We start from the raw sequence: 53,408 nt of genomic DNA on the forward strand, positions 1-53,408 counted from the left end.
GTCCTCTTTTGGAAGACCAAACAAAGTAGTTTCGCTTTCACAACGAAAAACACAGCGGCCTAGCGTGAGGGGAAGCCCCGGCTTAGCGTGCGCTGAGGCCGGGATAGAGTGAGCTGAGGCCAGGTTAGAGTGAGCTGAGGCGGCGGGGTCGAGAACGGCGCGCCCCGGCGGATCCGACGAATGAGCGGCAACCACATGTGACGACCCCGGGCTGGACTCCGCTTCGTCCACTGTGAAAGCCGATCTGGCGATCCACAGCGCAAAGTTGTTGTATTTCCTCAGCAACCAGCACTGATCAGCTCCAGGCATGACGAAGCAGATATCGTCCTCTTTTGGAAGACCAAACAAAGTAGTTTCGCTTTCACAACGAAGCACACAGCGTCTTCACGACATGGCGGCATCAACAATACTACAGCGAGAATAAAAGTTACGCCTTCTTTCTTTGCGTGAACATTTGGGCGGCGTTATGCAAATCTTCCCACATAGTGAGGTAGATATGTGGGGGCGTGTTAGAACGAGCCGTTTTATGTAGGTGTGGTTAACTCTTAACTTTTATAAAGAATATCTCTTTGGATTTGAGACTTTAGTCTTTGCAACTTTACAGATCTTCTTTATGCACCAAGAGCTTGTAACACTCCAAAGACAAAGGAAAAATTGAAATCGCATCATATGACCCCTTTAAAAATCTTACCGACCTTAAACTGTTTAACACTAGTGTACATCACTTTACACAAAAATTCTCAGTCTTGTACCAGGTGTCTAAAGTAGAGGTAAAAACTCTTACCATTCCTAGCCAGCACATCCTCCCACAATGGACACACTCCGTAGAAAAAGGTGGGCGACCCCTGTGCGGTTTTCGAGGTAGTCTGTGTCTCCGACTGTGAATTCTCCACATTACAAGGGCACACCGTTCCACTCAGAGCCTCCTCCTCAGGTGGGTTAAGGCCCATGCCGTACCCAAAATCCCCATCCTCACCTGTGACCGAATCTTGGGTTGCTGATGTGGCACAGGGTGGCACTACACTCCCAGAGCTGTCCAACGAGGCACTGTTACCACCGCTGCTGTCGGGCTCGGTAAGTCCAGCGTTCTCCACCAGAGTCCTGGCAAGCTTACGCTCAAATATAGCTCTTGTCGTGGCGGTGATGGGGCCACATTTCAAGTTGGCTTTAATGATCTCCTCCCTCAACTCGTCAGCAGTGAGACCTTTCAACCTGCTCAGGACAGCGTCCATGCTTCTGCTGCTACGGCTACCTGATCAGCAAAAAAATACAAACAGAAATTGATATGAAAGCAGAAAAGGGAGTATAATCGGGCAAAACCCCCACATGTCTCATGCTGATAACAGCATCAGCTGGGACTGGTAACAAACGTAGTATAAAACAGGTAGGGCACTTTACATGTTCTGCCGCACTACTGGTGCTTTTCAGAAACAACATACTTCCTTTTTTATTGTCAAGGCATCACAAAAAAAATACACATGAAGAACAAATGCAAATGTACAGACTTAATATAGTACACATCACTAGGAATGAAAAGCACCAATTATAAAATAAATATGAAACATTATAAAAATGTAACATTACAAATAAAAATTGATACACATATATAAAATGACGAGATATGACATTGAAAAAAATTGCATCATTTAACCATATAAATTAAGAGGGAAGCACAGGTTCACTGTCTTGAGACCTTTGGAGTTCTTTGATGAAGAAATAGCTTGGATATATTGCTTGATATCGTTTTTTATAACAACAAAAATGAGCTTTTGAAGATTGAATTTTTGCATGTGAAATGTGGCAAAGAGCAATAAAAGATTAACAATAAAATACTCATTCTTTTTGTTGTTTAGGTTTTAGAAACCAAACACGTGGTTTTAACAGCACTGAGAAACCCCTAAGCAAATTTGGTTAATAAACAACAAAAAACCAATACAAAATAATTTTGTATAAGGACAATCCCAAAAAAACACGAATTGCATTTTCACTAGAGGAATCACAAAAACAGCAATCTGTATCTATATCTAATGCAACTTTGGTGGTAGTTTAAAAGGACATCCCTTACTTTATTAGTTATGTATTTAAGCAGGCACTGTCCGTCGTTTTTTCCAATCAACACGAACCCAAAGTTCTCTCAGTATGACAAAATATATATATAAATAATTTTATATATAAAAATTATAAATAATTTTTATATATGCCCCTGTGAGGCAAGCATGCATCTGCAACATGTAAAAAGTTTATTGAAACCGAGGCGTCACGCCCGAACTACAATCCATTGTAGTTTTTGTCTGTATATTCCATGATCCTGAATAATAGAGATGATATATCAAAACACGGGAGATTTAAATGTCACCCGTCATTTCTGCACCACTTACCATCTATCAGCTGAACAGTGACGCCGAGCGCGATGGAAACTCGTGTGCATGTGTGATTTATTAAACGTTTATATGAGTGTGAATCGCGCGGACGCTCTGGAAGGGTCGCGCTGTTTACAGCTCGGTCTGCGCATGCGCGTGGAACGGTCTGCGATGCTCACTGCGCCAGGCAGGGTTCATGTGCTTCAGACGCCGGGTGCATCGGATCTTTTCAGTGAATCGACTGAACCGGTTCACGAAAGAGATCTGAATGATTCGTTCACAAATTCAACTCTTTTTGGGGTGGAAAATGGTACATTATCCAAGTATTATACACAAAATTAGAGATGCATTTACATTTAGCAGACACTTTTATCCAAAGCGACTTACAAATGACAATGGAAGCAATCAAAATCAACAAAAGAGCATTGATATGCAAGTGCTATGACAAGTCTGTTAGGGTTTTTTAAAGGGGTCATATGATGCGATTTCAAGTTTTCCTTTCTCTTTGGAGTGTTACAAGCTGTTCGTGAATAGATAAGATCCCTGAAGTTGCAAAGACTAAAGTCTCAAACCCAAAGAGATATTCTTTATCAAAGTTAAGACTCTGCCACACCCCCCTAAAACGGCTCGTTCTAACACGCCCCCATTCTGTTACACCAAATACACAAAACAATGATCTTTAAAAAAAGCATCATATGACCCCTTTAATGAAAGGAAAAAGAATAGAGCAAGCTTGTGTTAGAGGCCTTTTTTTTTTTGTTGCTTTTTGTTAATTTTATAATAAAAAGAAAACAAATAGATAAAACACAAAAAGAATAGAGAAGCTAGTTAGTTTTTTTTAACACAACAAGCAGTTAGTAAATGAATAGAGTGCAAGTCTAAAAGGGACAAGTTTTTTTTTTCTTTAAGAATAGAATTAGAATAGAGAGTGCTAGAGTTAGAGGGTCAAATAAAGATGGAAGATATGTGTTTTAGCCTAGAGTGCAAGTCTAAAAGGGACAAGTTTTTTTTTTCTTTAAGAATAGAATTAGAATAGAGAGTGCTAGAGTTAGAGGGTCAAATAAAGATGGAAGAGATGTGTTTTTAGTCATTTCTTGAAGATGCTGCTCAGATTGAGTTGGGCAGGTCATTCCACCAGGAGGGAACATTTAATGTAAAAGTCTGTGAGAGTGACTCTGTGCTTCTTTGGGATGCACAATAAAGTGCCGTTCACTTGCAGAACGCAAGCTTCTAATATACGTCTCCACTTATGTCCTTGCAGATCAGTATTTGCAGAAATGTAGGAAAGATAAACACAAACTATATTTGGTAATGATTACCCTGAAATATTTTACATTTAAAGAGTTCAGATGCAAAAGCCTCTAAGTGCCGTCTAACATTTTCTTCTAAAATGAGCAGTTTTATCAGGCTCCTAGATTTATGTTCAGTTATTTCACTTTTATTGCATAGAAAAGGACCTATACATTGCCATTAGAGTAAGATTACTCAACCTAAACATAGGAGCCTGATAAAAATGCTAATTTTAGATGAAAATTTCAGATGGCGCTTAGAGGCTTTTGCATCTGAACTCTTCATATTTTGCCCCACAGAAAGAAATATGTGACCCTGGACCACAAAACCAAAGTAGCACGAGCATATTTGTAGCAATAGCTTCACCTGATAAACAATACATTGTATGGGTCAAAATGATCGATTTTTCTTTTATGCCAAAAATCATTAGGATATTAAGTAAAGATCATGTTCCATGAAGATATTTAGTAAATTTCCTACTGTAAATATATCAAAACTTAATTTTTGATTAGTAATATGCATTGCTAAGAACTTCATTTGGACAACTTTAAAGGCGATTTTCTCAATATTTAGATTTTTTGGCACCCTCAGATTTATCTCGGCCAAATATTGTCAAAAACTCAGCCAGAGAAGAGAATCTAGATATTAACGTTACCTCTGCTTCTGTCTGCAAATGTATGAAGGCTGCAGGTGGAGATGGGCTGCACACCAAGAACTCCTTACGTTAACTTACATGCTTAGTTTCCATACAGCCATGCCTACTGACACTTATTGCAGCAAAACAGAAACTATCTCGCCCTCGATAATGGCTCTTTCTGCACGAAAACAGCTATAATCATGTACACATGAAAATATGGGGCTCACAGAGATCTCGCTAGTTGTTTCAAGTTAACGTCTGAGCAAAGCAGGGTTGCCAGGTTTTCGCAACAAAACCCGCCCAGTTGTTACTCAAAACTAACCCAATCGCGTTTCGAGGGGTAAAAAATAAATAAATAAAAATCGCGTTGCTAGGGGGTAAAATACACGTTTCTTGGCTGGGTCCCTCCGGTAAAATTCGCATGCGTTATTGGGGTGGCTTCAACCCGCGGATAACAACCCGCGACAACAGTGTTAAATTATCCCAAGTCTTCGCGGACTTGGCAACACTGGAGCAAAGTGCGCCTCCCGGAAGTCTCTCTTGCTCGATGCGTCTTTGCTCGTTTGGGTTTTAGCAGCGCTGCCTAGTGGCTGACTTGTGTATTTATTAAATTACGTGAACATTAAAATGATTAAAAAGTTGATCACAAACAAATGCTTGTGAAGCAGTACACAGTATGTAACGATAAACATTTAAACTGCAGTGTGCTGTATTGTTTCACGTTATTATGTTTAATTTGGCAAGTGCCTTCTAGGAGCCTGTTTCATAAAACAAGTTTACCAACTAAAGCCAGATTTATTTCAGTTAGTCTGATGTATTGTCAGTTCATTTGGTTCAAAATAAGTCAGACTAACTGATATAAGCCTGGCTTGTTTGGTAAACTTGTTTTATGAAACAAGCCCCAGTTGTCATGCCATTATCAATTGTATTTATCCATTTTAATCTAAATTGTGTAAAACAGTCATTAATGAAAATTCATAAAAAGGTGTCGGTGTTAAAGGTGCTTACTATTATATTAACAATAAATTAAAACCCAAGTAAACCTAAGCATACTGTAAGTGCATGAAGTTAATTTATATTATTCAGTACTTAACTGTATAATTACACTGTAACAAAATAAAGTGCAACCTATTTAGCTTATATTACTGTATAAAGCTTAAATGAGATCACTGTAAAAAATGACAGTGAATTTAACGGTAAAAGACTGTAAAAATGCTACAGTACAAACCTGTTAAATGGTTAACGGTAAATTCCCCTACTATATACGGTGAAAAACTGTATTGGACATTACATGTATTGGACATTAATTTTACGGTAGTATACCGTTTTTGAAAGTGAAAAAGACCGTATAATTTACAGTGAATAACCGTAAATTGACATTCCCAGAATTCCCTGCGTTGCATTTCAAATGTGATGTTTTTTTGTTGAAATAACTGTTTCTTCTTAGGTTTTTCTTATCAGTTTTGTATATTACGGTTGTTACACCTAATGCTGTTAAATGAATGTTTATTGCATTATTTCAGTGTCATGTGGGTTACCGTGATGGTGTTTAGTGTTTGTGTGAATGACACTGTGCACCTTCTATATATGTTAGTATTTAAAAGCTGCTTGTGATGGGCTTTGGTTCATCATGTGACTTTCTCATCACCACCTGCATTTGGTGGTTATCAGGTATTACACAAGGGTACAAAACAGATTTCAGTACTTCAGTAGGTTGGTATATTAACATTATATCAGTTAATGAAATTACGGTATTTTACTGTAAATGTAAGTTAAAACCGTAAAACCTAAAATGTTGCTACCGTATTTTTTACGGTAAAATTCTGGCAACCACAGCTGCCGTTTTTTTACCGTAAATTTTAATTTACGGTAAAATAAAAAAATGTTTTTTAGTGTACATTTTACCAGTTAAATAAAAAGCAGAATGTGTCTTCTAGCAACAGTATCTGCTATAATAACATAATAAACATCATCATCTAAAGAACATTAAATAGGAACAAAAGACAAGATGTGATCATTTTACAGAATGATTTATATTTTACACTCAATATGGCACATCCCATAAAAATGCAGAGCAAGCAAAGAATTAAAAGTCAAACTTTTTTCTTATTTATAAACACTGAACAGAAACTCGTGCTTTTAGTCAGTACAGTAATTAACACGCAGTAAGTTAATTAAAAACAGTTCCCTCCCTTTCACTGAATATGTATTAATCCTTTGAAGATAAATGTACATGTTAGTGTGTAAAGCTTCATTTCCCATTATGTCTTAATCATTTAAAGCAGTCTAAAGGTTATTAGCTATACATGGAGATCAATGTCTTCATCTCAGAACACACTTAAAACAGTTCAAGCCAATTACATGGTTAAGTCCAGCTCCACAGACACAATAAAGACATCAGGGGAAAGAGAGAAATATTACACCTAATTAAAATACATTATTCAAAATATATTTGCACACATTTTCAATAATTAAGGCTGTAATGACAAACTATCCATGAGAATTTTTTAGGAAGTGAAAATGTTTTTAAATAAGTGAACATAGTAAACAGCGCTTCTGAGAGCACATTCAACCTATTTTACATTATTTCCCAAGATCTCTCAACAGAAAAACTTCATTCAAGCTATACATTTTTAGCAGTATTTAAAGGTTTCCTTATTGGATTCATTTTAAGGCGCAGCCCTAAACAGAACTAGTCAAATTCTGACAGACCTTTTCTATGAGATCTCACATCTGTAAACCGTAGACAAAACCCAGATAACTAGCTGATATTGGATGATCTGATCTATTAATATATATTACCCCGAACAAATGGGCTACTATACTTTCTCCCAGTCTCACACGTACATTCCTGGGGCTTCAGGTCCTGAGTTTCAATCAGAAAGAGGCCGTAGTGCGATGTATAATATTGTAAGCGCATCCTTAAGGTCCCCACAAAGAACAGTGGATCTGAACTCTGAGACTTGTGGGTAAAGCAGTACACAGTGTGTATGTAGACAGGAAGTTGTCAGCATCGCTTTAGACGTGATCTGAGGCCTGGGAAAACTAAGAACGCTCTGTTTTGGGGGGAATCTGTGCTCTAAAATGCGTGGTTGATATGGGGCCTCGTATGGTTTAGTAGATAATATTTGCATTATATTGCAGGGAACAGCTCTAGATCAGGCATCTGTGCAGTGATGGAATGAGAGGTCAGCTCATTCACAGGCACAGAGGATTGGAAGAACAGTTCAGCTGTGAGATATATAGGATATATATCTGACCAATCAGGTCGATAGGTCACTAGTTACTACAACACTGGAGTCTGGTGCCCTGGATGCTTGTTGTAGATCACATTTGTGTGTGTGTGTGTGTTTTTTCCACTTCTGCAGGACTAAGCAGCCTAGCAGTAGCCCTCACAAACCTCTTATGAGATGAGAAAGAAAACAATATCAAAGCTGAGTAGTGGGCGACTACTGTGAAACTACAAGCGAGATAAACAGAACAGCTAGACGGAGAGAGCAGCTCTATACGTTCAATGTGAAAATAAAAAATGATTACAACACAAACAAACACCAAAGTGACCCCCGAAAATAAAGCTGTGGTTGGTTTCACCTGAACAATCTTGGTTAGGAAGGGATAAAGCCAAATATTGGCAGTTGATAAGAAATAAAGAAAGAAACGTAAAAGTGCCCATAGAGATAAAACGGAACTTTCTTTGTGGATACTTTGTGTATTACGAGGGCTGCATCTCTCCCTGTATCTTATCGTTCTCTTCTTTATCAGGTGAGTCGTTGCTACTGTTGTCATGAAGCCCCAGTTTTTGGAGCTCCTCCTCTGCACTGGCCAACGACGTCACTGTGACCGTGTGTTCCTCCATCTGCTTCTGAAGGCTGTCCATCTCCTGCCTACGAGAAATGACCATCAGATGAGTGAGAAAGGAATGCCATCTGTTATGTGGTAGCTTTATTTATATGAAAAGGGAGGCAGGGGAGAGCAGGTTTGTGTAACTGGATTTTCTGGTGTTTTTTCGGGAATACAATGAATAGTTTCATCTACTCAGAAAGGGCATATTGCAACAATGCTCATATCTGATTAAGAATTTTATCGTAAGTGTCTTAAGTCTTAGGTGCCACATGCTTCAGAAATCATTCTAATATACAGATTTGGTGCTCAAGAATTAGTTCCTGTTAATCATGTTATAATATGTTAAAAACGTGTGTGCCATTTAATTCTTTTTTTGAAAGCATGATAGAATTATTTCAGGTTTTTAAAGTGCCCCTGTTATGGATTTTTGAAAATTACCTTTCATGCAGTGTGTCCTGCAAATTTTTTAATCCTGAAACGAGTCGTTTTTAAAACGAATCCCAAGCAGTTTTATGTTGATGTCAAAATGAAACATTAGCATATTGCCCGCCCACTTGTTGTTTTTTTCTCATTGGTCTGAATAAAAATGCCAATTCATTCTTTGCCACTAGGTGCCGCTGTTGGAGCTGTAAAATAGCTGTTTCCCTGGTAACGGCTGTAAACAAAGCAGCACTGCGCTCACAAACGCTGCTTTATCAGGCATTACAGGCAAGATGAAATGAAAATGAGACCAATCGACCAATCACCGCCGATTAGCGTCACGCAAAGGAGGGGTTTGGAAAAATGAATCGTTAAACGAATCGTTTGGGAGTCGTTGAGCAAGTAAGGTAAAAATAAATGCATATTATAAGACAATGAAAGCGTTTTTTGACCTTGCATGCATGTCAACCTGTTGTTGGGGACTCCCAAACCCAAAATATGAACCTTTCATTACCCATAATAGGGGCACTTTAAGACGAATAGAATGTTCAAAAGAACAGCATTTATTTGAAACAAGAATCATTTGTAACATTACCTCTTCACTTTTAATTTTGCTAAATTTCATGCATTCTTGCTTGAATAAAAGAATTAATGTAAAAAAAAAAATTGTTACTGAATAGTAGTGCATTTAATAAATGAACTAATTCTGTAGCTTGAAAATGAATACTCAAAGCCACTATATAGGCCAAATCAATGTAGGCAAATAGAAGATATTCATAATAGGGAAATAAACAGGTTAACTTGTTCTAATAGTGGCACAATGTTACCATGTGCCCACTCTCCCCTAGTTTTCACATAGAAAGGTATGGTAAGATGTTTGCAAGTCTTACTTTAGCTGTTTCAGACAGTTGTGGAGGTTATTGAGAGGTTCTTTATTGACGGATGCTGAGGGTTTCAACAGTTCGTCCAAAAGTGAAGCAGGAACGGGGCAGTCTGGGATTTTTACTGGAGTCACTGGGGTCGAGTCCCCCTTTAAATCCATCCGCTGGTGTGCGGACAGAAATAAAGAGAGAAAATATTGAATTATCACACTTACAAACGTCCACGTTTTCGGTTTTTCAAATGAGCATTAGTCTTACCTTTCTGAGCCTGCCGTTTTTGAGGTCCTGTTTGAGCTGGTTGTTCTGCTGAAGAACAGTCTTCATGCTGTTCCTCAGCTCTCCCACTTTAGCCTGCAGCATGAATTTATCCTTCCGTGTGCCATTGAGCTCTTCCTGCACCATCTCCAGCTCCACCTTTATCCTCTACAGATCACATCAAACCGAAAAGCCCAACATTCAGAAGAAAAGAACCATAATACATGTTCTGACAACAGAAGCTGACTAGCGTATCCGACCTGTAGAGTGTCCTGTAGGGTGTCCATCTCTCTCTGGTGACACTGTTCCACCATCTCCAGCTGCTGTTTCTGAGTCTCGATCTCCCGCTGCCTCTGCTCCACCTCCCACTTCAGATCCTCCACCTGCAGGGAGACAGGAACACAGCATTCATGGTATATAGTGATTCTGAAGGAGAATGAGGGGTGGTCACAATTCTCCATACAGATATCACAACGCTTCAATAAAGCATTCAAAGCTTTTCATAGATGAAACTAACTTGTGGTAGGTCATTTATTGATTTCACTGTCAGAAAAAAAAAACGTGTGCAAAAACTGTACTCGCAAGGGTACAACAGCTTCTCTAGGCACAATTTTGTACTTATCTACCCCTAAAAGTTGCATATTAGTACTTCAGATCAGTAACATGTACCCTTGAGGTACTACTATGAATCTTTCAGGGTTAAATAAGATACAATTTTTGCACATTTTTAAGAAAATGTCAAGTCGATTTATATAGCGTTTAATAGAAAATCATCATAATGTTTTAAATATCTCATAATATTTGCATTTAGCAGATTAGAGCTGGGTTCAGGCTCTTAAACCTTGCAACCTGCTTACCTAGATAGCAATTTAATGCATAACAGGTGTTATATTGCGAGAGTGTAAAGATTTAAACAGTGAGGCAGTTGATTAGGTTTGTGCTGTACCTCTTGGTTAGTGAGGGGCTGTTTGCTGAGCTCATCATCAAGTTGTTTTTGAAGGATCTGGAGTTGAGCGTGAGCATCAGCTAATTCCTCTTGGAAATGAGAAACCTCTTCGGAGTGCTTCTCATCTTGAGCCCTGTCAAAGAGAGAAAAATCTCTCACAAAACACACCGACACAATCGGAGAAGAAGTCACAAACATCTGCTCTTTAGAGTACCCAGAGAAGTTAATAAATCATAAATCAGAGAAGTTAAAGGGATAGTTCACCCAAAAATGAAAATTTGATGTTTATCTGCTTACCCCCAGGGCATCCAAGATGTAGGTGACTTTGTTTCTTCAGTAGAACACAAACGAAGATTTTTAACTCAAACCGTTGCAGTCTGTCAGTCTTATAATGGAAGTGAATGGGAATCACGGCTTTGAGAGTCAAAAAAACATACACAAACAAAACCAAATTAAACCCTGCGGCTCGTGACGATACATTGATGTGTAAAGACACGAAACGATCGGTCTGTGCAAGAAACTGAACAGTATTTATATAGTTTTTTACCTCTGATTCACCACAATGTCCGAACTGTCCTGAGCGCGTCCTCGACAGCCGGCGCGTGACGCGTCTTCTTCTTGCTTTACGGCAGATATGACTGACAGACTGCGACGGTTTGAGTTAAAAATCTTCGTTTGTGTTCTACTGAAGAAACAAAGTCACCGACATCTTGGATGCCCTGGGGGTAAGCAGATATAAATTTTCATTTTTGGGTGAACTATCCCTTTAATAAAGCAGTTTAGGCACTGATCTCCAACACTGCATTTATAGTTTCCCTCTTTCTCCATGTTAGCTCACAACCATCAGTTCATGGCTGTAGAATAGCTGGGCCTCGTGAAGGTCTCTTGAAGAGTGACAGTACTTCTGTATTATGAGTTTCAGAAGCAGCTGTGATCCTATAGCTCAGAGTGCCAAGAAAACACAGACTTACTCAAGTGTTTTAGCCTCTTTCTGCAGGGTTTTGATGAGCTCCTCTTTGGCCTGCAGATCTTTCTTGATCTCGCTGAGTTCCAGCATGGCTGCTCTGTAATGCCTGCGGTTATGGGCTGCCTCCAGCTTGGCCTCCGCCACCTGAACAAAGCGTACAAACACACAGGTCACATGCATGCACGTAACAAAATCAACCAAAGCCTTTGGGAGTTCTCAAGGGGAACTGGATACGCCTTGCAGCTGTTAAACCATGTATTAACCTGCTCGGTCAGATCCTTGACTTTTATTTTCTCTTTCTCCAGAGCAGCCTGCAGCGTCTGCACCAACTGTCTCATCTGCTGGTCCTCTTCTTCTTTACGCTTTAACACTGCCTGAACCTAAAGTGAAGGATTACGGAGATGTTAAAACAACCCCCCCTACAAAACAAACCAAAAAAAAGTACTAAATTCTATTGATTAAAGAACAGTTTGGGGAATCTAAAAGGTAGTTATGACATGTAGCATCACACCTGTAAGTTGAGCTGGACAAGATCTGCTTCTCGCTTTGCCAATGCAGCCTCTAGAATATTGGCATGTTCCCGCAATGCACTATGGGATTTCCCAAGCCCAGAGAGCTTCCCTTTCTCATGCTCTAGCTCAAGCGCAAGCTTCTTATTCGCATCCTCCAGGCGACGAATTCTCTTCTTAAAATTTCTTGACTCTTGAAGCTGTGGGGAAAAAAAGAAACCATTTAAACAAAAATTATCAGTGAAATGAAGAGAAAATGAAGTCAGAAAATCAGTAATCAGTTTATTAAATTATTGTAATCAAGTTTATTAAATTATTGTACAGAATTACTAAAAATGTAAAGCGTAAACATCTCTAGTATCATAGAATAATGGGGGAAAACATACATGTACACTATCATTCAAAGGTATGCGGTGATTAAGGTATTTCTTTAAGAAATTAATATTTATATTCAGCAAAGATGCATTAAATTGATCAAAAGTGACAGTAAAGAAAAAAAATCTCATTTCAAATAAATGCTGCTCTTTTGAACTTTGTTCATCAAAGAATCCTCGTATGAAAATTTAAAATTACAAAATTAAGCAGCACAACTGTTTTCATGTTGATAACAATAAGAAATGCTTTATGAGCACCAAATTAGCATAATAGAATGATTAATGAAGGGTTTTTTGACACTGAACACTGGAGTAATGGCTGCTGAAAATTCAGCTTTGTCAGTAAAATAATACATTACATATTAAAACGGTTGTTTTAAATCATAAGAATATTTCACAATATTACAGTTTTTACTGTGTTTTGCATCAAATAAATGCAGACTTGGTCACCATTAAGAGAGACTTCTTTCAAAAATCTTACAGACTCCAAACTGATTTTCTGACCTCAGAAAATGATGTGTATGTAAACATGTTAATAATTTAAAAAATCATATAGTTTGCCATTTTGATTAAATTGTGTCTTTCGCACCATTAATGAGTTTTTTCTCACCTCGTCTTCCAGTTCCAGCACTTTCTCCTGATATTCCTCCAGCTCAGTGCTAGTGAGGGTGATGACCTCCTGTAGCTCTTTCTCCAGCATGGCTTTACTCTGGCTCACTGCCTTCAGCTGTCCCTGCAGGGACTCCAGCTTGGCCTGAAGCAATAACAACAAATACACATCAACTTGTAAACTGTAGTTACACACAGCACACCACTGCGAACGGTGTAAACTGGAGCTATATAAGAATTACAATCAAACGTTTTCAGTATTTATGCATCTCTTTTAACTTTTAGCATTTACATTGTAGACCATCAGTAGCAGTTTACCTGAAGTTCTTGGCTATTTCCACCCTCTGAAACCTGAGTTCTGAGTTTGTCAAGTTCAGCCTCAGCTGTCTCTTTGGCGGTGAGGGCTTCCTGCAGCCTGCGGCTCAGAATGCCAACTGCATTCTCATAGGCCTTATGCTTGGCCTTCATCTCTTTCTGTGCACTGGTCAAATCTGTGCCCATACGCTTCATCTTCACCTTCTGCTCCGAGATAGCCCTGGACGAGGAAAGAGCAGCACATAACAGCAAGTTAGACAATTTTTTGGTCTACTTCACCATCATTTTTTAACTTGTTAAATAAACAGTTGAAAAATGCATCCCATTTCCCCATCATTTAATTTTGAGATGCAAGATCACAAGCAAACACGCACTATTGTCTATATGTCACATCATATTCATGATGTCAAAGACTGAGCAGTGATCACTATGGAAACCCTTATGGCAGGAGAGGCGGTGTGATTGTTACTCACTTTCTGGCTTCATTTTGCATTTGTTCGATCCTCTTTCTCAGATTTTCATTCTCTTCCGTCACTGCCGCCAGCTGGTTCTGGTCAAACTGAAGGGACTGAAGCAACAACGTGGAGAATGTCAAAATGCTATACACTACTGTTCAAACGTTTTTGAACAATATATATATATATATATATCATGTTTTATTCCATATAATGAATTTATTTATTGTGTCTTTTAAAAATGTTTTTGAAAGAGGTGTCTTATGCTCACCAAGGCTGCATTTATTTATTTGATCAAAAATACAGGAAAAACAGTAATATTGTGAAATAATATTATAATTTAAATAACTGCTTTACTGTAATATATTAAAAATATTTATTTATTCCTGTGATGGTAAAGCTGAATTTTCAGTGGTCAGTGTCACATGATCCTTCAGAAATCATTCTAATATGCTGATTTGGTGGTCAATAAACTTTCCAGTTCAAGAAAAATTTTCCAAGATTCTTTGTAAATTTTAAGTTTAAAAGAACAGCATTTATTTAAAATGTAAACGTTTTTGTAACATCATAACTGTCTTTACTCTCACTTTTGATTAATTTAATGCGTCCTTGCTGAATAAAAGTATTAATTTGTTACGGAAAAAAAAAAGGCAAAAGGGTGCCTCTCTGCAGCAGAGATGATCTTAGTAATTCAGTCGGTGTGTACCTGCAGTTGAGAGTCAAGTTGGTCTCTCTCTGTCTGTACGGATTGTAAATGGGCTTCCAGACCGTTCATTTGCTGCTGGACTCGCTCCGCTTCCTTCTGCAGGCGAGCCTGTTCCTGTTCTGCGCTCTTCTTTTCTCCCTCCATTTTTAACAGCTCCTGCTTCAGGTCCTTCACCTCTGCCACCAGACGCTTTTTAGAAGCCTTCAACTCAGAGATCAACTGGTCTTTGGAGCTGGCATCTCTCCTGTAAGCTTCAACCATCACCTGCAATAAAGAGTAGAGCAGATCAAGAACACTTCTACCAATTCCCATTTGCCAATTTTGTTGATTCGATAGCATTTGGTGTATATTTTTTGGTGGTAGAAACTTGTCATAACTAGTCTTATCCAGCAGCAAACAAGTATTTAATGCCTTACTGAAATCAAAATGGCCAAATGGAATTTCCTAGGTTAAAGAAAAAAAAAAATCATGGAAGAGATGGGCTATATATCACTTGACAATGACAAAACGACAAAACTACAGGACTACACTCTATACACTTTAAAGGGGTCATATGATGCGTTTTCAATTTTTCCTTTCTCTTTGGAGTGTTACAAGCTCTTGGTGCATAAAGAAGATCTGTAAAGTTGCAAAGACTAAAGTCTCAAATCCAAAGAGATATTCTTTATAAAAGTTAAGAGTTAACCACACCTACATAAAACGGCTCGTTCTAACACGCCCCCACATATCTACCTCACTATGTGGGAAGATTTGTCTTTTTAGCAGCATCATATGACCCCTTTAAGGTACTGAGATCATACCTTTTGCTGCATGAACTGCTCTTTCAGTTTCTGTGCTTGTTTTTTGAGGTTGCCATTCTCCTGCTGGAGAGCTTCAATCTTGTGGAGAGAAAGGAAAAATTGCAATCTGAATCCATTCTAACGTTCTTGATTTAAAAAATAAAAAAACCTCTCACCTGGGTTGATTTAACCTGCAGTTCCTGCCTAAGCTGGTCAAGAGTGTCTGACGCCACCAGCACTTCCTCTCCAAGCCTTTCCGCTCCTTCATCCAGTTCGCTCTTATCAGCCCGTGCTGCCTGTAGAGCAACTTCCAGGACTATTTTCTCATTTTGGAGATACTGCAGGGTTTCCTCTTTAGCTTTGGCGTCAGTTTGTAGCTCCTCCAGCTGGGCCTGGAGCTCCTGGTAACATGCTTCCAGCTGATTAAGGGCCTGTTCTTTGGTTTGGAGGGTCTCCTGAGTAGTGGTCAGCTGCTTCATCAGCTCTAGGTGCTCACGCTGAAGCGATTCCAGCTGGGCATCTTTTTGGGAGAGAATGAGTTTGACCTGGAAGGAGAAGAATCAGTCATTTGAGTCATTATTAGGGGATGCTTATATTCCAATCAACATATTACAAAAATGTCCCTGTGGAGAAACATGCGATTAAGAGTCTTGTTCAAGACCACAATGGTGATGGGTTTGAACCTACAACTCTTTAATTACAGGATGAGATCTTGAATACTAGAATACACCACAAAAGACAAATGGGGTAGTGTGTGTGTGCATATTTAGTTACCTGATCTAGCTCTCTCTCCAGTGTTGTGGCTGTGTTGGCAAGTTTGAGAAGATGCTCTTGCTCCTCCTCAAACTCTTCCAGTTTGCGCTGAAGATCTTCCTCCACCATTGACTTTGCCTCCTGGATTTGATGGATGGACGCTTCTTGAGTCAACATGTCTACCTGAATAACAATTAGTAAATTAATATTATTATTATTATTATGTATGCTTTTTAGACTTAATCGTCATTCAACTTATTCCTAATTTACTAAAGTAAAAAATACATTTCTTAAAGCACACTAAACTGGGCTGCGTTTCCCGTACAAAGACGTAACTTGCTGATTAACCACCATAGTACACTGCATTGCTGTGGAAACAAACTACCAAGTCACGTCTGTTTCCCGAACACGGTCGCATCTCCGTCATTTGAACCACATTAGTTCAAAAATAATATGTTTTGTGATAATGATGCCATGTGATAATGATGTCATTAGGTCAGATTGAGTTAGACCTATCGGACTGCGCCATCTTTTCTGCGTTTCATGCCAGAACTCTGTATTTCTGCAGCTATTAATATGTTTAAATGAAAACGAAAAGAGGCAGTGGTGTTTGATATCATATTTCGTCTTATTGTAAATACAGTGAGGAAAATTGCAGTAGCCAAGGCGAGCTGATTGATGTTATCAAGTACACTGCTGTTTGCAGAATTACCGAACTTGCGTCGTCCCGTCCGCGGGAGTTCACACTCCCGAGTCGAACTTGCGACGTCCGAACTACAGAAGATGCAAGTCCGAAATTTGCGAACTTGGTATTGAGAAATGCGCGCAGACCTACGTCACCAGACTATTTGCCTAATCTTCTCGGTACTTTAGACCGCGATGGAAATGCAGACAGCAACAGGTCTGGGAAAACAACATTTTCCAGGTAATTTCAGTGGAAAAGCGGCTTAAATGAGGAAAAAATAGTGTTAGTGTGCCAGACCTCTATACTTTGTAGCTGCACAGCAATCCGTTCCTTCTCTTTTATAGACTGATGTTTCGTCTCTGTGAGTTTGTGAGACAGAGTAACGTTCTCCATCTTTAGATTTTCCAACACTCCGATCTGAGTCATCTGACCCGCCTGAAAGTAAATATACAAACAAATACACACAACAGATGGCCATTTTGCATTTGAATCTTTCTGATAAACATTGGTTTTTGAATACATACACTATCGTTTAAAGGTTTAGGGTCAGTAAGATTTAATTTTTGAAAGAAATTGCTGCTTTTATTCAGATGGATGCATCAAATTAATGACAAATTATATAAACAATAGCTACAATAAATACATTTATAATGTTACAAAAGATTTAGATAAAAAAAAAAAAAATGCTGTTCTTTCTATTCATTCAATACTGAAAATACAAAAATATTAAGCAGCAAAATCACTTTTAGAATTGATAATATTGAGAAATGTTTCTTGAGCAGCAAATCCGCATATTAGAATGATTTCTGAAGGATCATGTGACACTGAAGACTGGAATAATGATGCTGAAAATTCAGCTTTGCATCACAGGAATAAATTACATATTAAAATATATTACAATAGAAAACCGATATTAATATTAATAATCTAAATATATTTTTGATCAAATAAATGCAGCCTTAGAGAATATAATTTTAAAAATCTTACCGACCCCAAACTGTAAATGGTAGTACACATATTATGGGTAAACAAATTTACACTCAATTGCACTTCACCTACAACATCTTTGCAAGATTTTAAAAGTCTTCAACCTTCTGTAAACAACATTATCTTCTTGAGCTCACAACATGGCAATAGTGGGCCATTATACCTGCATGTTTGCCATCTCTCCCTGCAGTCGCACTCGTGCCTCCTGTGCCAGAGCCAGCTGCTGCTGGTACCAGAGGCGGAGCTGCTGTAGAGAGTCCACTTCTGCCTGCGAGGTTTTCAGTCTGCTCTGCAGAGCGTTCCTCTCGCTCTGGACCCGCTGAAGCTGTGCCTGTAGGCCTCCCATCTGCTGCCGCAACTCGGAGACTAAGTGGAGAAACGATGAATAGGAAAAAGCTATGTAAACAATTTAAGAATTTTATATATTTTCTCAACATTTCACTTAATTTTGTGAGCATGTACTCAGAAGTCCAGCCTTCTGTTAATCACTCAATTGGGCATAGTTATGGGTTTTTTAAACCAGACCAAATTTTTCAAACAGTAACTTCAATACTTCCCAATGCATTACATTTACTAAAATCTGGAACTAGTGATCAAAAGGGAAATTACCATGTTAACCATCCTGAGTAATTATATACGGAGACTAATATCCCAGAATCCCAACTAACCAGACTCAACCCTGACATTATCTACCACTTTGTCTTCACCTGTGTTGTCCTTGGTATTCAGGCTCTGCTGCATCTCCTCAACTTTGACCATGAGCCTCTGGTACTGCTCTTCAGCCAGCTGCAGGTCATTGCCCAGCGAGGCCAGGCTGGCATTCTTCCCCTCTACATTGGCCTGGAGATCCACCATGGCCTTCTCCAGCGCAGAGCAGCTGAAGCGTAATGTGATGACTTCAGAGGTGAGGGTGCTCTGCTTCTCCTGACTGGCCTGGGTCTGCTCCACCTGGGCATGCAACTGAGCAGTTACTGTAGCCAGCTGGGCCTGGAGCTCTGTCTTTTCTTTCAGAGCCTGGAAATGGAGGAAGGTTTTAGATGATCCATGTGGTTGTAACCACATTTTAAAGAAGCATGTTCTTTAGAAGTATATAACAATAAATAAATAAATAAAAAACACGACTGTTTAAAAGGTTGGGATTAGGAAGATTAATTAAGAAGTAAATTTTATTCAGCAAGGATGCATTAAATTGATCAAAAGTAGTAATATTATATAATTATATCAAGTTTATTATAAATTATATGAGACAGTACAGTATATAAGACATTTATATTGTTACAAAAGATTTCAGATTTTCTATCTGTTCTATTAAACTTTTTAATTCAACAAAGAATCCTGAAAAACAGATGAAAATTCAGATCTGCCATCATAGAAATACATTCATTTTTTAAAATATATAATACATTAAAATAGAAAAAAAAAAGTTATATTATTTCACAATATTATTGCAGTTTTAAAGGGGTCATATGATGCGATTTCAAGTTTTCCTTTCTCTTTGGAGTGTTAGAAGCTGTTTGTGAACAGATAAGATCCCTAAAATCAGAGCACACCTCGCTTTTCAGAACGATGAGCTTTGTTAAAATCAACGAGTTTCAGAAAGGCGGGGCATAATGTATTTTTTTAACCTTAAACCGCATAAACACATTTCATTACACCAAATACACAAAATAATGTTCTTTTTTAGCAACGTCATATGACCCCTTTAACTATATTTTTAATCAAATAACTGCAGCCTCGATGAACATAAGACACTTCTTTCAAAAACATTTTAAAAAATCTTACCAACCCTAAATGTTTGTATGGCAGTGTACATATACTGTGTGTGTGTGTCTGTTACAGTGATTACTTGATTGTAAGTTTTACATTTATTTATTTTTTGTGGGGGAAAAAAAAAAAACTATAATTCTAATTAATCATTCAAATAATAAACAATAATTATATTGCAGTAATGCTGTGCATGATTTATTTACTATGTATAAGTAAATTTTGTAAATACATAAAATAAATAACTATAAATATTTAAACCACTCTGCCCTCTAAAATATGAGCGTCAGCCACAAAAAAAAAAATCCATGTCAGTCGACCACTAATAGATGTATATATTCTGTTGGTAGCAAGTAGCAAATAATGGGCAAATACTTGGGACTCTAGTATTAACTCACCTGATTGGCCTCGGAGGAAAGAGACTCTAGTTGTCCTTCTAGCCTCATTTTCTCTTTCAGCACTTGCAGCATCTCATCATGAGTCCCCATCACAGAACTCCCATACGACACGCTGCAAACGCATAATTCAACAGTCATCATGAGGGTGTAATGGGCTGGTTTCAAGACAGATAATGACGTCTAAAAAATATTTAGGCAAAATATTTACTCATACCTGCTGGAGAAGCTGTCCCTGCGACTGCGAGGCTCCACGCTGCCTTCTCTTTCCTGCTCCAGCTCTTCCATGTGCCTCTCTTCAGTGGCTGCTTGCAGGACTTCCTGCAGTGATGGAAAATGGCCCATGGCTTCTGGAGCAATCTCTCTCCCTTCGACAGTATATGGAGCCTTTGGCCGGTTCACTATTGCAGCTAACATATTATATGTCCCTGTAGTAGACACGCTACTATAGGATGAGCTATCGCTGTCATTACCATCAGTGATGTTGTCTCTGATTAGCTGAGATGATTCGGAGTGGGCGTTGGTCTCGGAACTGATGCTGATTTCGGAAACTGTGGAGACTGAGCTGATGGTGGAATGCAGAGAGCTAAAGGACGAGTCGGCAAATGCTGAAACTAGCCCCCCAGATGCATCTGTGCTTTTAGCGTCAGAATCGGGAGTTCTGTAGTCGGCGAGAGAGTGGATCTTGTTGGAGCGAGATGATTTGGATTTCTTCTCCTTGCTGGAAGGGATCCCCAGGCTTCCCAGTTTGGGACCACGAGGAACGCTGGTGCGCAGGAAAGAGTATTCCTTAGTCATGGCGACAGTACTGGCCCGTGGGAGACCCTCGGGATGGAGCATGAGCTCCGGGTCCAAAGTGCTAAATTGGCGGCTCTTAGGAGTGGAACGCCGGTTCTGAAAGGGACAAAGAAATGAAAATTTAATGCAATAAGACATGTAAAACAAGAAACAGTAGCCAACACTGGACGAAAACAGAACGGTTCATCAATAGGGGCTTTCGCACCGCATAGTACTAGGAACTAGCCAACATGGTGATTCCTAGAGAACCAGTTACTCCCTCGGGCCGTTTTCCTGGTTGCATTCGCACCGGCAGCAAGAACAACAGAAACGTTTTTATTCACAGCATTTACAAACGTTAACAACAGGTGAATGGAGGACGGCGTGTGTCGTGGGTTTCGTGATAACAGAGATGGAATGTAAACGCACAATTTACGTGACTGAAAGAGCAAAAAGTTGGGCTAAGAGACGAAATTTTCTATGACAACTTGCAGTGTTATCATCGAGGCTGAGAAAAAAAACAACACTGCAGACAACAGGTAAATGCCGTTATCGCTGTTTTCCATGTTCGTGGAGTAAATATTTTTACATGGCTTTTTAAAAATGCCGGGTAGCCGGTGTTTCGTATGCATTTGGCCAATCAGCTTGTACTTACATCACTGGTAGTTCCTATAGAACTGTTTTATACCCATCTCTGAAGTAGGAGCTAATTTAATTCCCTTAAATGGAGTTCCTAGAACTAAATACGTTCCTAGTTCCTGCGGTGCGAACACGCCAAAAAGCTGGTACTTCCACCAATAGTTCTAGGAACTATGAAAAGGTTCCTCCGGTGCGAAAGCCCCTAATGTGTAACATTAAGTCCATCAAGTCCACCAATGGCAACATAAAAAAAAAAACATTACCCAAAAATGATTTTGCTCACCCTCATGTTGTTCCAATCCAGTTTGACTTTCTTTTTAAGTGGAGGAAAATAAAATAAAATTAAATAAAAATTAAAAACTAAGGTGAATAACAAACCATAAAGCAATAATAAAATACCAATGGTTCAGCATTCTTGAAGTCAAACTTAGTGTGATACTTCTTCATGTGCCATATTTAAATATAACTGAAAGCTGTGGCAGATTTAACATTTGGTCCATTTTTCACAAAAGCTATAATATGACTTCAGAAGACATGAAATATAGCACACAAGTTATGGGGACTACTTTTTCTGTCATTTTTGGAGATTGACAATGTCCATTCAATTTCACTGCAAGGAAAAGATTTCCTTTTGAAAGGCGAATAAGGGTGAGTAAAATGATGCCAATTTTCAGTTTTTGGCCAACTACTCATTAAATTAAATATCAGTCATTTCACAGAAACTGACAGTTCTCATTTGCTGACTCACTCTCTCAGAGTGCCGCTGTACTCTGTATTGTTTGAGCTGTTCCTCCAGACGCCGACGAGCTTCCTGACGGATTTTTTCTTCATTTTCCATCTCCACAGATGGCTCTTTCGATGCTACAAGAAAGACATGGTCAATAAAAACACAAAAACTCTTGCTACGTAAAAATAGGCAGGTGAAAAGTTGAGATATTGTCAACCAAGCAGTATTGGATTGAACGCAACAGGCTATTGATTATACAAGAAAATAACAGCTCATCAATACTGAAACAAGCTTGCTTGACAATGTCTTTTCTAGGGATAGGAACGGACAACTGGCTCCATTTAAAAAAAAATACAACAACTAAATGGATCTGTAACAAAATGGTATATACACAGGCTTCACTTTACAGACGTGTTCAACGCAATTAATTGCATTCAATCAAATCATTAATAATTTCAATGCAATTAATTGCACTTAACTGGTTTATGTAAATGCATCTTTTAGTGGTGTAGATTTTTGGGGGGGATAGGCTGATAAAAGTAATGTTTTAACGAAATTTAGTAGTATATTTTTTCTCTGATGTTATTACTGCTTTGAAAAATCTGAAATGAATAACAATTAGGCTGCTAAGGGTCTTCCAGAGCAAAATTACTAGAAAAATAAAAACTTAGTAATTGACTGTAAAAGTGGAAATGGAACCAGAATCATTAAAATGTCATGATTCCAATCCCTAGTCTTTCAAGAGTGAAGCTTCATGCTGGTCCTATTAGTAATTGACTGTAAAAGTGGAAATGGAACCAGAATCATTAAAATGTCATATGATTCCAATCCCTAGTCTTTCAAGAGTGAAGCTTCATGCTGGTCCTGGTACAGCAAACACCTTGTGAGCTCTGCAACCAATAATGAGCCATTCCAGCTGCCTTAGTCAGAAAAAGAGAAAAGCGCACTTGAGTTTCTGCGTCAGTTAGTTCTTATTAGTTCAGCCATATTTCACATCCAAGCCAAATTGACTTAAGACGCACAATGTCTTGCCAGTATTTATGCTGTTCCCAGAAAATCTGAATCACCAACCAGCGCAACCCCAGGATTGCTGTCATAAAGCACTCACAATCACAGGAGAGACTAATTAGTCTTTTATTAATTCATTAGGTGACATAATGCAATGAAGAGATTCCCACTAAAATCTCCAGCAAGCCAAAACGGAGGAGCAGGCAAAAACAGGGTACACCAAACGGGGAGGGTTAGCATAAATCAGCCTCAAAAGCCAAACTTGGGGGAATTACGACACAACAGGAAAGGGAAGGCGGTGATTCGGGGGGTTATCCAGTATCATGTGCTTACACAATTCAGTCTCCTGCATAGGAATACTTAGTCTGAGCGATTGCAATGCGTCACCCTTGTGAACAGAGCCCTCTGCAAGAGCTGCCTCAGACTTCTCTAGGCTGTCAGGGAAAGAGGCCACACCTGGATCCAGCTCTGCGCTCAGGGGGGAATCGGGAAGGCGGCTGCCTGGGGATGGAGTTGCCAGAGGTGGGGTGCTGCCTCCGCAGGTTTCCTGACCCTCCACCACGGCCTCTCCGTTTGGCAACAGCTCTGCTTTGACATGACCTAAAACAAAGAGAAGGGATTCAGCAAAGAGCTTACATTAAACTAAGTGTTTTTAATGTTTTACAAGCCAGTGCAACATATCTATCAGCATGGATGAAATATCATGCAAAAGTAAAGGTTTTCGGTTTTATTACAACTTAGTCAAGCTCAACCTCATCTCCGGACCCCATTTATGACTATATGGACCGAGTAAAATTACTGACTGGTCATTCAACAATTGTAGGCCTAGAAAATGAAGTGTTTAGTGCATTTAAAATGATTAAAATGAAGAAAAACGTAATCAAATCAAAAAGTGTTACCAAAGAGCGCACTTTAATACTTTCTTTTTGGTAAGAATCACTCAATGCAAAAGCAATTTGGTATCCAAGACTTTACAGTAAGGTCCCATTAGTAATGCATTAACATTTACAATACATTTAATACAGTATTATAATATAGCTATTCACTGTTCGTTCATGTTAGCTCAAGCCCAATACTAATGCAATTAACTTAATTTAACAAATTATCCCTTATTGTAAATTGTTACCAACAATTCTCTAAACAACACTGTCGCATTCACAGGCATATTTGTCATCCGTAATTAATTTATTCCACAGAGAAGCGTCCAATAAAATAAAATAAATAGTCCACTACCATTTTTTCATGTCATGCAAGGGGTGCATAATTTTATGCATATTTGTCAAAAGCATGATTCTTTTCTTTATGGGTAAAACGTTACTTTGCCCACTTTTAAAGTACTAACCCAAATGAGCCAGCTGATATAAAGAGGTTATGCCTAGTGCTTTTTGGTCATGTATAACCTTTAAACGTGATTAGTGACCTGAAAGTTATCTTTTGCGCAAGTCTTGCAGAGCAAGTCAAACAGCCTAATCGAGCTACAGTGACAGTTTAGGAAACTGATACAGAAAGCAGGGGGAAGTTTGTGGATAAATCTAGGAAAAAAAACACTTCTTTATAAGGTAACAAATGGCACTGGAGGAAGTGGGAAGAAAAAACATCTCAAAGCCAAGTGACGCAGTAAACAGCAAATGTTCACTTTGAAATCTTTCCAGGTTTTGAATGAGCACAACAAACAACTTTCAAGCACAAGCTTTACAGTGAATCCTGCACATTTTGTGCATAGCATGAGTATAAAAATCCTTCTATTATAAATCAGAAAGTACAAATGAACAGCCTCAATGTTGATTAAATCAACCATCTAATTGCAACAGCATCCATCAAATAAATTTCATCTCAAAAGAACGCTTACCGTTAGGGATTTTCTCCATTACGAGGGATCTCTCCGGCTTCAGAGACTCTACAATATTGCTGTCTGGATCTTTGCCGTGTTGTGCATCCGGCTGCTGAGGGTTGGCCTCCACTGAGGCGGTTTCATTATTTCCATTTTCCATATTTCTTGAACCACAGATGCTGCTCTAGCATCCATGAACATGAGCTGGTCTCACTAGTGCAATTCACCTTTACTTCATGCTCTGTAAACTTTGGTTAAGCCTGCAGGCTGGCCTGGATGGTGCAGACAGCTTGAGTCCTCGGTGATCCTGGAGAATGGAAACATTAGTTTAACTCATCCACACTGCGAGAAATGTTCAAGATTTATTGCTCAGTTAAAGCAAAATCAGCAACAATAATGCTATGCTAATTTATCATTTAGTCACGTAATGGTACGATAATTACAGGAATGCTTTCCCTGAAGTGATGTGGGATTAAATGTTTTGATCAAGGACACAATGCTGACACATGTCATTGTTACTACTGGATGTGGCACTAGCAAGTTCCCCTCAGTAAACCACAAGTTGTTTTTCTCTCTATCCTGCAAAGATTAAAACAACAGGCTTTGTCTTTGACAGTTGACATAGACTAGCCAGCTAAGCCACACCACACCATTTTGGGGAAAGAAAGGCAAAAGCAATTCACCAAATTCAAAACAGAAAACAGAAGTGGTTTCAATGGCAGTCTGATCCTTGAGACAAAACGTGTTCCACAACTTGACCTGCCATTAGCACTCAAAAACAACAATTTTGAAACGAATCCGTGATTATCACTTGAATGCTCTGATTTTCTCTTTATTTATTGAAATTATGACATTACATTATCATTCAACTCCATCTTAAAGCACCTGTCCCCCAAACCATAACTTAATACTTCATGTCGATTAAACATATATGTTAAAATAGAAAAAAGTGATATGTCTCTTATGAAGAAACGTAATAAAATATGTATCTTTTATTAGATTTCAATTATTTCTATTATTTTTTACAGAAATTAAATACAAATTTAAAAAACAAGCTCCCATAAAACTTTAATATGTTACAAACAATGCTTCGACCCAAACAAGGTATTTGTCTTTTATTAGGTTTCCAATGCATTGGTTAAATATTCTTGTGTTTAATGCATGTGTTGTATGGTATGCACAATATGTTTTAGTCAACGCAGATACCCATCAACACTTTAAGATGTCAGCACTAAAGTTTTCTACATTTTGTAATTCATGCACTGAAGTGAATGCTTCATTTGTCAATATTTATGATAAGTGACATGTGGTGAGGACTCATACTGAGCTGTAGGCAAGGAGAAAAAACTGAAAACTTAAAAATAGGATACTGTACATAATCTTTCTTGCATAAACTTTTCTCAGTACTGTAATTAATTTTGTTTTAATACTCAGAAATCAGTCAGCTTAGTGTCATGGTAGACTAGCACCTTGTTACAAACCTTCGACCCAAACAAGGTATTTGTCTTTTATTAGGTTTCCAATGCATTGGTTAAATATTCTTGTTTAATGCATGTGTTGTATGGTATGCACAATATGTTTTAGTCAACGCAGATACCCATCAACACTTTAAGATGTCAGCACTAAAGTTTTCTACATTTTGTAATTCATGCACTGAAGTGAATGCTTCATTTGTCAATATTTATGATAAGTGACATGTGGTGAGGACTCATACTGAGCTGTAGGCAAGGAGAAAAAACTGAAAACTTAAAAATAGGATACTGTACATAATCTTTCTTGCATAAACTTTTCTCAGTACTGTAATTAATTTTGTTTTTATACTCAGAAATCAGTCAGCTTAGTGTCATGGTAGACTAGCACCTGACAAAACATGATTGTTTTTTTCTTTCTTTCTCATTCTCATTGTAACACATCAGTGTGCTGGAATAATAAGTGCGATTTAAGATACTTAACAGACATCTGGCATGCAACCAAAGCTGACATGACTGTAAAATCAACCCAAATATACTCATTTTAAAAATCACATGTGGACAGATCAGGCTGTCAAACAGCGTGTTTGATAAACTGTCACTTTCAGCATAGAGGAAATATCTCTAACTTTAAGGAAATTGAAAATTAAAGCACAGCCACAAACAAACTAATCATAATAAATTATTAACAGCACGGGAACGGCGAAAAATAACAGGAGATACTGTGTCAATTTGAGTTTATTATTATAAATCTCTGATCTGATTAGCATTAGCCACTTAGCCACATCGCACGATATCCAAAAACCTTTAGCAACTGATGCGTGACACTGACACACGACCTCGCTTCTGCGAAGCTAATATCACGTGAAATGGTGAGTAATTAGAGCGGTGATAAGAAGAAATTATAAAAATAATTAAGCACCAACCTCAGACTTGCTCCTGCCTATACTACGTGGCTGTGTAGGTTCCGTCCTTCAAACAGATCCGACTCGCTACGTTTCCTCGCAACAATAAAGGTTCCGCATTGCTGCGTAATAAAGCGAAAACATAAATTTTTATAACCACCTCATTTCGGAATTTTTTCTGGAACATTTGTTTTCCAGATTATTTGGAAAAAAGCTTGGCTTCTTCCCTTTCGGTTTTGTATATCTAACAAACTTCGGGAAATACATCTGAAAGTACTTCATAATATTTATCTTAGTAACTATACTCTAGCTAAATTTATGGATATTGATGAAAAATGTTAATTTTGTTCAGATCAGCCAGAAATAATTCTACATCTTTTTTTTTAATGTTACCATTCCCAAAAATTCTGGGAAGGTTTATCTATATACATTCAACAGAAATCTGGTTATAATTGGGAATTAACATCCAAAGATGTTATCTTATATTTTGAATAAAAAAATGCATCTGTCAATTTTATGATGAATCTAATGATTTTATTTGGTAAATTTCATATTAATAAAAGTAAAATAAATAGTTCTAAACCCTGTTTGAAGGTCGTTGTGACTGATTTTCATTTGTATTTTGAGTCTCTCCAATGTATTGATAACAAAAAATGTAGATACAATTTTATTCGCTAGAGTTGAAGTTACTTGAAAATTGAACGGGTATATGGTGTCTTTTTTTATTTTTCTTTAAGTATTATTGATTTTTTTTTTCTATGTAATGTAAACCCATTCCTTTAACTGTGTTATCTTTTTGGATGTCTTGTTAAAGTTGTAAATGTTGCATGTTATGTCTTTAATGTCCAATAAAAAAAATAACCACCTCATTTCACAGTAATCAGTTAATAGCATTATATCGTTACATACCTAAATTGTTAACTTCTTACCAAATGCGAATTTACTTATCTAAAACATATATACATTATGCTGCAATAAGCTGTTTTTTCTTTTATGTAAAAATCTGTATAATTTAAAAACCAGATTTTAAATGGTTTTAATTCTAGTATCAAATGAAACAGCTGTCTCATGGTCTCCATGTGATTAGCCAAGGAGAAAACTCATATTTGTCCCATTAGGCTTGTAAATGGAAGCCAAGCAGACACTGATGTATGACAAAGCATCAGTCTTTAATTTGGTTTGATCACAATCCTTTTACATGATTTATAATTAGTGAGCACTATAAAATGTGAGATTTCAAGTCAGTCATCAAATGCCAAATGTAATTTAAGGGACCCTGCTGCTTTCATCAAAAATGCTCAAAAACCAGGAATGCTGAAAATTTGCTGTTCATCAAACACAATATCAAAACCTCAATTCCTAAAACATACATTCAAAATTAATAAATAAAAGCAAAACAATGTCTAAGAGCCCAAATTATTGTGCATGCTATCATTGTAAGACTCCATATGACAAACCTCAGATATGCCCTGTAAATCTCGATCGGTGCCGTTTCTTGGAATTTAAGTTAAGCCTTATGGAATGAAAACTATATTAAGTGATACAGTACCTACTTATTTCACTTATCTATGTTTTTTAAAAAGCATTTATTGTGCATTATCACAACAGGGGTCCCTCAACATTTTAAAACCTTATTGCCACAATCAATTGACAGTCAACCACTTTTTTATTTTCTTGATTACCATTTCAAACAGAAGAGGGTCACACTCATAACAGGATGAAAACTTCCTTCAGTTATTCATGACAGAGCTGACATTTTATTTGTTCCCAGAAGAAGCCCTCCACAGAAAAATGAGTCATTTTAGTCATTCAATAGTAAATTCAAGCCACAGAGAAGTCAAATGCTCCTCGTGTGACTTTATTGTAAGGAAAAGTTGAAGATCTCAGATACTCATTCTCCCTATCAACTCATACAGCCCGCTCTCTTATCAGACAGTGCTCATCTAGACACTCGCAATATAACTCTTTAAAGTACAAAAGAAAAACAACAAAAGAGGTTACCCAATGTGGGAATCAATCAATAGCACAAGCCTTGTATCATAGCATGTCGTGTAAATACACAAATACATGATGACTGGTCCACAATGTATGGGAAAATGAAGGGCGATATGGGAGTTTGTGAATGGGACAAAAGCTCACAACATCTTAATGATTGAGAAACGGATGCATTAAGAGTGGCACCAAGGTCTTGTGAAGTCGAGGCCAAAAAGAAAACAAGTGTCCAATTTTTCATTTTCAGAGTCTGTTGTAGAAAAGGGGGAAATGGCAAGTGGAGGATCCGTATGGAGCTACGTTCCTGGGCTCATTTCTTCTTCTCCTCCTCCTCCTCCTCCTCCTCCACACCAGCCTTCTCCTCTTTCTTCTCTTCCTTCACCTCTTCTTTCTTGTCCCCTGAACTCTTTGTCTTGTCATCATTCACAGACAGCTCCTCCAGCTTCTCTGCCACTTTGTTAGCACTGTTCATGCTACCTGTGAAACAAAATTAAAAGGGTTCAGTTGAAGGCTCTTGAAGAAATACTTCATTACAAGCCTAACAAAAGATTAAGAAATTTTAAAAAAATCAAAAAATGTCTGAGAAGACACGGTCACCTCCCAAGTGAATGGCAAGGCAGGTTATAACGTTCTTCTTATAACGCTACTGTCGCAGACATAAAAAGTCTAAGGCTGGATTTGTCAGACTTAAACAGAGCGAGTCTGCATGGTAACAGGGTAGAAAATTCCATCAATCTTACCTTCTAGGGACTTTCTGACCTCTTCTTTGCATTCATCAAACTTCATCTTAAACTTCTGTGCATCTGCAAGACAAAGGAAACCAGTAATTATAAAATATACATTTTCAAACAGTATTATGATAGATACTGCACAACTATTGTCACAGTTGGCATGAAATGGAAATTCATCTATTTTCTTAATGCATATTATTGATCTTACTGTGAATGGTTCATACTAGGGCTGCAACAAACGATTATTTTGATGATCGATTAATCTAACGATTATTAGACCGATTAATCGACTAATCGTCGGTTATTCCACTGATTAGTCAGTAGACTTTGAGTATTCAGCTTTTGCAATTAGTTAAAATATCAAGTTATACATATTCTAACAAATAAATAAAAGTAATCACTTCAGCTTTTGAAAGTCATATTATGTAATTACAATTAATTTATACAAATAAATATATTTGCCACACAAAATGAGATGACAGACAGAGAAACTCTTATTCACCATTTAATTAGCTATATAAGAAAATAGCTGAATGACACATCATTCTGCCTAACATTTCCTTTTGTAAGTCATATGGATAAGAAACAAAATAGTGACAAGACACTTTATTTTTGGATAAACAATCTCTCTTAAAATACCTTATAGGGTTATGATAATCAAAACAGTCCTGAGCTAGATCAAGCTTTGATCTCTGCAAACCAAAGTATCACTTTAATTAAATATTTTTTTCCCACTAATAAAAAGTTATCATTAGCTAGCTCCACACTGGAGAGCTGCTTTATATCAGAAAATCAAGATGTAATTCTAACTGAAAGCGACACTGACTCTGGTTTTCCATGTTTAATACTGTAAAGCTGCTTGATTTAAGGCTATTGCATAAAGTACTATATAAATAAACGTGACATGACTGGACTTTACTGGAGTAGGTTACTGAACTGCAGAGTTAGTGCAAACATCCACATCGCTGTAATCAGATGCATTTTTAACTGCTGCTTTCTCACCGCTGTCAGTTCTTGTTGTGTTTATTTCATTATTGAGAGTAAAGTGCGCAGCATTTATTTACATATTCATCCAAACGCCGCGGCTGCGTTTGCTCTGAACTGAAGCGCTGTCTTCTTCTCTTGAATTGCATCAAGAGAGCTGAATTACAGTCTTACTGCAGGCTATTACATTAGGTCATATGACATCAAACGACTACTCGACAACAAAAATATTTGTAGACAATTTTTTTTATTACCGACGTTGTCAATAATGTCGACTATTCGTTTCAGCCCTAGTTCATACATGTATAAGTGCAATTTATTCACTTCCAAAGGTGTCCGATTCACCAACCAATTGATAGTTTTCACGTGACGTCACACACTCATAGACTTGTTCGGTGTCGCGTCATGGCTGTGTGGGTGGAGCCGGCGTCCTTTCCCCCTCATTGGAAAAGCATGGTGTTGACTCAGAATGGCCTACATAAAATTATTTCTGCTGCTCGACAGTGCAACATACGCATAAAAACTGAGCCGTATTTGGTTGGACTGTCCGTACGGTATCTGTGACTGGACAAACGACCCAACGGAATGGCCAGAGGTGTCGTTTCTCAACATTTTTTGTTACCTAACTGAGCAAGAGACAGCTTAGGCTACTACAAGCCTATACTACACGGCTTGTTAAAGTAAACATTAGTTGTTTTGTTTTGCTTAATTTTAATAAAGTGATAAAGACTTGAGTAAAAGCCTGTCGTACTTTCTTATTGATATATTAAAAAGTTTTTTAACATTGACAAAACAGGTAACATTAAGGTCCACTAAAGTGCCATGAAATGTGCAGCGTTATTCTATGTGGTGTGTGCTGCGGCTGCCTAATCATTTTCACAAATACATGCCTTAAAATAAAGATAACATGAAAATATGTATATAAAATACCAAAAAACATGGTTATTGGTTACTATAGTTAAACCATGGTAAAAAGAACATGTTTTACTACACTAACCATAGTTTAACCATGGTATTTGTAGTAAAACTGTGGTTATAGGCTACAATTGGTAATAAAAACGCCAAAAAAAAAAAAAAAAAAAGGTTAGCCTATTATACTTTTACTATAGTAATACCATTGCTAATTTTCGTAAGGGATTGTGTATAATAATATGAAATAAATGTTTTATTAGATTATGACATCACAAAATATCAGGGAGTGAGATTTTTTTTGATTGCAATGCGAAGGAGGGTTACTGTAAGCCCCATCAGAACTGGTTAGTGCAGGGGGACGGGACTAACGACAGATCATTGCAGTGTATCAGTCATATACATCGTCAGATCAGGTTTTTTAACTTATTAGAGGTACTACAGAATGCCACACAGCAACTTTTCGGCATTGCACCAAGCAAAACGAAGGAGGGTTACTGTAAGCCCCATCAGAACTGGGTTGCGGTGCAGGGGCACGGGACTAACGACAGATCATTGCAGTGTATCAGTCATGTACATCGTCAGATCAGGTTTTTTAACTTATTAGAGGTACAGGACGCCACACAGCAACTTTTCGGCATTGCACAAAGCAAAAATCAATCGAAATCATCACAAAAAGTAAAGATCAAGTGCCTAACAAGGTCTCCGCGCGTTAATTCGAATGGTTTGTTTTCCCCCACGGCATAAACGGTTATGATGTTTTTGTGGGCGTTCCCAGCCATGCCGAACAAATCTATAGGAGGCACACGCCCACCTGGAGGACAGGACAAAAAGCTTTGCTCCACTGACCGCCAGTTATTTTTACGCAGTTTGCATCAAGTATGATTACTGAATTGGATCTTTTAATATTACTATTTTAAATATATTAAGGCAGTTTAAGTGTTTTTACAACGTTTGTCGCACTGTTGAATGATTGAAATATTGCCGCGGGTGCTTAATATGGATTGCAAATGGCCAAAACTTGCATTTTGTTCCCATACCTTTGTTTCATTCTTTTGAGAGGTGATTTAAATATTTGCGGCTGTGAAACAGATGGAAAATTGATAGGCTTGTGCTGCAGTTCTATGGATGTTTTGCCCTCCAGGTCTTCGAGCCGGTCACGTGACCGAAAGCTATCAATAGATAGAACCAAGCCCTCTTCTCTACATTTTCCCCCCCATTTTGATCATCTGTTTCATTCAGATGTACATCACAATACAGAAAAAAATCCGGTGCTACTTTTTCCCCCCCATCGAGACTTGAAACACTTTCACTTATTCATAATTTGTTAAGCGTTGTTTTAATGGCACATAAATAGTTGAACTACTTCAAAATATTTATTCTGCAAATGCCGTTCATTTATACTTACTCTCTGCATTGAGGAATCGAATAGCCAGCAGCTCTGGTTTGGGTTTTTCATCTGCAAAGTCAGCATGTGTATTCCACACCCAGGCCCTGTCGCTGCCTGCATTGGGCTTCAGCTCCATCAACGGCATAACTAGAGCAAGGGATTTCGATAAACCAGTCAACATGATTGGAAGCCAATTAACAGAAGCTGAGCGGATAAACTGCTGCACTCACTGTTATGGTTGGCACAGATTTTGAGGGTACGGTCTCTCCTCATGAGAAGGCGGATGGAACCCTTCTCTGAATGTCGCAAGAGTTTAACGTCACCTGTCCCACGCTCCTTCCACTCTGGGGGATCATTCTCACTGGCAAAACGATACAGCTTTGCCCTCCTACATGAAAATCACAGACGTTGAATTTGTCAGCAGTCAAATACATTTGTCAGATTACAGGTGCATCGCAATAAATTAGAATGTCGTGGAAAAGTTCATTTATTTCAGTAATTCAACTCTGTATATTAAAGAACAGAAGCAATGATCAATTAACATATTGGTACTTTAGCAGGGCTGAACAATAGAGTTGAAGGAATTGTCACCATGTCAACATGAAAGTTTATCATTTGCACTTTTTGAAGCAATTTTTAAAACTACTCGAGCACAAGATGTGAAAAAAACTCACTTTAATTTGTGTTTCAAAGGACAAATGCACACGAAATTGTCAATGTGCCAATATTTTTGAGCATCCTCATAAATGCAGTCGGTTATGTAAATGTAAACAGTAAGGAGATAATCAGATTTATCAGTATATCATACCTGTACATTCTCTTAAAATGACAGCTGTCTAATATACCTAATAAGCCCTTAATGTTCATCAAACAAAAGACAAAGAAAGAATCACTGACTACTCTTGACCGAAACACTTTTGTAGATATTTGTTTTACATGCTCAATTGTAGTTACTAATAAGGTAATAAAAAATATTTTGGAAAAATACCTTAATGTCCAAAACTGTAATTTTTCACACACAAAATATAACAGCTTGCTACAACATTTTACAAAAATCAAGATTGAATATATTTGGTCAAAATCCCATGTTATAAAAGATGAAGTGCTATGCAGGCTATTTAAGACAATATTGGCTGATTAGACCTAAAATGCTAAATGTTTGCCCTCTCTCTCTTCCCTGTTCCCACATCTCAGACCTCAAATACATGAAATATTACCCTTTTTAGATAGTTTAGTAAAGAGTAAAGAAAATACTTTACAAAACTTACTAGCAGTTGCCCAATTGGTTATCAGTCTGTCTTTTCCAATACAAATAAGACCAGTCTACCTTTTCATAACTGAATATAAAAAGTTATGACCAGTCTGCAACCAGCCCCAGTTCTTTATTTACCCTTGTAAGACCCCTTTTTCAAACAAATCGTAGAGATAGTGATCATTTCTGTCCTCTAAATGTTTTCTAATTATATCTGTATGCAAATATATCCGCACAGCTTTCAGTAAGTATGGAGTGTGACATGCTTTATATTAAAATGAGTCATTAAAAGTGCAATAAGCCAGAAAAGAGAACCTAATCTGGTAATAACGTACAGATGGAGAGGAACGGACACACAAAGTATATTTTAGGTTTGAGTGCATGCCTAATACAAACAAAAATGTCAAAATGGAATGCAAACACAATCGGTTATGTATTAAGGGAACGTTAACAGTTGGGAGAAAAGAGGATGCGTGTCAATATATTAGATCAGTGCATTAGGTCTTAGTGACAGCAGCCTTCTGTCTGTGTCATTAAAGTCTGCATGAACTGGAAGTTGCTGCCGACTTTATTTCAGTATGGTGACGTATTTCCACTTGAAATAGAATATTGAGTAGAGGGCGGGTTTTATTTTTGCGCTCCTCCTTTTATATTTCACTCGCAGCAAACTAATGGTTGGAGGGGCGTGGTTAAGCAAATTCAGCCCAAGCCATCAAACTAACGTCATCAGAGCAGGAGTGCCATTCCGGAGCGGAAGCAAATGATCAGATTTTGATTAAAGATTACCAAGACAAACTATTTTTTTCAGAGGATTAACTTGCACAGATGAATTGGTCACCTTAAGACTAACAATGTGCACTAACAAAATAAATATTGTACATTTTGATTTCATGCGGACTTTGATGTTAATCAAACAACAAAAGAAAAACAAATTTCATTCATACAGAGCTCTATTATACATTTGATTATTCAAATTCTGTAATATCTTACCTGAATACTGTTAGAGTTGGCAAAATTAATATGATAGACTAATGATACAAATGAAACATTTGTTTTTGTTTTGACTGTTCACTTGTCTTTAGGGCTGCAACAACTAATCGATTATCATCGATTATGAAAATCATCGACAACGATTCTCATTATCGATTAATCGGGTCTGCCCACAGTGCACGTCCAACGGAGTTTACATACTTGTCCAACTTCAGCCGGTCGCGTCAAATTAAAGCACTGAATTACTTATTTCTATGGACAAAATGCATCTAAAATAGTGGAGGAAACAGAATGAGATGCTGCAGGAGAGTTACGTGATCCAAGCTGCCCAAAACATGAGAATTATTTATTTTAAGCTTTAAGCTAATGCATTAGCGTAATGGCTTGCCCTGTCAGGCGCTTTAACAGATGCGCGTGTGCGTCCTCAGCGCAAAAACACTTTCAGTTAACGGTCATATCCTTATGTATAAATGTCACAAATTCACGCGAGCATTTCCATTTTTGCATAAAGGTCCGTCCTGACAGTCTGTGTTAAATCTGAATCTTTACTGAATGAGCGCCGGTGCGTGTACGCGCGTCAGACAGACGGAAAACAGAGACAATTAATAACCAGCGCAAAAACATTAATTGTGCTGAAATATCTGTTGTTGAAAGTTAAATAAAGGTTTAGAGGTCAACATGCATTGCGCATATTTTATGAGAGTAGGAACTGTAAGGGGATAACAGCGTGTAATTGTCTGAATATAAATAGACGCTTCAAAACCGCCTTTAACAGGATAAAGAAATGACACCAAGCCCTATTCGGAATCCATGAGTTTTATCACTGAGGTGATAAGTAAATTTATTTTTACAGACGTCCATATGAGAAACAATTACTGTCCGAATCGTGCTATGATGTGACTGTGGTCAAAGTGAACGTGTGTTTCTGCAGAACATTACTCTTACCTATTGGTTACCACTGGGTTTGTGATTTTATTCATCTTTATCATTATTTAAATTTTTAATGCAGAGATTTAAACTATATTCACTATATACAATGCTTAACAAATTTATGTAAGGTTTTTAACAAATTATGGTTTGTGCCACTGCTGCTCTAAACTAACAGTACTGGTGATTACCAAAATCATTTTTTAGCTTTCTGTATGGGTTAGTCCTCCAATATGCATAAGCTCTTTAGTAACAGTAGTAGGCTGTTTCTAATGCTATAATATAATGATTGCTGTTATCTATGAAAGAAAGGCAGAGAGCTTTATAGTGTTTTTTTTTTCAGATACCCAATTACAGTCAAAAAGTACTTAAAACAATGCCAGCAAGAACGCAAGCTATGAAGGGCATAGGAGGCCATTTTTGTTATGTGAATAAATAAAAGTATTTAGTTATAAATAAATGACAATAACATTTTTTTGATTTAAACAATTTTTTGACAGATTCCTAAAATGTGTTTTCTCTTTATTATGGCAGGTGGTCTAATAAATTGTTAAGCACTGTATGTTTTCATAGCATTCAGTTGTAACGTTTGTTTTAAGGACATTGGGCAAGAATGTGCAAAGATAGTGTGTTTTTGTCAATAAAACACAAAAAAGAAGTGTGATTAATCGAAAAAATAATCGACCAACTAATCGATTATCAAAATAATCGTTAGTTGCAGCCCTACTTGTCTTCAATAACGCTCTACTTATCTGTAAGGCTACTAGTTTTTACTCCTCAGTAACTTTTAAAATAGTCTTAAATCCAACATGGAAAAGAATCACAATAAGATTGTGGAACATGATCCTGCTTGAAAAGATATTTTTTGCCATATCACCCAAATAAGCAAATATAGTGACTTACATCTTGAAAAGTTCTTCCTCATCTTCCTCTAGGGTCTTGATATCCTGCTCGGGGAGCGAGACAATGGGTTCAAAATGAGGGTCATGGTTGGTGTCCTCTACATTGTCTGTGGATGCATCATGATCATCTTGTGCCTCCTGGAGGGGGAAATTATAACGGCAGTTTTGTAAATCCAACTTTAAAAATCAACAATAAAACAGGCCAACCTAATGTCTTATGCAATTGGAAAATGATCCAGGCTCAGATGCATGACACATTTGCTACAGCATTTGTTCTGCTGAGATTCACAATGTCCTGATCCCGTCTGTAGGGATCCCGCTTCCACATTACTCATCAGATCAGTGGAGTGAAAGGCTGTGGGATTTGGAGGGATCATTCTCTGGAGTTTGGCCTATTGTCTCTGAATGTGCTGCTGCTGCAACCAAACTTACACCCACCGGCGCTGAGCCGTGAACTTAAACTCACATGCTGTGATGCTGGGGAATTCATGCACTTGCTATCCACTAATCACCGGTCTAACATCCATGAAGGCCTTGTAGCTTGCATTATTCAAATGCAGCAGATCTCCTACTACACATGTGACGCTTTGAACTGGTTCAACCACTTTTAGTTACGTTTTGCTCAGTCAGCGTTTTAAAATTACGAAACAGTTTATTTAGCTAAACAACCGACTTCACTCAAGCACAGATATCGGATGTTTACGTCTGAAGGTGCGAGTTACATCGGGTTCTCAAAAGTGGAGAGTCAGTTAGCATCCAAGCTAACAGAAGCTAATGAGGCCTAAATGCGTTTAAGTGTTTACATCTCCATCTCACCCCACAGTTTCGACAACATTGAGCAAATACAGTTAAAAGACGCAAATTAACCCGGAAGGGTGTTAATAAACCGGCTTTGAACTTCACATGTGCTGCAGGTTAACGATGCTAACGCACACACAGGCTAACATGGTCTTAGCATGTTACATTTCTATTAAAATTACGAGCTGTGTTTACCTGGAACTTGGCGTGGATATTTTTATTACGTCAATAAAAGCACAAATACTTGATTGTCCGTTATGTTTAAGGAAGTGACGAACACAAATACGCGTACAATTATGAATTGCAGGACGTTACAGCTGCTGCTGACAATGTAGCGTGATTTTAAATAAACAAACAACTTTGACAGGGTATAGTAACTAACAACAATAATACAAGTATTAAGAATAGAACGTGGAAAAGTGCATTTTTAACGTCTAATATTCAAGCGCGCCAGGCAGGAATTGGAAAAAAACACCTGCCTTTTCACACTCTGTTAAATAAGACCCTCATAAAACATTTATCGCCAACGAAACACTCAAAATAACCGTCTGTCGCGATCCGAAAGGGTCAGACGATGAAGGTGGTGGTACTCTTACCTTTGGGTCCGCCATAGTTTTTGCAGATGTTTGAAGATTATGGAGAGTTTCTGTGCGGTTTGATCAGCGTCAGCGCGTGAGATTTCACTCCGCTACTTTCGCGCGCGCCTAACCGGAGGAGAGAGGCGGTGACGTCAGCGCACGTTCTGCGGGATTATTAAAGCTCCAGCTGTGCTAAACAGATGTTGCTTTTATGTTTGTTTCTTTATCAGTGCATCAAGTACATATGGTTTAATTTTCTTGGCATTCTTAAGAAGAATTCCCACCAACATTGCATTCAACATCTGAGCATTTGACTCACTCTCTGTAAAGTTGTATGGTCCTCTGTAGAGCACCTGCATGTAAAATGCATTTTAGAGCCCTGCAATGCGCTGTTAGCTAGAAGACTGAATCTTCAGCATGTTCATCTCAGAGCTCTGACAATTTGTATGATGTAGCTACTCAACTGGCTCTATTGTATGAATGCAGAAGAATGCCCACTGCTGCAAGAATTGCCGAATTCAATATATTCCCAAGCAGTGTTGGGGAAAGTTACTTTTAAAAGTAATGCATTACAATATTGCGTTACTCCATTAAAAAAGTAACTAATTACGTTACTTAGTTACTTTTTTATGGAAAGTAATGCGTTACGTTACTTTTGCGTTACTTTTTAAATCTGGACAGGGCTTGCTTATTTGTTTTTAAAATAAAAAAATTCTATTTTTGGCAAATATAAAAGCCTTTTCACACCAAACGTGAAATGAATAAGCCTCAGGCTGAAGGGAAAGTAAATTTACGTCCGTACAGTAGAATGCAGAAGAAGAAATTTCAACACACTTCAGCAATAAACAAAGACACAAATGTTTGTCTAGAGTAATTTGTGCTTATTAGTTTGGTTGAACTGGATCATCGAAGGTCAGAAAAAGTAATGCGTTACTTTACTAGTTACTTGAAAAAAGTAATCTGATGTCTTACTTGTAATGCGTTACCCCCAACACTGTTCCCAAGTATATTAACCTATAATGTAATGTAATGAAATAATGTATATATATCTTCCCAACCAAAACTTCTTGCTATAAAGCAGTTCAGACTTAAGAGTGTTAGTTTTTATATTTAGTGGAAACAACTATTATTTGATTGCTTTAAACTAGTGTTGCAGTTATATTGCAGTTACAGCAATTCATTTAACTTTCACTTGAACAGGGATGCACAATGTTTACAACAATGTCTTGTAGGGCCGGGGTCAAGCAAATGTGGGTTCTGGCAAGTAACCAAAATGAACTTTTCTGCAGAATAGAAGCAGACCTGTCGTGCACATTTTAAGTTTGTATTGTGGCCTTTCCTGTGTTGGATTTAATGGTAGCCAACAAATATATATTTATTAACGTTTATTGTTTATTTTAATTTTTAAATGAATGTTTAAAAGGGTCATATGATGCGATTTCAAGTTTTCCTTTCTCTTTGGAGTGTTACAAGCTCTTGGTGCATAAAGAAGTATGCACGTTTTTTTATGTAAAAATGCTGCAGTGTGACAATATTTTAGTTTAAAAACTTAATACAAGGTAACAAAAACTGTGCATAATAATTAGAAAGCAATGCTGTAATTGTTTGAATTTACATGACAAGAGAAACACAATAAAGGTGTCTTTTGTTTGCCACTAATTACTAAGTTTAAAATAACCAAAATCAATCAATGAGCTTGCATGGCATCTAACTCAAGGTTTGTTTTTACTTAAGTTGGCTGACATACTACGTGATGCACCATAAAACAAGAATAAACAATTGCATTCTGCATACTCTGGGAAAGTTATGTGAAACATAGTGAAAGACAAAAATCTCAAGAAATTGAAGACTGAATCCTATGTGATTATTTCCCTTCAGGTTGTGTGCAAACATAATACCTTGGAACCACAGAGAAGAGCCAACCAGTGAGTGCTTTACCCTCATCCGTCCCTCCCGAACCTATAACAAAAGTGTCCCTCGCGGGCCAAAATGACCCAAAGGCCAAAAATGACACTGATTTTATTTTTGGTGCAGAAAGCTTATATTGGAAAATTTTAATATATTTTTTTCTAATTTTTTATGTAGGTTTTTCTATTATTTTTTGGTGATTTTTATCATATTTACCTTTTATTCTGGATATTTTTAAGAAAACATAAGCAAATAAGCAGTTTTTGTACATTATTTCACCAAAAAAAACAAAACAAAGAAAGACAATTTCAGTCCTGTTTCATCAAAAACCAACAGATGGCCTTGGAATCGAGTCACTGAGTGTCGCTGATGCCATCTGGTGGGGAAAAATTACATAAACTTGCATTTTATGGTTACAGCCACTAGAGGGGCCTATAGAACCCCATGGAGATTTTTTAAATGAGCAAAACAAGTGAAACATGAGAAATTAGATAATCTTAAGGCTTCAATTTGGTTGTTTATGGATTGAAATATATATTGAAACATTACAAAATCCAAATTTTGTAAAAAAAACATTTTTTTAAACTGAATTATAACCTAAACATATGCATATTCATACAAATTCATAAATATGAAATAAATATATATTTTTAAAAATATAAATATGATATAAACTCATTGGTCTCCACCACATCACTCAAATCTAACTGTGTAAAGTAAAAAAAAAAATGGAAAGATGACAGTCATATCCCAGCAGAAACATGAAAAATATTACAATGTGTTCTATGAGTGTGTGTACCACGTGTGTGTTTGTGTGTGTGTATGGGAGTTTTTTCTGCATTGGGGATATTCTGTAGTCTCAGCCCTTCGTTTGGGTATAAATCTTTACTGGATTGTCTCAGATTTTGTGTATTAAAAAAAATCAAATGTAATGAAAAATGCAGTTTTGTCGTAAATTCCATTCATTCCTATGCGGGTCAAAATGACACTTTTGTTACTTTTTTTATTGCACCCATTTAAACTCCTCGAATCCACTCAAATTTTTTTTGTGTATTCCCGGTGCAAGTGTGACAAAAGTAAAGACATCTTGGACCGGTACGATCAACACACGATTTTTAGAATATTTTTGAAAAAACGTTTTGGGTCAAAATGACCCGAGGGACGGCTGAGGGTTAAGAGAACTGAAGAAGAACCTGTGCATTAACCTCAGCATAGAATGGCAGAGATGAAATCTGTTCTTTTTATTATCCTAAAGTATTTTCTAGTATCTCAACAGCAAATCAGTACAGTGACAGTATCACAATAATACGACCCCTGCTAACTATACCACCATTTGTGCAAAGCTCAAATACTCGGGTAAATCTGATTTCATGCTGTTGAATCATATTGCCTGATGCCAATCATCTTTAAATAACTCAGTGGGGGGAAAGTGACATTTTAAGGTGTACACTATTTTCAAGACAGTCTGAGATTTTATTGCTATTGCTGTTCCGATCAGCAGATTTCCTTCATGCCAAAGCCCAAAAAGCTAGATTGTGTCTGCCAATTTCTTAGGGGGCTGTGGTTGAGCCCTCATGGCATGAAACACTATAGAGGTGTTTTTATTTAATCTACACAAGCTTGTTTTTAATATGTTGAAAGTGAATGTATTTTATTGATCATACACAAAACATACAGGAGCAAACCTTGGCATTGCTTCTCAAGTATCCCTTGGCAAATTACGGTCAAACACTTGTTTTACCCGCAAGTTGCAGAGTTTAAACCGTTTTTAAAATATACATAAACAACATTTTCTGATTTTAAATACCCCAAATTCCCTCCCGTTCCCTCCATCACTCACGTGGCAATCTTTTCCCTCCATCCTAATAGAGCGGGCACCTACTACCTCCACAAAAATGAAATCACTCTAGTTGTGCAGCATATTGCTTTTTTTTAAGACATTTGCGAACATAAATACTACAGTTTGTTTTCTGCTCTGATGTCGGACTGTTCAGAAGAAGAAGTTGGAACAGCAATGTCCTCCAAACTGCCCGTCCAAAATAATGAGCTATTCTCCCGTTTACGCCCCATGCTTTACGAATACAATGCCGATACTGAATGGATGTCCTTTCAGTCCTCTGTTACACTGGTCTCTTTCTTTCTAGAACTTTCTTATCCCCTCCAATAGGCAAGTTACAGGTGGTGTCCATTCTTGAAACTCCAATCTGGTCCTCAGAAGTCTCTTTTTCCATTTGTTGGTCTCATTCAACACCTCTTTGTACATCCACTCAGTCCTCTTTGATCGAGGAAGTCCGTATCTACTGATGGTTACCAGCATTTTAGAATAGAGCGGGTTGGTGGGCATGGTTACAACTGGTCCACAATGGGCAGGTGCAGGCAGAGTGAAGGGCAAAGCTTAACTGTTTAACGGCACTAGAGGAAAACTCAATTAAGTCACAAGGCATGCATGTTACACACTCAGTTCTAGAGCTGGCCCTCAAGAGGTTGTGATATCTGTGTGTATGTACATACATCTGTCTGCGTATGCATGTATGAGTGCAAGTGTGTCTGTGTTCAAGTGTATAGGGGTCTCTTGTCTTGCGATCTTTATTAATGCAGTCCTTCTGCCCCACTGCTGCAGGGCATCCCGATCTCACACTCTGGGGGAGTATTTGGGGTTTCTTGGCACCTCGGTGAAAGATTTCAGCTCGTAAGGAATCCCAGTGTCCACCTCGATGGACTTGCGGGAGAATAGCAGCCGGATATCATTGTGCAAGTAGATTTTCCCAGATTTGGAACTCTGGAATCTGAGATATGCAAACAAAGAGGAGAGGAAAAACAGGTTTATTAGGCTTCATTGCTTCCATTTTGAATATACCACTTAGAGGAGAAGTACTTTTATGCTAATATATTAAATATACAGTATATTAAACATAGTTATCTAGTCTTTTAAGTTGGTTGCAAACTAGCCTAAAAATACACACTTGGAGCTATAGAATTAAAAGTATAACTAAGAGAAAGTTAAAAGTGTGATCAATTTGCAACTATTAGAGGTAGTACAACAGTTTGCACCCATTATATATACGTTCATGGTCATACTGGTGTTCAAGTGTTGCTGTCCCATTTATTTCTTCTAAATTAACAACAACAACAACAAAACATTGATCAAAAGTGTAACTAAAGACAAAATCAATCAAATTAATGCTGTTCTTGTGAACTTTCTGTTCATCAAAGAATCCTGAAAAATCAGTTTTCCCAAAGAAATGTTTCTTGAGCACCAAATAAGTATATTAGAATGATTTCTAAAAGATTCTGTGATACTCAAGACTGGAGTAATGGCTGCTGAAAATTCAGCTTTGCCATCAGAGGAATAAATTAGATTTAAAAAAAAATATTAAAGGGTTAGTTCACCCAAAAATGAAATTCTGTCATTAATTACTCACCCTCGTGTTGTTCCAAACCCGTAAGACCTTCGTTCATCTTCCGAACACAATTTAAGATATTTTTGATGAAATCTGAGGGCTCTCTGACCCTCCCATAGACAGCAAGGTAACTACCACGTTCAAGGTCCAGAAAAGTACCAAGATGATCGACAAAGTAGTCCGTGTGACATCAGTGGTTCAACTGTAAAGTTACGAAGCTACGAGAATACTTGCGCAAAGAAAACAAAAATAACGACTTTATTCCAGTATCTCGCGTCATGATACTGTCGTCCACAAGTGACGCAGTAGAGACGAAAATGTGGAATAAAGTAGTGATTTTTGTTTTCTTTGCGCAAGTATTCTCGTAGCTTCGTAACTTTACAGTTGAACCACTGATGTCACATGGACTACTTTGTCGATCATCTTGGTACTTTTCTGGACCTTGAACGTGGTAGTTACCTTGCTGTCTATGGGAGGGTCAGAGAGCCCTCAGATTTCATCAAAAATATCTTAAATTGTGTTCCGAAGATGAACGAAGGTCTTACGGGTTTGGAACAACACGAGGGTGAGTAATTAATGACAGAATTTTTGGGTGAACTAACCCTTTAAAATAGAAAACTCTTATTTTAAACAGCAATAATGTTTCACAATATTACTTTTTACTGTTTATACTATATTTCTGATCAAATAATTACAACTTTGGTGAGCATAAGAGGCTTCTTCAAAAAAAAAAAAAAAAAATCTTATGTATTTTGTATTTATAAATTTTGTAGAACAGATGTTGTACATTTTGTAAAAGTTTACCTGAGGTGTATCAAGTAGCAGAGAATCTTCTTCCTGTCAGAAAGTGAGCCCTCCTGCCCCTCCCCTGACCCCTCCGCCTCATCCACAGGCACCAGGAAGATACGATGGCGCAAGAAGGTCATGTGATTGACGGGCATGTCCCCAAAATTATATGTCACCAAAAACATTTTAACCACAGTCTTATTGGGGTTAAATAAGGTCTGCAAAAAAACAAAAACACAATCAAATGAATAAAATACTTAAAAAAAAACAAACAAAAAAAACATAGGATTTAAAAAAAGTTATAACATTTAGAAAATATATAGTACAAAGTACTCAAAATAAATATCAATAAAAAAAAAAAACACATAAATATGGAAAGAAATAGAAAGAGAGCCCACCACTTGAATGGTCCCTGCTTTGGGTACGCTGTATCCTTTTTTTCCAAGTGGTTCTAGCAAGATCACCCCCTAAACATTGCAAAGAAATATAACTGTTAATATGCATTTTACAATAGAGAATTTACATGTCAAGGAAGGTAAAAAAAAAAAAAAAAGGAAATCTCAAAACAAATTTAGAAAAATTACTGAGAAAGAAAACATATACCAGGAAGGGAGAAGGGGCGCTGTGCTCTGAGGTGTCATAATAAGTCACTTGCACAGGTAAGGTGGCATGCTGCGGGCAATAGGAGCCGCTAGCACCGATCTCTGCTGTGAAGCCCTCTATCCGCCCAGATGGAGTAAAACGACCCTTCAGAATCGACTCCTGCAGACAGATGCACACAACAACCAATCAGAAATGCATCAAAACATTAGTCACTGACTGTAGATTAAGGCTGGAATAAACTTTTAATACAACTTCATACAACTGCAGACTTCATATATTGTTACAGAGGAAAACTGGGCATCATAAGTGGGTTAAGACATGAATTTTTTTAAGTATCAGTAACATGACAACCAAACCTTGGTAAATCACCTTGCATGATTTCTTTAAATATGCACTCCCATAAATGTTGCATCTGAAAGGGAAATTCCCACAAATGTGTATGCCACGCCTTGTCATCGCTAAAGTTTCACTGCGTTTCTTAAGTAAATCCTGACAGTAGGGTTTGCACTGGCGCAAACTGTTAGTAAATCTGGCCCATAGATAAAAGCTAAATAAATAAAAACTACAGTCTGTGCCCACAATTCACTATGAGATTTTCTGACTGCTCAAAATCTGCAGACTTCCTCTGATTTTCAGCAAATAGCATGGATTCCTCCAGACTGCGAATTAGGGCTTAAGTTGTGAAATCTATTCCAGCTTTCAGTCTTTTAGCCTCTTTTTTACTTTGCATACCATGGTTTTATTGGCTTCAATGACAAACAGTATACAAATGTATATAAAACAGGCGCTGTGTGTTAATCTATCTTAATTTAGTATTTGATTTCATCATGGCTTAGACTTGTGTACCTCAAAGTTGCCAAGAAGAGGTCTGCTAATGGAGGATAAAGAGGAGATTGGACTACAGGAGCGACTGGTGTCTGTTCGGCGTCCACTGCGTAACCGTCGACTATTAAAACAAAAAAAGTAATAAACACACATTCTTATATATTAATACAACATAATTTGAAGGAAAAAAGATGACTTACGATTTGAGTCGACTCCCCACTTTGAGCCTTCTCCCGGATCGTGAACAGTCTGTAGCAGTCTGAAAAATGAAGTTTTAAAAAGATGTTACAACTAATACTGTTTTATTCCAATAGTCTTTTTTAAGAAAAAAGTCTTACGTCAGTAAATAGCTTCGAAATGAAGTTAAGGTTCATTTCATGATCATGTAAAACCAGGCTGCTGATAAATGTTAAAAGTAGATTTTAATCGACTTAATGGAAATGACAATAAGTCAAATACAAGCGTTTGAATGATTGGGAAAAATCATTCAAAAGAATGAAAAGAAGGCCCATTATGACATCAGAGTTAGAATGCGGAACAATCTGAAGTCAATTTCAAATTTTCAAACTTCAGTTGAGATTAAGAAGTACTTACAGATGAAGATGTGGCTGCAATATCACACATCTCACAGTAGTCCATAGTATCATTCTGATAAGTTATTAAATATCAGCTAGACTTAACTATAGAATGGGTTTCAAACTTGTACATTTTCAGCTAGTTTGAACCTTTATTTCAGTCTATTCATCTCTTTGTTTCTCTATTCTAAACCTATATTTGCTCTTTCCTCTTCGTTGGCCTGTTTCTATGATCATTTCTCTGTCCTTCACTTTCTCTTTTATTCTTCCCTTCTTGGGTTTTCTTCAAGTCCTGAGCTCAGCCTTTGAGCACTGACACCGGCGTGATGAAAGTGACAGCATATGAGCCACTGTAGTCCGTGTAACCCCTCTCACCCCAAATTCCCTCATTCTGGAACTGAATTTGGCCAGAACCTGTGTGTGTGTATTTGTTAGGTCAGGTGAGGCAGGTCTCACCTCTTGAACAATGGCTCCGTCAATGGGCTTTGTTCTGGAGTCCCACTGCTTATTGTGCTGCAACGGAAAAATTAAGCATGCATATTCTAAAAATCTCTCACTCCCAATATGTCTTTTTTCATTCTGACTATTCACCCGACCTTTAATGATGACTCTGTCAGTAATGGGAGACTATCTCCACCCCCTTCACACTTAAACATTACCAAAAAAAAAAAAAAAAGGCTTCTTCTTAAAATAATCAGCACCTTCCCATTTCCACTTGTAATGTGGAAAAATCTAGCATGTTTTTACCCCTGAATTAAGGCCCTTTCACATGACTCACATTCAATGCATCTCTCACATGCCGCTTTGATCTTTATGTGAAACGCATTGCAAAAGATAATTTCTAATGCGTATTAAAATAATACAAATGTGCATAATATAATTTCACTCTCTAAAAACATTTTGTTTTCCATCTTGTTGAGTTGAAGACTTTGAGAGTTGCATTACCAGACCCCCTCCCCCAGGGGGAGTCTTCAAGGTTAGCTCAAAAATGCATTATGTGGCAGGATCCCAAATGGGAGATCAGAGGCTGTTTTGTTTGAAGTCAATGGAGGAGAGGCCACAGTATGGTGAATGAAAAGCAAATTAGAGTGCTTTGCAGAATGACCTTCAATATGTCTGCCGCACGATAAATATCCTTACTGTACCCGAAACTTTTGAACAGAAGTGTAAATATGAAGTCTGCTATGAAAAAAAAAAAATGCGTGGTACTCACTCCTAATTCGCTCATTGTAAGGGTATTATTTATATAACTGGTTCATGGGGTGCACATGATCCAGGCTGGCTGTTAAAATGTTAGTTTGTACAGTATCTCTAGCTGCATTGTTAAGTCATGTGAAAGGGCCTTCGGTTTCATTTCTACTTTCTTTGCGTTTCACCTTGGTGTGCTCTCTTGCTGAGGGCAGTAGATGGTTCCAGAAGGGTGCACCCTTGGCATCAGTGCTGCGACAGGATGCTAATCCGAGCCCCGGTGCCAACAGTGCCAGCCGACTGCGTTTTGATGTAGATGGACCCTCATCCTCTGAGCAGGACTCTCCTGTATCACTGGAGGAGAGAAGTCTTTTCTTCACTGGACAGGAATTGGATGATCCTGATACCAGGCCATTTGCTTCCACTGGTGTTTTCTCAAGAGAGCTCAGTCTGTTAGAGGAGGAGGTCTTCGTCTCTGCCGGTGGTGGAGAAGATTCAAAAGTTGTCCCCCATTCGACAGCTTCAGCTGGTGTTGAAAACGGGACAGGCGCCCAACTGCTCTCTGTGGCGCACAACAAGCCCTTGACATCAACAGAGTTATGGCCTTCGTCCCTTGGCTCATCGCTGGAGCCAGCCGGGATGTTTCCTGCTGTGGAGGCCTCGGTTCTGGGAGTAAGGGTGGGAGGACTTCCCTCACAGTGGCCCCTGGTGGAGTGAGGGCCCTGTGGGTCCACCATAGGGGGAGATTTTGGAGATTTTGGGGACAGCGGGGCGAAGGCATCCGGGACGGGCCTGTCGTGGTTGTGCTGGGCTGGCCGGCGACCAGGAATCAGTGGATGCGAAGGGGAAAGGGGAGGCGACCTAGGGATTTCTGAGTCTCTGTGCTCAAGGAGCGAGTTGGAAAAAAGTGGTTCCACCCCAGAGCCACACAACACCTCCCCATCGGACTCATCATCATCGTCATCCTCATCCTGTTGGAAAAGACGCTTATGGGCGACAGGAACCGGCATCCCCTTCAGGCTACGTTTCATACCTACTCGGACAGGCCGAAGAGTCTCTTGACTTTCCCCGAAACCACCTCTTTGGGAGAGGATGGATAGCTGGTAGACCTTCTGTAGCCTGATCTCTTCTTCTCCAAATGGTCTGGGAACGGCTCGCCGTACTTCAGATTCAGGGCTCTCGCTCCGAGTGCTAGGCAGAGGTAGATCCCCGTCCTGGGCTGGAAGCTCAACGGCCGGCTCTTTACGAGCCAGTTCCACGTGGATGTGACGCATAGTGACTTTGTTTGTGCTGGGTGATTGTTTCAGGGGAAGTTGTGCAGTGTTAAATAATAAAGACACTAGCTCCAGAGAGTTCTAGGATGTCTGAACAAGTGCAACAAGGCTGTGGAAGTGAAAGTAAGCTTCCCGTCTCATAGATGAAAGGCTTTAGTTTCCAGGGGTCAGGTGTGGAGTTAGAACAAGCTGATTTCCACAGTGCATACAGCTTCTGAAGTAAAACAAAGTATAAGCAAACTGACATGAAACGCATAATAAAGATTACACGGCAGAATAGTAACAATGAACACTATTTCAAATGTGCATCTTTAACAAAACATTTTAGACAAAATTTGCTTTATTTTGATATGGACATCAATAAAGCTCATACATAATACACATATGATGAAATACAATAAACATCATGTAAACATATGACAACTTGTATTAGTATGCAAGACAAATCTCGATTTAGTAACCTCTCCAATTGATTCAGTTCAGTAAAGGATTTGTCAGGTTCAAATCGGGAACTCGTCTTTTGGAAAAGTTCATTAAAAAACGGTTCATTAATTCAGGAATCAGACTATATACTATTTGCATTACATGTTTTGGTTCACTAACATTCACTCCTTATAAAATGAGACAAAATGTTCTTTATTTTGTAAAAAGAACTGGCTCATAAGAGTCATTCAGTTGGGAATCAGACTACACTGGTTTTGCAGTACATTATTGATCCGCCAAAAAGAAGAACTGGCTTATATGCATCATTTGTGAATCGAACGGCACTGAAAGCATTTGTATGTTTGTTTTTGCAAGTAGCCTGCAAAGACGACTTAACAAAAACACATTCTTGCAATTATTTCCTGGCACACTGACTTTTTATCTCAATCACATTCGATTCAAATAGCAAACTCACATTCAAAATTCAGGTAAAATATGATTTATTTTGCTGTGGCACAGACGATTCTGCACTGAGGGAGCATCACTGTTGTAAACTGGAGCAGGAAAGTGTCAGAATAAATACAGAATAAGTGTGTGCATGACCATTTTCCTAACCTACATGCCTGTTGGTGCCTGCAGCTTGGCTTCAGGTCCTTCCACATCCACCCCTGCAGCTTCTGAGTTGTGTTGACCCTTGAATCTTGACCCTGACCTTAGCCCCCGAGTTCGGCCAACTCCAACACTGCCCCTCTGATGCAACAACAGCATTCCCAGATACACAGGCAGCTAACAGGGGCCTGACGAAAAAAGAGAGAAAGAAAATGTCAGAGAGATAATCAACTTGATGTTTAAATGTTTTTGAAAGAAGCCTCCTCACTAAGGCTGCATTTATTTGATGAAAAATACAGTAAAAACAGTAATATTGTGAAACATTACTATTTACAAAGACTGTTTTTAATTAAAAACATTTTTTTAAATGTAATTAATTCATCTGGATGGCAAGTAACATTACTTGCATTATCATAATTCCTCAGAAATCATTCTAATATGCTGATCTGGGGCCCAAGAAGCATTTCTTATTATTTCTAACTATATTACACCAATATAATGTTGTAAACAGTTACATTAAACAAAAATCTAATCAAAATTTTGTACATAAACTTGTAAATTTCTGTGTTGCACTCAACAGACAATGTTAAATTTAATGGGGTCATATGATGCTATTTCAATTTTTCTTTTCTCTTTGGAGTGTTACAAGCTCTTGGTGCATAAAGAATATCTGGAAAGTTGCAAAGACTAAAGTCTCAAATCCAAAGAGATATTCTTTATAAAAGTTAAGAGTCAGACACACCTACCTAAAACGGCTCGTTCTAACACGCCCCCACATATTTACGTCACGATGTGGGAAGATTTGCATAACGCCGCCCAAATGTTCACGCAAAGAAAGAAGGCGTAACTTTGATTCTCCCTGTAGTATTGTTGTTGCCGCCGCTGCCGCCATGTTGTGGAGTCGCTGTGCATTTCGTTGTGAAAGCAAAACTACTTTGTTTGGTCTTCCAAAAGAGGACACGACTAGAAATCAGTGGTTAAGTTGTATTTACAACACTGTTAATGTTCTTTTTAGCAACATCATATGACCCCTTTAACATTAGGACTATCAAACTTTGACAAAAGTTCTAGCCTGCTAAACAATCACTTGGTTACCAGTATCATAGTGCATGCTTTTAGTTGACTTACCAAGGGCAGAGCGTCAGTGAGGTGGGAGGGGCCTTGCAGAACGTGCCAATGAATAAGTAATATCCCTCCTACAGCTCCACCCAGATAAGGCCAGCGGCCAATCACGCCTCCCCTTGGCTCCTGAAAGGAGTGGACTGCTCAGCGGCTGCATCCTGAGCCAGGCATTCCAGAGACACAACCTATTGAAGAGCAATGGTGAATCAACAACAAATCGACTCGATCAAATCAGTAACCATGCAACACAGTTCAACCTGCACATGATCTGAATCAGTCGTTGTAAACAGATTTAAAAATCAAGTTATCTGGTAAATTGCTGTGTCAACACTGGGACTAAAGAGGCGAGATCAAACTCATTTAATAGCTTTTTAATCAAGACATCGTTCTACTGGTCAATAAATAATCAACCAAGAAAATGACACTAACAGGGAAAAGACACAAAGAGCAATCGTATGACTCACTACACTCATTTCATGCCATCTGATTAGGACACATGCTTGAACAGACTGTGTACTGCATAGCTCTGACTGGCTCTCTGTCTCTAGAGCTCAGGCCTGCTTGGGATCAAGACTGGCAGACAAAAAACGGAGATGCACAACAGAACCTTTGTACTGTCTTGCATCAGAGAACGAGCAGTCCTGCTCATTAAAGGACAAAAACAGGAACATACAAGCACTAACACACTAACAAGTGAACATTATCTACTCTAGCTTAGCTGAATAGATGCAAGTAGTATATAGTCTAAATGCATACTAGCTGAAAAAATATATATATAATATATATATAATATATTCTTTAAAATATTTTACTGATCTCAAGGTTTTGTGCCACATCTTGCAATGCAGTAAGCACAATCTAATGAATGTCAAGTATGCCAGTCTGATGGCTATAAATGCATAAAATATGACAGAATGTTGAGGATCTGGCCTTTCTAAGCGATGCATTTGCATTATACTGCTTGAATGAAGTATTCAGTGGCCTCTCAAGGAAGGAGCTTATACTCTAAGAAATGTCTGTAAAAATAGGGCACAATGTATGGTGTTAATATGAAGGACTTTTCCGTATTGAAGGAATTTTCTTTATTGATTTTTCACAGGTGTTTTACCAATATTTTGAATTATGCATTGCATTGTGTTGTGTTTTAAGATTTAAGGAAATGTCCGTAAATTTAACGCTCCTGTCCTGGTAGAAAATTACTAGGACCTATTCTTTTTTTCTACAGATTTGTGTATCTCAGTATGGACCAGACCATCTTCAATCAGATGGAAAGAGACAAAGAGACAGAAATTGACACTCTATGACACTGTTGTGCCACCATCAAGACTTAAAGGTACACAGAAGACTTGAGGTTGAGAGTACTGTTAGGCATTGCTATGACAAACAGCAAACGGGTAAGACCTCACACTGACATAAGATCTGAAGATCTCAGTCAAAGGGTCCAGATGTACTTAGAGAAGACCTAAAAACACCATCCGTAACCCAACAGCATTCCAGGGCCTGCTACACAACCAGACTGATACAAAACATCAATTCTATTTTCATCCATTTCTAGACACTACTGTTCAAAAGTCCGCAATTCTTATTTTTTTCAAACTAATGTATACTTGTATTTAGCAAGGATGCATTCAATTGATCAAAATTGACTGTAAAGACTTTTACATTATTACAAAAGAAATACATTTCAAATAAATGCTGTTCTTTTAGACTTTCTATTTATCAAACAATCCTTTTTGAAGTGAAGCGTATATAGAAGTGCAAGTTTTCTGTGAAGTTTTTTTTAAATTTTAATTAGTTTGCCAAGCATGTGGGGGTCTGTTACACATGATGTAAGACCCTCATAGCATTGCTGTGAATCTTTCAGACTCAGCATGAATAGAACCCTGAACCCCAGGTCAAATACAGCTGACAAGACACACACACACACACACACACACACACACACACACACAGCA

General features: G+C 38.0%; 4 protein-coding genes across 11 annotated transcripts in view; all 4 read right to left on the reverse strand.

Moving 5' to 3' along the window:
• LOC107684979 (ankyrin repeat and LEM domain-containing protein 2-like) overlaps positions 1-4,532 on the reverse strand; it is a 17,741-nt gene extending 13,209 nt beyond the window's left edge. Inside the window, exons 1-2 of one of the 3 annotated variants that reach the window (XM_016481378.1) lie at positions 4,384-4,532; positions 785-1,252 (exon numbers count right to left, since the gene is read on the reverse strand). In XM_016481378.1, coding sequence (XP_016336864.1) covers positions 785-1,232 — 448 coding nt within the window. In that variant the 5' untranslated portion in view covers positions 1,233-1,252; positions 4,384-4,532. Of the gene's footprint in view, positions 1-784; positions 1,253-2,378; positions 2,483-4,305 lie in introns of those variants that run through there. The other 2 variants (XM_016481376.1, XM_016481377.1) reach the window with 2 other exon arrangements.
• Positions 4,533-7,644: 3,112 nt separating this feature from the next.
• On the reverse strand, positions 7,645-27,377 carry LOC107684982 (golgin subfamily A member 3-like). 2 transcript variants are annotated; one of them, XM_016481384.1, is made up of 24 exons: positions 27,308-27,377; positions 24,931-25,219; positions 23,538-23,681; positions 22,095-22,207; positions 20,148-20,824; positions 19,934-20,045; positions 18,479-18,785; positions 17,935-18,137; positions 17,082-17,219; positions 16,121-16,282; positions 15,523-15,891; positions 15,368-15,445; positions 14,568-14,831; positions 13,880-13,974; positions 13,410-13,626; positions 13,093-13,236; positions 12,111-12,308; positions 11,863-11,979; positions 11,604-11,743; positions 10,633-10,765; positions 9,947-10,069; positions 9,690-9,854; positions 9,441-9,595; positions 7,645-8,171 (listed from the first exon to the last, which is right to left on the reverse strand). In XM_016481384.1, exons 2-24 carry the CDS (start codon positions 25,070-25,072, stop codon positions 8,000-8,002), a joined length of 4,368 nt encoding a protein of 1,455 aa, XP_016336870.1. In that variant the 5' UTR covers positions 25,073-25,219; positions 27,308-27,377; the 3' UTR covers positions 7,645-7,999. The 2 variants fall into 2 exon arrangements, with proteins under 2 accessions (XP_016336870.1, XP_016336869.1); XM_016481383.1 differs by having other exon boundaries at positions 23,415-23,681.
• Positions 27,378-28,894: 1,517 nt separating this feature from the next.
• On the reverse strand, positions 28,895-38,914 carry LOC107684983 (ran-specific GTPase-activating protein-like). Its single transcript, XM_016481385.1, has 6 exons — positions 38,758-38,914; positions 37,365-37,501; positions 33,523-33,680; positions 33,311-33,439; positions 30,019-30,081; positions 28,895-29,755 (listed from the first exon to the last, which is right to left on the reverse strand). Exons 1-6 carry the CDS (start codon positions 38,770-38,772, stop codon positions 29,589-29,591), a joined length of 669 nt encoding a protein of 222 aa, XP_016336871.1. The 5' UTR covers positions 38,773-38,914; the 3' UTR covers positions 28,895-29,588.
• Positions 38,915-42,572: 3,658 nt separating this feature from the next.
• LOC107684984 (protein FAM214B-like) overlaps positions 42,573-53,408 on the reverse strand; it is a 21,799-nt gene continuing 10,963 nt past the window's right edge. For 3 of the 5 annotated variants that reach the window (XM_016481387.1, XM_016481386.1, XM_016481389.1), the window contains 10 exons: positions 51,460-51,638; positions 50,342-50,519; positions 48,214-49,513; positions 47,294-47,350; positions 46,463-46,521; positions 46,284-46,383; positions 45,438-45,596; positions 45,233-45,301; positions 44,853-45,052; positions 42,573-43,433 (listed from right to left, as the gene is read on the reverse strand). In XM_016481387.1, the coding sequence (XP_016336873.1) occupies positions 43,280-43,433; positions 44,853-45,052; positions 45,233-45,301; positions 45,438-45,596; positions 46,284-46,383; positions 46,463-46,521; positions 47,294-47,350; positions 48,214-49,299 (1,884 nt within the window). In that variant the 5' untranslated portion in view covers positions 49,300-49,513; positions 50,342-50,519; positions 51,460-51,638 and the 3' untranslated portion in view covers positions 42,573-43,279. Of the gene's footprint in view, positions 43,434-44,852; positions 45,053-45,232; positions 45,302-45,437; positions 45,597-46,283; positions 46,384-46,462; positions 46,522-47,293; positions 47,351-48,213; positions 49,514-50,337; positions 50,520-51,459; positions 51,639-53,408 lie in introns of all 5 variants that reach the window. The other 2 variants (XM_016481388.1, XM_016481390.1) reach the window with 2 other exon arrangements.

This window comes from Sinocyclocheilus anshuiensis, unplaced genomic scaffold, assembly GCF_001515605.1.
Source record: "Sinocyclocheilus anshuiensis isolate Anshui unplaced genomic scaffold, SAMN03320099.WGS_v1.1 scaffold605, whole genome shotgun sequence".
NCBI classification, from domain to species: domain Eukaryota; kingdom Metazoa; phylum Chordata; class Actinopteri; order Cypriniformes; family Cyprinidae; genus Sinocyclocheilus; species Sinocyclocheilus anshuiensis.

What these genes read in the sequence shown, in the direction of transcription:
- LOC107684982 (XM_016481383.1), bottom strand. Translation starts at nt 25,072, where the DNA reads ATGGAAAATGGAAATAATGAAACCGCCTCAGTGGAGGCCAACCCTCAG. An exon ending in CCCTACAGGACACTCTACAG is followed by an intron (nt 9,855 to 9,946) that starts GTCGGATACGCT and finishes TGTGATCTGTAG; the next exon opens with AGGATAAAGGTGGAGCTGGA. An exon ending in AACTGTCTGAAACAGCTAAA is followed by an intron (nt 8,172 to 9,440) that starts GTAAGACTTGCA and finishes CATTTCTCGTAG; the next exon opens with GCAGGAGATGGACAGCCTTC.
- LOC107684983 (XM_016481385.1), bottom strand. An exon ending in GAGGAAGAACTTTTCAAGAT is followed by an intron (nt 33,681 to 37,364) that starts GTAAGTCACTAT and finishes ATTTTCATGTAG; the next exon opens with GAGGGCAAAGCTGTATCGTT. An exon ending in AATCTGTGCCAACCATAACA is followed by an intron (nt 33,440 to 33,522) that starts GTGAGTGCAGCA and finishes CCCTTGCTCTAG; the next exon opens with TTATGCCGTTGATGGAGCTG.